General features: G+C 60.3%; 4 protein-coding genes across 6 annotated transcripts in view; 1 reads left to right on the top strand and 3 right to left on the bottom strand.

Annotated features, from left to right (window-relative positions):
* Positions 1 to 8,727: 8,727 nt before the first annotated feature.
* Positions 8,728 to 9,375, top strand: Sycn (syncollin). Its single transcript, XM_076837535.2, has one exon. It carries the CDS (start codon positions 8,728 to 8,730, stop codon positions 9,373 to 9,375), a length of 648 nt encoding a protein of 215 aa, XP_076693650.2.
* Positions 9,376 to 10,689: 1,314 nt separating this feature from the next.
* Nccrp1 (NCCRP1, F-box associated domain containing) lies at positions 10,690 to 13,588 on the bottom strand. Its single transcript, XM_076839512.2, has 6 exons — positions 13,279 to 13,588; positions 12,831 to 12,893; positions 12,702 to 12,753; positions 12,065 to 12,160; positions 10,954 to 11,092; positions 10,690 to 10,830 (listed from the first exon to the last, which is right to left on the bottom strand). Exons 1-6 carry the CDS (start codon positions 13,586 to 13,588, stop codon positions 10,690 to 10,692), a joined length of 801 nt encoding a protein of 266 aa, XP_076695627.1.
* A 9,198-nt stretch (positions 13,589 to 22,786) lies between these two features.
* On the bottom strand, positions 22,787 to 58,954 carry Pak4 (p21 (RAC1) activated kinase 4). 3 transcript variants are annotated; one of them, XM_076837742.1, is made up of 11 exons: positions 58,794 to 58,954; positions 55,908 to 56,082; positions 33,500 to 33,573; positions 32,218 to 32,455; positions 29,177 to 29,635; positions 28,572 to 29,009; positions 27,050 to 27,183; positions 26,477 to 26,603; positions 25,426 to 25,551; positions 24,079 to 24,213; positions 22,787 to 23,685 (listed from the first exon to the last, which is right to left on the bottom strand). In XM_076837742.1, the coding sequence occupies exons 4-11, from the start codon at positions 32,419 to 32,421 to the stop codon at positions 23,530 to 23,532; spliced, it is 1,779 nt and encodes a 592-aa protein (XP_076693857.1). In that variant the 5' UTR covers positions 32,422 to 32,455; positions 33,500 to 33,573; positions 55,908 to 56,082; positions 58,794 to 58,954; the 3' UTR covers positions 22,787 to 23,529. The 3 variants fall into 3 exon arrangements, with proteins under 3 accessions (XP_076693857.1, XP_076693856.1, XP_076693858.1); XM_076837741.1 differs by lacking the exon at positions 55,908 to 56,082; XM_076837743.1 differs by lacking the exons at positions 32,218 to 32,455; positions 33,500 to 33,573; positions 55,908 to 56,082; positions 58,794 to 58,954 and adding an exon at positions 31,308 to 32,185.
* An 8,773-nt stretch (positions 58,955 to 67,727) lies between these two features.
* Positions 67,728 to 67,957, bottom strand: part of Acp7 (acid phosphatase 7, tartrate resistant (putative)) — a 14,005-nt gene continuing 13,775 nt past the window's right edge. The window contains exon 12 of the mRNA XM_076837537.2: positions 67,728 to 67,793. Coding sequence (XP_076693652.1) covers positions 67,728 to 67,793 — 66 coding nt within the window. The remainder of the gene's footprint in view (positions 67,794 to 67,957) is intronic.

Raw genomic sequence — 67,957 nt, forward strand, 5'->3', positions numbered from 1 at the left:
TGTGGGGGGGCTCCTGTGGATCGAGCCCGGGCCTCCTGCACGCTGGGTAAGCATCTACCACTGAGCACAGCCCAGCCCCTCATCTCTCCCATTCTGGTTTCAAAATGTTTTATTCTTGTGCAGTAAGAGCTGTCTTGAGTTCTATTCAGTCTGCAAGTGGCCTCTTTGATGCCTGTTTTTTTGTTGGTTTTTTTTTTTTTTTTAATTTTTATTGTTGTTTGTTTCTTTTTGTTTCCTGGGAATGAACTCAGGGACACTCAACCACTGAGCCACATCTCCAACCCTTTTTTATATTTGATCTAGAGACAGGGCCTCACCAAGTTCCTGAGGCTGGCTTTGAACTCACGATCCTCCTGTCTCAGCCTCCCAAGCCTCTGGGATCACAGGTGTGCGCCAGTGCACTTGGCTGATCCCTGGTCTTTGATGGATCCAGGTTAACTTCTCCAGTGCTGATGGGTTGTTTTCCCTCTTTTTTTTTTTTTTTCCAATGAAACCTCACATTACGTATGAACAATTAGAGCCATCTAAGTGTGGAGCACCTGCCTAGCAAGTGGGAGCACTGGTTCAATCCCCAGCACCGCATAAATAAACCAACAAGTAGAGAAGCAGGGACTTGTGATCTCCCATAACAGGAAGTCTGGGGTGAGGTCGATCGGGGCTGTTAACTCAGGACATGGCACCTGTGCTATCAATACTTGAGATTCTTCCCATCTTGGGCCTCAGCGTCCTCCGCATCCTCAAGTTGGAGTTCCTCACAGTCACAAGTTCCAGGCATTCCACGCCCTGGCAAGGTCCAGAGGAAGAAAAGGGACAGACTTCCACTGTGTGTCTCACCGTGAAGGAAGCCCTTCCCCAACAACCTCTTAGCAGAATTCCCTGGGACCTACCCAACACCTCATTAAAAATCACGGCTCCGGCCGGGTGTGATCTCACACCTGCAATCCTGCGGCTCGGGAGGCTGAGGCAGGAGGATCGCAAGTTCAAAGCCAGCCTCAACAACTCAGCAAGACTCTGTCTCTAAATAGAACGGGTTGAGGATGGGGTTTGGTGTTTGAGTGCCATTGGGTTCCATCCCTGGTACCAAAAAGAATTTTTTTTTTGACACTCCACCCTGACACACGGCTCCTGACGGTCCCTGCCCTGTGCTCTCCTCCCAGCGTGGACCACCCCCCCATTCACGGTCAAGCCGCTCATCTGGGGCTCACGGCCGTCTCTGTCTCCCTGCTAGAAGGGAAGTTCCCCAGGGGGGGGCTGTCAGCTGCTTTGCCTCCTTCCCAGGGCCCAGAACAGTGCCTGACAGTAAGTGTTCCTTGGAGGAGTCAACGATTGTTGTGTTGCTCAAAATGGTGTCACATGCCCTAACCTAAACAGTCACTGGCAAGGGACCAAGATGACCCAGCGGGCTCAGACCAAGGATGGTCCACTTCTCAGAGCGGGACTTCAGGGGGAGTGGCCGTCCCATGGCTCTGTCTTGCTTGGGGTGAGTCCATGCCAACTTATTCAGAGTGACCAAGGTCTTATAAAGGTCCCTCCTCTGACCTCATCTCTGGCTCTCCACCTACCTCTTCTCTCTGGCGCCACAAACCCCTTGCCAGTCCTCAAATATTCCTTTGCATTGGCTGTTCCCTCTGTTCCTGCTGCTGGGGATGCTTTCCCAACCACCGTGCCCAGCCCTGTGTCCCCTCTTGAAAGGGACACTTGTGATTCCGTTTATGGTTCACTCAGATACTCCAGGACACTCTCCTACTTGCCAGATCCTCAACTCAAGCACATCCACAAAGACCTTTCTGCCAAGTAAGGGCACGTGTGCAGGTTCTAGGACAGGCCACTATGTTCCCCTCCTCCGTGCACCCAGCTGTAGAAAGTCTAGATTTCCCTTTTCCCCTGGAGACCTGCGCCCTGTCCGACTCTCTGCCCTCCACCCGACCTGTCTCTTACCCAACCTTTGGGACAGGTTCTCAGTATCTGTTCTTTTTTCAGTAATAGGGAACTTGATTGTGGCCAGGCCAAGGGCTGACCTGAGTCCAGACTCAGCTAGAGCTAAACTCTGAAAGCAAGACGTAGACAGGCGTGTCACCTACGTCACTTCTGGGATGAGCACCCCCTTCAGCTCTCTCCCTCCTTCTCTTCTTCCATGAGCTGGTTGTGACGCAGGCGTGAAGGATGGAGCCCAAGCAGCCACCTAGGACCATGAAGAAGAAGCCACTTATTGATGACCGAGCACAAGACACATGAAGCTTGGGCTCTGCCACGGGGAAGCCCCAGATGGCCTCGGCAATTCTCTCTCTTGATAGGAAAAAGAAAAATATTCCTCATTAGCGGTAAAACCAAATACTTATCTGTGGGCAGAGAATAATGGCCCCCAGAGATGTCCCCAGAACTGTGATTATGTTAAGTTAGACAGCAAGAAGGAAGTTGAGGTTTCAGATGAAATTAAGTCACTAATCAGCTGATCTTAAAATACAGGCGTCCTCCTTCTTCCATAGTTTCACTTCCCATGGTCTCAGCTACTCATAGCCAACTGTGGTCTGAAAATATTAAATGGAAAATTCCAGAAATAAACAATTCATAAATTTTTTTTTAGCACACTGTGTTCTGAGTAGCAGGATGTAATCTTGTGCAGTCCTTCTCGATCCAGCCTGGGACGTGAATCTTCCCTCTGTCCAGTGTATCCACGACGTATATGCTACCTGCCCGTTAATCACTCAGTAGCTCTCTTGGTTATCAGATTAACTGTCATAGTATTGCAGTCTTTGTGTTCGAGAAACATCCATTTTTCTTAATAATTTCCCCAAAACACAAGAGTAATGATGCCAGCAATTCAGATATGTCAAAGAGAAGCCATAAAATGTTTGCTTTAAGTGAAAAGGTGAATGCTCTTGACTTAATAAGCAAAGAAAAAAAGTCCTGCGCTGAGGTTGCTAAGAGCTGCTGAAAACCAATCTTCTATCTGTGAATTTGTAAAAAAGGAAAAGGAAATTCACGCTGGTTTTCCTGTGGCACCTCAAACTGCAAAAATTACAGCCACAGTGCACGATAAGCGCTTAGTCAAGATGGAAATGACATTGAATTTCATCGTAGGTCTGTATATAGAGGGAAATAACAGAGCACTACAGAGTGGGTACCATCTGTGGCCTCAGACCCCCAGTGGGGTTCTTGGAACATATCGCCCATGGATAGGGGGTGGGTTGATCCACTTTCCACGATGGTTATGCCTTAGATGACGACTTAGAAGGAGAGAAGGCTGATTTTGGCTCACAGTTTGGGAGGTTGCAGCCCATGGTCAGTGGGTGGTGGTTTGGGGCCTGTAGCAGGACAGGACGTCATGGCGGGAGCATGTGAGAAAGTTAAGCTGATCACCTGATGGCACCCAGGTGCTAAAGAGAGAGAGAGACGCAGGACCAGGGCCACCCCATGTGACCCAGGACTCCATCCAGGCTCCTCCTCTTAAGTTCCACCCCCTCACAACAGCACCAAGGGCTGGTGACCAGGCCTTTCATACATGCGCCTTCAGGGGACACTTATGGGAATCACCCTGCATTCTCTAGGGGAGTCCAAAGCAATCACCCGGATCCTTTAAGGGGGAAGAGAGAGGCACAAGAGGAGGATATGGGAAGGGATTTGAAGACGCTCCTGGCTTTGATGAAGGAGGAAGGCAGGTGGCCTCCAGAAGCCAGAAACCCCAAGGAAAAGGCCCCCCACACACACTCAGAAGGAACCCGCCCTGTGGCACCTTCACGTCAGCCCAGTGAGGCCCAGTTTGGACTCCTGATGCCCAGAACTGCAAGAACAAACGTGACGTCTTAAGCCACTGAGTTTCAGTCATTTGTTATGATCGCTGTAGGAAACTCACCAAAGGCTGGTCCAGGCCTCTTGCCCTGAATCTTTCTCCGTCTTCAAGATCCCTGATTAATAATAATAATCCTGCAGGGCGCGGGGGCGCAAGCCTGTAATCCCAGCAGCTCCGGAGGCCGAGGCAGGAGGATCGCGCGTTTAAAGCCAGCCTCAGCCACTTAGGGAGGCCCTCAGCAACTTAGTGAAACCCGGTCTCAAAATAAAAATCAAAAAGGTGTGGGGACCGTGGCTCAGTGGTCAGAGCCCTTGGGTTCAATCCTCAGCACCAATAATGATAATAACAACGACAGCAATAACCCAAACCAGCATCTTCATTAGCAAACTGCTGATCTCTTTTCGTGTGCCTGAAACGGTCTCAGCACACTGGGCTTTTTGTCACATGGAAGCCACACAGCGATCCTATACAGAATCCATAAAGCCTTAAATAGAAATGTGGGGAAAGAAAAGGCTGAAAACGAGACTCGAACGTCAATCTCAAGTGCTAGGAAAGAACAGCACAATAAAGGCAAAGAAAACAGAATAAAAGAAATAAAGGCCAAGTGCACAAAGGAAAGAAATGTTGTCACTGTCGTTGTTATTGAAATAAGAACGCATTAAAGGAGAAAACCCCAAATATGTAATACACAAGATCCACTAGGTCACGGGTTATTGCTGCTCATTTGGAAAGACTATTAAAAGGGGTGCGTCTGTAACTCATCATTGATTAAAAATAAAAAGGGGGGATGCACCAACTACCAAAATAAAGCAAGTGCCAACCTCCTTGCAGATCTCAAAATTCCAAGCGGGTGCAACTAGGTTTTGAGTGAATCACGTTCACTTCGCACATGAGGGAAACTGGAGCATAGAAAGGTTGATTACTCGCCCCAGGTCACACAGCGCGTAGGCAGCAGAGCTGGGATTTGAACCCGGGTCCAGGGATCCAGAACCAACTGGCTCAGCCTCTGCGCGTTGGCGCCACCTCGCGCCCGCTCCGGGATCCAGGTTTCCCGGTCCAGCTTCCAGCGAGGCCCCGCCCCCTCTCGCGCTCGGCGTAGAGGCCCCGCCCCCTCTCCGCGCTCGGCGTGGAGGCCCCGCCCCCTCTCCGCGCTCGGCGTGGAGGCCCCGCCCCCATTCCGCGCTCGGCGTGGAGGCCCCGCCTCCCTGGCCCGCTAGGGCCGAACCTGCGGCCGCCCGGAGGGTTGAATCTCCTCGCCCGGCTCCTTCTGGACTTGGTCCGAGTTTCTCCCTCGTCACTTTCCTTCCTTCCCGGGCCTTGCTCACCTCTGTTCCCGCCGCAGGTTCCAAGTCGAGGCCGTGTTCTTGCTTGATCTGTCTCCGGGAGACTTATGAGTGGCCCCGGCCGCCGGGCGTCACCCGGATTGTGCAGGAGACACAGACCGCGCGTCAGAACCGGCCCTGGGCGGGACCCTCCCGGCTACGGGCAATTTGGGTCACCTATGCATAGCTCTGGCCTAGACCCAAAGGTGGCTGTGGGACCCAGCGAACCTTGAGAAAAGGCACCCCTCACCTGCACGCAGGTGTGTCTGAGAAAATGGATGTCAACCGTGTCCTGACGTTAGATGGTGACCGATCTTCTTGTCTGTGTCGGAGAAGTTCAAGTTCATCTTAAGCATTTGGGTTCCAGGCACTGCCCTATGAAGATCCACCTGAGACACCCCCCGCCAAGAAATAAATGTTCTTTTTTTCTAATCGCTAAGGTTTTGCAACCAGGAAGATTATATAAAATTCCCTTTTTTTTTTTTTTGGTACTCAGGGCACTTGACCACTGAGCCCCATCCCCAGCCCTATTTGTATTTTCTTTAGAGACAGGGTCTCACTGAGTTGCTTAGCGTCTCATTTTTGCTGAGGCTGGCTTTGAACTCGAGTTCCTCCTGCCTCAGCCTCCCTAGCAGCAGGGTACAGGCGCCTGCCACTGCGCCTGGCTATAAAATATACTTTTAAAGGAGCTGAGCAAATGGGGGTTTTCAATACAGAAAATTATCTAAATTTAATATACAACCAGTGATGTCTGAAGCCCTGGACCAAAGCCCAAGTTCTTGTGCATCAAAATCACCTGGGGGTGGTGGCTGGGTCCCGCCCTAGAGTCCCTGCTTTGGTGGGGCTGAGTGGAACTTAGTGTTCTAGCAGCTGCTGCTGCTGGTCCAGGGACCACACTTTGAGAACCACTGCCTCCCAACCATTTATGGCTCTCTGAGGTCATATCATCCCTTGGGAATTACGGCCATGCTTGCAAATAATGGCATTTCCATCAACAAGGGGCCACATAGAGGATTTGGTCCCCTGAGATGGTATCACCTAGTGACCTCATATGTCGCTTTAGTTTGTGTACGTATTCCACGTTTGCACCACAAAATCGCGACACAGTTCTCGGAATGTGTCCCCATTGTTCAGCGACGAGTGACTGTACATAAAAATAATCCTGTTCAGTGACATATCATGACACAATGGTAATGAGCTCTGATGGCCCCACATGAACCTCAGGGCCGATCTGACCAACACCCAACACCCAACACCCGTCGCACGTCAACTGAACCACGTGCCACCCGCCATGCCGTTCGCGCCTAGGTGCCATCCTGAGGGAGGCAGACGCCTCCTCTTTCCTCCCAGTGGCAGTGGCAGTCTGTGGCCGTGACCTTTTCATTGTCTGCTGAAAAATGTGGAGTCAAGGTGGTGGGATCTGAAGAGAGGGCTTCTTATTCTGTTTCCTAGACAAACCAAAGCAGAGCGGTGGAGATTAAAACCTCAAGCCTGTCTCTCCCCACCGCTCGCCCCGAGTCCTCTGCTAGCACTGTATTCACGTGGTGCCCAATTATTGCCTTACTGTCCCACTTTCTCAAGGGCTTATGGGTTCCCCAAGGGCAGGACGTTCTTTGGTGTAAATTAAAAAAAAAAAAAATTGTGTAGTGAAGAGAGGCCGATGTTTTCTAGCCCTGTGCAGTCTGTGCTGATAAACGGGGGATCACACCTGGTGGAGCGCTGCACGCACGTGTGAGGCTCAGGTGCGCACGGAGACTTCGTGGGTGCAGGGCTGGGGGCCGGGGCTGGGGGCTTGTTGGTGGGACTCCACTGTGTGCACATTCCAATGAGGGTGTCGGTGAGCGTGTCCCCAGACCTGCGGATCAAGCATGCGTTGGCACTCAAGTGTGCAGACCTCCCAAAGTCACCAGTGAGGGGCTGGGGTGAGGCTCCCTGAGAGCCATGAGCCTAGAGCGCAGAGCCTGGGTTCATCCCCAGGAGAGGGGGGGGAGAGAGGGGGGGGAGAGGAATTCACCAGTGAGAATCCGTGACCACCAGTGGTGTCACCCTGGGGACAGTGTGAAGGAGCTGCCCTGTCCCCTACCCGTGTGAGTGCAGGTGCTGGACTGGTGACATGCCCTGGTCTCCGTGGTTCTGCGTGGCGCTGGCCCTGGATCTGCCTCCCTTTCAGGGTCTCCCTGCCCTTTGTGTCTCAGGCTCCTGGGACCCTCACGGGTGGGACTGTGGGTGACCGTGCCACACTTACGTGTCTCGCTGCAGTGCCAGGAGGCGGGGCTCTGTCAAGGAGGCTCTCTGGGAAGTGAGCAGCTGGAGATTAGATTTCACAGGGTCACGGGAGGAAAGCGGGGAGAAGGACCCGGAGCTGGCCAGGGGAGGGCGGGGGGTCGGATCACTGTGAGAACAGTCATGAAGCTCCTGTTGATTGGGCACCTGCCGGGACCCACCCTCACTCTTCATATATTACATCCATTCCTTGTTGTTGTTCAATATCATACAACATGTATTTATATCACAGTAATAATCTCATGGCGTGCTCATAGCGTTTCATATGAGAACAGATCACTTTATATAGAAACCTTACTTTCTCTTATCCATTGAAGGGAGGAGTAAAACGATGCTCAGAGAGGTAAGTTCACCTGCCCACGACCACTCAGCAAGCAGGTGGCAGAGTCAGAATCCCTAACCACTGCGCTACCCACCCCCAAGGCAGGGCTCATCCCGTGGCCTTGGAAGGCAGCAAAGTGTTGTTGTATTGGGCTGTGGTGACGGCTGATGTCTGGAGACTAGATTTCATGGCTCTTATCTGTGCCAGCCTCCCCGCTAGGGGTCTTAATAGTGATGACGATGGCCAGTGCTCTGTGGTTCTCGGCAAGAGCTGGGCCTCCTCTAAACACTGTGACCTGGATTAACTCATTGATCCTGCACCAGCCCTCTGGAGAAGACAGGATCCGTGTGCCCATGAGGCCTTGGGGACAGTGCTGTGCACAGGTTTGTGGAGTTGCTGGGACGTGAGCCCAGGCCGTCTGGCTCCCTGGGCTTTTCTCTGATTCACGGCCCCCGTAATCTCACCCACACGCACAAGGTATAGGAAGAAGCAATACCCACTTGACAGATGAGAAGACTGAGGCTCGGACTCGTGCTCACTCACAGAGCCGCAGCCGTCTCCCCGTCAGCCTCTCTGCGCCGCTGACCCTGTCCTCTCTGGAGAGCTCCTGCAGGGCTGCGCTCAGGCCCCATCCAGCCCTGAGCTCCCAGCCTCTCTCCCTTTCTAGGCTGCCCAGGCAGGTGCCCTGGGATGACAGGCGGGGGCCACCACCCTCGGCGGCCTGGTCAGTGCCTGAGAACCCTGCCTTCCCCATGCAGGGACCCCAAGCCACCCTATGTACTGCAAATGACCTCAAGTCCTGCCTACTGACCATGGTGGCCTTGCCGTGTCAAACACTAGGTGCCAGGCTTTGGGCAAGCTTGCTCTCCTGTGTCCCTGGCCTGGGCCGGGGAGGTCCCCACTGGGGGAAGGTGCCCCCTCCTTCCCTCCCAAGTCCTTATCTTGCACCTTCTCCCTTCCCACGGCTCAGGTGCATAAAACCGCGAGGGGGCCAGCCCTGCCGTGTCACCATGTCCCTCCTGCTCCCGCTGCTGCTGGCCCTGGCCCTGGTGGCTGTCCCGGGTGCCCAGGGCACCTGCCCGGTGCCGGCTGACCTCAAGCGCGAGGATGGGACTCGCACCTGCGCCAAGCTCTACGACAAGAGCGACCCCTACTACGACAACTGCTGCCGGGGCGCCGAGCTCTCGGTGGAGCCGGGCGCCGACCTGCCCTTCCTGCCCTCGGGCTGGGCCAACACGGCGTCCTCGCTGGTGGTGGCGCCGCGCTGCGAGCTCACCGTGTGGTCCCGAGCGGGCAAGGCCGGCAAGACGCGCAAGTTCTCCTCGGGCTCCTACCCGCGCCTGGAGGAGCTGCGCCGTGGGATCTTCGGGGACTGGTCCAACGCCATCTCCGCGCTGTACTGCAGGTGCCCGCGCCGCGGGGCCGCCCCAGCCGCCACCCAGAGACACCAGTCCTGGGTGTCCCCAAGTCCAGGGTCCCCCTGCACCTCACCCCAGCCTGCACCAGGCAGCCCCTGCCCCTTGGATCCCTCAGCAACCTCAACTCAGACCCCGCCCCCCTTCTGGAATGATCCCCCAGATGTGCTCCCCAGGGAGGATCGCCTGGGAGGAGGAGCCCCAGGCCCAGGCCAGCCTCCTGCTGCAGACTGTCACATCTAAAGCTCCCCCGCCCCCTGCAACTCTGGGACTCTCAGGCTTTGAAACCCACCAGCCCTGGAGACCCCAGGACCGTTCCAGGACACCCCTTCCAGCCGCCCTGGCACCCACCTGCACCCCCTAGATCAGCACCAACCCTCAAATCAGTCCCCGAGTCCCCAGCCCAGCCCTGGAGGCCCCTGAGCCCACCCTACACTCAAATACCCAGGCCCCCGACGCTGGCACCTGCTGTGTCACCCCAAAGCAGCCCAGCTGCGCTCCCCAAGAGCCCCTGGACCCCCACCCCAGCCCCCCACCACGCCCTGGACCTGAGCCCTGACAGCCCGGTGACCATTTTGGATTACGTTGCAGGTGCAACTGATCCCGGAGGGTCTCTCACCGCAGCCCCCACCCAGCCCGGGGCCTCAAGACCCTGCAGGAGGGCGCCTTCAGCCCGCCACCCGCCACCCTGTCTGCAATACAGCCCTTGACAAGTTGTCCGTCTGCCATCTGCTTGTGCTTGGGACCCACGTCCACGCAGGACTGGGTGGGACTGTGGGGACAGCGGTTGGTGGCCCAGCCACCAGCTCTGATGTGGAGTTGGGGTGGGACGCAGAGACGCGCGGGAGGAGCCGCGGGAGGAGCTGGCTGGTGGTTGTGCAGTGAAACGTCCCCAGGCTGGGTACAAATCCTGCCCCGAGCCGCTCTGGCCCTCAGGTAGCTGGGACCCTCAGGAGACGGGTCTGGGACACCAGGGGCCTTCAGGGCCCTGGCCACCCCCAACGCAGGCACGGAGGAGCGGTCTGCCAGAGCCTGACCTTGGGGACAAGTGCCCTTGGTGGAGATCTGGGTTTGGAGACCTGGGGGACTAGGGCAGAGACACAGGGATGGTGGGAGGAGGGGCACGGGGACAGCTTGGGCGTGATGACTTGGGAAGAGTCTAGGGGTTCAGAGACAGAGGAGAGGGTGGGAGGGATGTCGCGTGGTCTTACTGGGGAGGAGTGTGAAGAAACCAGAGGTCAGGGTCAGCGCAAAAAGTCCAGGGCTCACGAAGATGCTGGAGGGCCAAGGGCTGGAGGGTGTGCAAAGGAGAAATGAACCGAGGGACGTTCTAGGGAGGGGAGACCAGGGCAGCGCCCAGCATCCCAGGGCACAGGTGGCCATTCATTCACTCAGGAAGTTTATTGAGCACCTACTATCTGACAAGCACTGACTTTGCAAGGAGTGGCCCTGCCTCTGGAGCTCAGAGTGCCAGACATTCAGGGATGTGTGAAGGTTTCGGGGGAGAAGCCAAGGTCGGGGTCAAAGGTCAAGGGGTGCTCCTCCCGGGTCAGCCTGTCACTCCCTGAGCTGCACAGACACGGAGGAGTCGGTCACCCTGGTCCGGCGAAGCCCACCCGGCTCCATGCGGTTCTTGGTCTTGTGCAGGAAGTGGACGAAGCGCACCCCGGGGCCATACTGGCGGAACACGTGGGACACCTGGGCGGTGGGAGGGAGTCCTGGTCAGAGCCCACCTGCTCCCCTCCGCCCGCCCAGCCAGGTCGTGGGGAAGCAGCGTGGGGAAGCAGCGGCTGTCACGCGGGGCGGGGCCAGGCGCCTCACCTGTACCCAGTGGCCAGCGGGGCCACGCCCAGAGCTCCGGGGGGCCACGTGGTGCTGCGCGATGACCGTGCGACGGTCCGCGGCCAGCAGCCACACGTGCAGCTCGTAGACGCACTGGTCCAGTCGGCTGTCCTCGTACCTGCAGGGGGGTCGGGTCTTGGGCTGCCACCAGGTCCCAACAACTGGCGTCCCCTCCCGCACTCAATGCCCGCTCCACCACCCAGTCTGCAGGCCCAGCCTGGACGGCCCTGGCAGCCAAGGGACCAAGGTAGGCCCAAGCCCTGTCCTCAGGGGACTCAGTCCAGGGGGACAGTGACATCTGGTTGGGATGGAAGGGGGGCGCAGGCAGAGGGGTCAGGATGGGACGGGGACCCAGAGCCCCGGGGCAAACCCATGTGACCCAGCAGGGGGTGGTCAGGGAGGCTTCCTCCCAGCCTTGTGCTACTGACTCCTGCAGTCAAGGGAGCCATCCTGGGCCGGGGCTCAGAGGTAGAGCGCTCGCCTGGCACAGGAGGCCGGGGTCCATCCCCAGCACCACATTAAAAAAAATTAATAATAACACCTAAATAAACAAAATAAAGGTATTGTGTCCATCTACAACTAAAAAAAGTCTGTGTGTGTGTGTGTGTGTGTTCATATATATGAATCCACCCCAAGAATAACAGAGAAGCCGGGCACAGTGGCACATGCTTATAACCTAGCAACTATGGAGGCCGAAGCAGGAGGATCACAAGTTAGAGGCCAGCCTTAGCAACTTAGTGAGATCCTGCTCAAAATATGAAAATAAAGGGCTGGGGATGTGGTTCAGGGGTACACTGCCCCTGGGTTCAGTTCCCAGGACCAGAAAGAAAGGAAAAACAATAACAGAGGGGACAAGCATTCATACAAAAAGGAACAGCCTCAAAGAAGCCCAAAGATTTAGGGGCCTGGAAAGGCTGAAACCTGAGAGACTCAGAGAACGGGCCGGAGAGCTGGGCACGATGGGGCCTGCAGCTTGGGACCGGGGGTCAGTGAGGAGCTCAGTGTCGGGGGAGCAGGGGGAGCAGGGGGAGCAGGGGGAGTCTGGGCTCTGGGGGTCCCTGGGCCACCAAGCGCCTGCGCGGGCACGCACCAGTCCATGACGGTGATGTCCGGCTGCTCATCGTCCAGCAGCTCCTCCCACAGGCCCTCGGCCAGGAGGTTCACGCACTGCTGCTTCACCGTCCAGCTGTGGAGGGGGCAGGGGAGGTGGGGTCTGGCACCCGCTGTGACCCCGGCCTCCCAGGCCCTGGGAGGAGGAGACCCACCCGCAGCGGCGCCTGACCGTCTGACTCCCACCGCCCCCTGGAGTCGATGCAAACTGAACCCTTTGTGCAGATGGGAAAACTGAGGCTTAAGATCAAAGTCAAGCAGCAAAGAAGTGGCAGAGCCAGGACCCAACCCAGGCCTGTGCGACTCCAAGCCACTAAGTCCCACCCTCTCATCCACTGCACAGAGCAGGGATGGAGGTAATGGAGGACAGGTGGGGGCTCAGGTGACTCTTCCCATCCCGGGAAAGAGGCTGAGAACAGAAACAGTAACGGTGGAATGGGCTGAGCACCTACTGGGTGCTGGGTGCACCAAGCCAGCTCTGTGCTGCGCGCTTGGCCCCCATCCTCTCTCATGACCAACCCTGTTGACAGCAGGAAAGGAGGCCCAGAGAGGCCAAGTCAGTTTCTGCAGGCTGCCCAGCAGGGAATCTGCGGCAGGCCCCAGAGCCTGCGGCTCACCTGAGGTCGTGCTGGAGCGTCTCTGTTCTAATGTGCCATCCCCGGAAATTGCCTGGCGGTGGAAGAGGCAAGGGTCAGCCGGTTCCTCTGGGGGTCCACCCTCCCCTAGCGGCCGCTGGGAGCACCTACCTAGAGCCTCCAGGGGCTGCCGGGTGGGGCCGGTAGGGGGTGCTGGCTGGTAAATGTTGATCCCTGAAATGCACAAAGGGGGAGCCTCAGGCCAGTCCTTCCGCACCGTCACCTCCCTGCCCCGGGGTGGCACTGGAAGGGCAGGGAGCCGTGACTCAGACCCCGGGAGAGGTCGGTATCCGGAGGGGGATGCGGTGAAACGCGGGGGGAGAGGCACCCAGAGACAGAGACAGGCAGAGGCTGGGACGCCCAGGGAGACGCAGGTGGAGGCAGAGACGCTAGGACGCGGAGATGCGGGGCAGGACAGAGGGACGCAGGGACAGACAAGGACAAGAGAGGAAACGAGAAGGATGAAGAAGGTGGAGGGGGTGGGAACAACAGACGGGGAAACTGAGCCGCCAAGAGGAAGATCCAGACGGTCCGGGTGGCGCGGGTGCAGCGTCCGCACCTTCGGGGTTGGGCGAGCGCAGCAGGTTGCGGTAGAGCGGCCGCCGCACGAGCAGCAGCTTCCAGGTGAGGCGCGGGGGCAGCTGCAGGCGCCCGCCCAGGGGCCTCCACTCGTCCAGCAGCAGCTGCCGCGCGTGGGCCTCCGCGGGCGGCTCGGGCTTCGGGAGCTGCGGGCTCTCGGGGGTGGCTGGTGACAGCGGGGACGGCGGGGACGGCGGGGACGGCGGGGACGGCGGCGGCTCCTGGGGACTCTCGGGCGCGTCAGCCCCCGTCCCGCCGCCGAGCGCGTCGCGGTCCCGCTGCGCCTCCATCGCCCGGGTCTGCGCGACTGTCGCGGCTCCGCGGGGCTCGGGGTTACCTGGGGGCGGCGCTGCGCCCGGCCACCTCCCTCCTCCCGGGTTCCCGCCCCCCACGCCCCGCCCCATTCCCGGGGCCACCTGAGGACCCGCTGGCCGCGGAGAGGGTGTGCCACCTGGGCCGAGCCACCTCGTTAAGGGACCCGGCAGGAGAGGGGCTCCTTGACCCCGACCCCGTCCCCCTCCTGTCCCTCTGCGGTCCCTCCCCTGCGCCCTCGCCCTCGGCCCGCTGTTCTCGGTCCCGGGCAGTAAAGTGAGGCCCAGGGAGGCGCAGAGGCCAAGGTGGGGACCTGGGGAGCCGCAGAGGGGGGCAGGGCGGGGGGCTGGGCTCCCCCCAGGCCAGGGGCGTTGCAGTGGGGGATGGGCGCAGGGGGATGGGCGCTGGGGACCCGGCGGGTGTGGAGGAACCTGTAGGGCCAGGTGCCCAGGGCCACCTCCTGCCACATCCCACGCTGATCAGAAAAGCCAGGCGCAGAGTGGCCCCCCGTGGGGACGGTCACTAGCTGTCCCCACAGTGCCCCTCTTGCAGGTGCTGCTCTAGGCGTTTTGGGTCCATTTCATCTCCCATCAAAGGTGGGGAGGGGGCGCCCCGGACCCCAGTGCAGCCCGGGGAGGTGCTGCTGTTCCTCACTCTGCAGATGAGAAAATAGGGGCCACCCTCCTGGGACTGGTCCCCACCTGTTCCCACGGCACTTCCTGCTCCACATTCCCTTGAGACACAGGGACATGTGCTCAAACTGTCACAGACCGTGACACCCCAGTGATGATGCTCGGGTAATTGAGGGCTGCCTGCGCGCCAGGCGTTCTTCCCGGTCCTGTAGGTGGAGCAACCGGCCTCCACACACACTGTTGGTATGCCCGGGTGCAGACAAGGAAACTGGGGCACAGAGAGGTCAAGTAACTCCCCTAGGTTGCACAGCTGGACCTGGTGAGTCGGGCACACCCTGGAGACTCAGAAGCGCTGCACAGGACACAGAGCCAAATCCACCCCTGGAAGAAACACTGGTTCACCCAGAAGCAGACAGGGGACATGGGGACATTAATGTCCGTCTTGAACTCATTCAGCCTCAGTACAGCTTGCAGAGGCAGCAGCTGTGATAGTGGAACTGAGGCCAGATGGGCGAGGTGACCTGCCTGGGAGACCCCGGAAGTGGCCAGGCCCTGCGGGGGCACATCAGAGGATACGGATGGTAGGCGTGACCCAGGGTGCACCCGGAAGTCCCCAGCAGAACCCATGACACACCCATAGCCAGGAACACTCCCGGCCACCACAGGCACTCAGCGCACCTCGCCCGGGCTGCCCACTCACTGCCGCAGACCTGTCATGGGCAGGAGGACCTCTGCCAAGTGGAGCCAGAATCCAGGGCAGGGAGTGGCCGGGAGCCAGGGACACCATGAGGGAGCGGCCTGAGGAGTCCAGGAGGCGCTGACCCCACCATGCTGCCCACGTCTTGGCCTTCTGGGCCAAGATGTGATCCACCCACCACACGACAGCCCAGTGGGAGGGCACGATAACCACGCCCAGCCAGCCGCTCTCTCACCTGAACCCTCCATGGCTCCCCAGTGCCTTCAGGAGGAGACCCCAGCTCTTTGGATTCAGGCCCTGGATTTCTGGTTCCTCCCTCCGTGATCCGTTCTCTCCATCGCAGGGTGTGCGGTGTTTGGTCCCAGGGATGGAACCCGGGGGCCTAACCACTGAACCACACTCCCAGCCCTTTTATTTTTGAGGCAGGGTCTCGCTTCGCTGCTGGGATTTGGGATACAGGTGTGCGCCACGGCGCCGGCTCCATCCTGGGGTTTTTGCTTGTGACGTTCTTCCTCCTGGAGTGCTCCCCCACCCCGTGCCCCCCATGTCCCCACCCTCAGTGGTTTCCGGATCTTATGGCGAGTCAGATCACCCGGGAAGCTTATTTAAAAGGCCAACTCCTGGGCTCAGGGGTAGAGCGCTCGCCTAGCATGTGCGAGGCCCTGGGTTCAAGCCTCAGCACCACATAAAACTAACTAAATAAAATAAAGGTGTGTGTCCATGAAAAAAGAAAGAAAAAGGCTAGTTCCCAAGCCCCACGCTGGGAATCTGGAAGGGCCTGGAGCCTCTGAGAGACACTTAACTCTGCGGATCAGGCCGGGAGCCCGTGCCCACCTGGAATCCCAGCGGCTTGGGAGGCTGGGGCAGGAAGGTTGCAAGTTGGAGGCCAGCCTCAGCCAGGGTCAGACACTGAGCAACTCAGGGGACCCCGTCTCTATAAAGTACAAAATAGCTGGGGTGTGGCTCAGTGGCCGAGTGCCCCTGAGTTCGACCCCCAGTGCCCCCAAAAAAGATGTGGAAACTGAGGCACGGGGGGGGGTGAAGTACCTGCCCAGGGAATGGCAGGGCTGGGGCCTGGACACTGGCAGTTGGGCCCCAGGGTCTGTGCTCTCGGCTGGGCCAGGGCCCCTGGGGAGGGGCTAGGTTAGGGCCAAGCCCCGCGTTGTCCCTGACACCAGGATGATCCTCCTCCCTGGCGGCTCCCTGTCCTTAAGCCCCTTCGAGGTGTGGCATTTGGTGGCTCTCTCCAGAGGTACTAGGGAGGTCTTCCTGGCCTCTCCCAGTGTCTGGTGGCTGCTGCGCCCTCTGCTTACAGCCCCGTCACTGCAGCCCCTGCCTGTGTGGCCCCTGGGCCTCCCTCCTCTCAGGACACTCAGTGGTCAGTGTGCTGTGGGTCGACCAGATGGCCCAGGACCAGCTCACCCCGAGGTCTCCAGCTCAACTGACCTTTTTCCCAGATTAAGCAGCACTCATGGGTCCCACTGTCCACCCACTGCAGTCGGGGACACTCAGGGGAGAGGGACAAGGCTCGGGCAGGCAGGAGAGCTTAGCTCAATGGTTCTCAAATTTGGGCGCCCGTCAGAGCCCTCAGAGAGCTTGTGGGCTGCTGGCCTCTACCCCGTTCCCCTGATTCCGTGCTCCTGACACTTTGCCTTTTTTTTTTTTTAACTCTGGGGCGGGGATTGACCCTGGGGTGCTTTACCAGTGAGCCCCATCCCCAGCCCTTTTTTTTTTTTATATCAAGACAGGGCCTCACTAAGTTGCTGAGGTTGGCCTCGAACTTGCAATCCTCCTGCCTCAGCCTCCTCATTCACTGGGATTACAGGCATGCGCCACGGCACCCATCGAGAATTTACATTTTAAATGAATTCCCAGGTAATGCTGGTGTGTTGGGCTGGAAGAGGCCCTGGGTTTGACTCCCAGCAACACACACACACACACAACAACAACACAACACGGAGCATTGTGCAGAAGCCCAGGCTGCCTGGAAGTAACGCCTACCATAATCACAGTGTCCTTGGCAAAGGACATTTCTTCTTGAAGCCTTGGATTTCCCCAGGAGTGAGCTTCAGTCCACCCTGGTTCCTGCTGGGGCAGCCCATGCACCCCCTGTCCTGCACACAGTGCTCCATATTTCTTTGCTGCTCCTGGACCCTCCAGCTTCCCTCCTGTCTCAGGGCCTTTGCACATGCTGCCCTCCGCCCGCATGGCCTTCTCCTAGCTGCCTCCACAGCCGCCCTCATCTCCACTCCGACGTCACTTCCTAAGGCACTGCTGGTTGTCCTCACGTACAGGGATGGCCAGGGGTCTTCCCGGGCGAGTCAGACGTCCTAGCTCTGCTTTTCTGTCGCCACACCCCGTCCTTCCTTGCATTTATTATGCTCCAGAAATCCGCGGAGGCCTGGACGTGTTTGCTGGGTCATGATCTGGCTCATCCCGCCAGAATGTCAGTGTCACCAGGGCAGGGCCTGGGCAGGGCCTGGGCAGGGCCTGGGGCAGGTTTGTTCACTCTTTGTCCTGGTCCAGGCTGGTCCAGCGGCTCCGCTTGCTAGGCACAGAGGGCCAGGAGGCCAGGAGGCCAGGAGGCCAGGAGGCCGGGAGGAGAGCGTCCAGTCGGAACCTGGGCCAGCTCCCCCGCTTCCCTGCAGAACCCACGTCACCCCAGAAGCCAGCATGTCCCTAAAACGGAGCCTGCGGGAAGCGGGTGCCCAGGCTTGGGGAGCAGGCCGGGCTCCCACCAGGGCTGCAGGGCAGGAGGCTGCGTTGGAAGGGGCTGGGGTGGGGCAGGGTGGGCTGGGCTGAGTGCTCCGTGTTGGGGTGGCAGGTGGTGAGCTGAGGTCTGTTCCCTTGCCAGCTGTGACAGGGACAGAGATGGGGGGGCGGGCAACAGGGGAGGAAGAGACAGACTCAGAAGGAGCCAGAGCCAGTCAAAGATAGTCTGAGTGCCGGGCGTGGTGGCGCACACCTGGAATCCCAGCGGCATGGGAGGCTGAGGCAGGAGGATGGCAAAGCCAAGGCCAGCCTCAGCAACTTAGCGAGGCCCTAAGCAATTTAGTGAGATCCTGTCTCTAAATAAAAACTAAAAAGGGCTGGGGATGTGGCTCCGTGGTCGAGCATCACTGGGCTCAAAGAGATGAACAGAAAGGGAAAGAGACAGGCTGAGGCATAGAGACAGCAAGAGAGACACGGAGACTGGGGTGGTCAGAGCCAGAGGAGGACCAGAGGATCTGGGATACCCAGAGGCATGACCTGGGGCCCAGGGCAGGTGAGCATCCGGGGAAGTGTAGGTGTGCTGGGTAAATCCATGTGCCAGTGAGATCTCTGCCGTGGTGTCGTTTAGAACAGCAACAGCCACAAGCTCCTTCTGTGTCTGTCAACAGCAGTTTCCATCTGTCCTGGTTCATCTGTTGGGAGGAGTACTACACAGCCACGATCAAGAGCCAGGCTGCTTTTTAGGTACCATCAAGCAACAGCCACCAAGGTGCATTGTTAGGCAGGAAAAAGCAAGACGCAGACGTCCCGGGCAGCATGCTGACCCGCAAAGCCAAGAGAGGGCACTGTTTCCTGTGGGTGCTGCTTTTCTGGAAGGAGACAGCGGACTCTTGTCCCAGTGGCTGTCAGGAGGGGAACTGGGGGCGGGGAGGAGGGGAGGAAGGTCGACTTTGCCATCTGGTGCATTTGGTGCCTTGGGCTTGGGTCACCTGTTCCCCAGCCCCGTGAAGACCTGGTGGAGGGTCAGAGGAAGGGTGGGAAAGAAGCGGGGGAGGACGCCGCCGAGGTCCCGGGACTCCAAAGATGACCCGGGGCTTCTGCAGAAAGACGCTGAGCTGTCCCACCTCCCAGGACGAGCCCCGCTTGTCCCCCAGTCCTGGGCGTCTCCTTGGGCCGCCCCAGCCGCCTCTCGGGGCCCGTGGAGGGACTGGCCACCTGGGGAAGAGGGAAGCTGACTCTTTCCTGTCCACACTGTGGTCCCTCCAGGGGCACAGTGACCTGTGTGGCATGGTGAGTATGTGCAGAGACCCCAAGCCCAGTGCCCCCCTTCCTGGCTGGGTGACATCTGTGAAGGGGCCGAGGGAGGGCCTTGGTCCGGGGCTCCTCCTGTTTCCTGGGCTGTTGGACACGTGGCCACAAACGGGGCTCAGACCGCGGCTCCCACGTCCTGGAAGCCCAAGCCGCAGATCTAGGAGTCAGCAGGGCCTCGCTCCCGGGAGCTTTGGGGACAATCCTTTGCCTCTTCTGGCTTCTCCCAGAGACTGGAGACCACACACAGCCACAGCTGCGGGCTCTGTTCACAAGGGTCGGGCTCCTGGGTCCCTGAGGACACGTCTCCTGGGGACACCGTTCAGCCCACTCGGGTTGAATGAGGTCAAACCAGGCGCTTAGAAGAGGCGGGACGCAGTTGGATTTGATGGTGGCCGATGGCTCCTGTCTGTGTGATTTGGTTCCTCTAAAATCTAAGGGCTTCAGCAGGGAAATGGGGGTTTCTCGAAAAATAAAAAATCAGAACATTTGGTGACCTTCAAGGCCAAGAGTCCTGGGCAGGGGCTGCCCCTCCAAACTTGGCCCTTGGTTCTCACCCGCTTGCCTACCGATGTCCCCGCCTGGCCATGGGGAAAAGTGAATTCGAGGCTCCTGGGCCGGGCTGAGGCACCCCACCAGCCCACGGCCTGGCCCCGACTTGGGGCTCAGTCCCCACATCTGGGAAGTGGGTCTTCTGATACACGTGGGGTGTTGCCAGAGGCATGAAGTGTGGACCCCGCAGGAGCCACTGAGGCAGGTGGATCCACCCTCTCCTCTCCTGGCTACACACCTGGATCCCTTTTTTTTTCAAGGGTGATTTACGACTGAGCCCCGCCCCCAGTCTTTTCTTTTTTCTTTTTTTTGGTCGTTGTGTGTGAACAGCGCACCTTTATTTCATTATTTTTATGTGGTGCTGAGGATGGAACCCAGGGCCTCACACATGCTAGGTAAGCAACCCCCAGTCCTTGTTTTATTTTTTTTATTTTGAGACAGGGTCTCGCCAAGAGGCTGAGGCTGGCCTCAAACTTGCAATCCTCCAATCTCAGCCTCCTGAGTTGTCAGGATGACAGGGGTGCGCCACGTCGCCTGGTTTACCTGGATAATTTTTACCTTTGATACCTGAGACTTGGGGAAGTGCCCTTTGCTGAGAAAATAGCCAGAGCACGGCCATCAGCCACTAAGGTCTTGCTTCTCCCTCGGCTTCTTTCCCTTGATCCCCAGAGTCTGTCCCTGTAGTATTTAATTGGTATTTTGACTTGCAAATGAGGACCATTGTTTATGCCCTTAATTTGTAATGTGAAGGCAGGGACCTGCTATTTGCACTTCCTCTGTGTCTCAGTGGCCTGACTCTCCTCCCCAGGGCCACCCTTGGTCCCTGGCTCTGACAGCTGCACAGGAATCCTGGGGACAGCCCCCCATTTTTGCACTGTCCCCAGAAAGGGCACGCAGGCTGCGTCCAGCTCCGGCCCCATAAATAAAGCTGCGTGGCCACCCTCGAGGTTGGTCTCCGTGTCTAGACTGCACATGGCTCTGGGAAGTCCCAGGGTGACTGCTGGAGTGACTGGAAGCTGCATGTGTCCGGTGCCTAATTTGACCAAGGCCGACTTGACTTCACTCACTGCGTGAGACGGCATCGGGTCGTCTGACTTGGACTCCTCTGATGACCCGCGTCTGTGCGCCTTTGCGTGCCCTTGTTGGTCTTGGGTTCTTTCTTCTCTAGACTTCCTCTTCGCACCTTTGCCCTCGTGAGGCCAAGAAAATTCAAAGAACCATTGAGGCGAGGAATCACAGTTCCATAGCTTTGAGGGCCACAGGGCTGTGCAGAATGAGACTGCATTCCCACGTGCCTCGCGCCCAGGTGCCGTGTGTGACTGGCCCACGGAGAAATGCTGCTGCTTCTGGGTCAAGTCCTGGGAGGAGAGCGCCCCACCTTTCCCAGCTCTTTGTGGTGGTGTGGCCTTTTGTGCCTTGTCCCACGAGGAGCGCTAGTTCCAATGAAGGAACGAGGTGGAAGGAGGGTCGCTGGGATCCAACGCCTCAGAGGGGGGATCCCACGCGGCTCCGCGTCTCACCCGAGCAGTGTGGACCTCAGGGGTTTGCACACTTGAACAGTCCTTGACCCGTGTGGTCCCCAGCATGGCAGGGGTACAGACTGCTTGGCTCCACCCAGTTTCTGATTCAGCCTGGGGTGGGACCCAGAAGTTTGCATTTCTACATTCCCAGGCTGCTGCACTGGTCTGACCTGTTTAAGTGGCTCATCTGGGGCCTCTCACCACCCTCCCGCCTACGGGCTAGCACCCCTCAACTCCTCTGCCTGGACCCTGGGCCTGAGCACGGCCACAGCACCTCCTGGCCCCGAGTCGACGTCCGTTGCTTATGGAGGTTGGTCAGTCACACTTGGGCAAAGTGAGCCCCCTGTGGCCCCAGGCGGCTGCCACCAGGCTCACACCCGCCCTCTGAGCGCCCGATCTGCCCAGACTGAGGCCTGAGAGCCACGGCAGGCGCAGCGGGACCAGCCGGCTCTGCCATCAGGAGGCACCTGAAGCCCAGGGTGGAGGCGGGGGGTGGGCCACAGCAGAGGCAAGCGGGCCTCCCAGTGCTCCCGCAAGTGACCACACTGGCCCCTTGTCCCAGCATGGCACGTGGGTGGCGGCAGCTTCCTGTCTTCACGGGTTGCTGGGCTTTTTGCCCCCCCCCCACCTCCCCTGCTGCCTGCGTGTCCCTGACCCACAGCGGCTGCTCCCTGGGGACAGGGCCTGGCACAGCTTCCCCTTCCCCCAGGACGTCATTCCACTGCAGTGACAGGGCGCCCCAACCAGCAGTCACCAAGGAGCCTGGCGTGCGCCTGCCTGGACTCCTATTTTCTGGAACAACTCGCACAGCGCAGCAGAGCCTGCTCCCCAGCCCGTGGTGGGCACTGGCAGAACTGCCCATGGCCAAGGCCGTCCACTTCACTTTAGGCTGAGACAGAGCCAAGCCTCAGTGCAAGGCGAGGGGTGTCCCCGAGAGCCGCCCCCCGCGGGCCCTCCTGGCTGGGTCTTGGTCTCTGCCTCGTCTTGCAGCTGGGCCTCCTCTTTCCAGAACGTGCCATTCCCTGGGCCTCAAGAAGGTTCTCGTGCTGCGGTGGCTCCTCACTCTCAGGCTTAAGTCTGTCCCCGTGGGGACCCCGCGGGCTGAGCACAGCTCTGGCACCGACAGTGAGCGCCAAGGACGCCCAGGCGAGGGCAGGTCTGGCGGACCCACCTCAGCCCACCCCGCCAGCAGGCAGAGGTCCTGGTGCCAGGGTGCCCTCTGGGCTCCAGGGGGAGCTCCTGTCAGCCTCTGCCCGCCTCTTGGGCGCTGGGGAGGAGGCAGGTGGTCACCTCCGTGCCACCCACTGGGCTCAGCCCCTCGGCTTAGGGGACGCCCTCTGCTGACGGAGTAAGCAGCTCAGGCTGGCAGCTCCAGGTCACTCAACTTCATCAGGTCCCTAAAGACCCCGTCTGTCTACTGGCCCGTCTGTCGCGTGGCCAGTCTGCTGTCACTGGCTCATCTGCTGTCACTGGCTCATCTGCTGTCACTGGCTCATCTGCTGTCTGGTCAGTAGTCACGATGAGGGTGAGATCAGCTCAAAACACTCTCGAAGTTTCCAGGAAACTGTCATTTGGCAGCTGTGGCCCGTGGACTCACCCTGCTGGGCTGCTTCCAGGACCGGGGTCTGTCCTACTCCTGTCTGGGGCACGGGCGGGGGACCGTCACAAAATCCCGGTCAGCCAGGCCCCTGCCCATGAATTCCCACCCCAAGCAGCCAGACCGGGGCCTCAGGCACCACACGCACAAACCCCACAAAACAAGAAAATGTTTTAATTGTAAAACTCACTTGGCGCAGGAGGGCGGGGCAGGAACCCGATCTTCAGGCAGTGGTTCTGTCCCTGTGCCACCCCACAGAACAAGGATCGTCTGTCCCCAGTTGGGGACAGGGCTAGTGTTATAAAATGACAATATAAATAGATCTCTAGAAAACGGAGGCTGTCTGGTGCAGTAGTCAGGAGCTGCAGAGGCGGGGCTGGGGCGGCCCCCTGACCCCTGCAGCCCCAGGGGTGCGGGCTCTGGAGAAGGCCACTCTCAGACATTCATGATGGACCTCCACAATGGCTCAGGAGGCTGGAGGCCAGGCAAGGTCTCAGAGACGCCCACCTGCGGGCTGAGGACAGAGGGACTGCCAGGTGCACACGCAGGCACACGCACTCACACACCTTCCATATGTCCCCGCCTGCAGCGACCCTGCTGCAAGTTCCCAGCGACGTGTGGGCCGCCATCCGTCCGACCATCTGTCCTGGAGACAGACGCAGGGGAGGGCCTGCCCCGGAGGGTGGGGTCCTAGGAGCCTCACTTGCTCCAAGTCCCTGTGTTTTTCAAAGTCACAAAGTCCCAAACCAGAGTTCAGTAGTAGGTCCCACAAAGCCCCCAGTGAGGAGGTGGCGCCACACGGAGTGTCTCGTGGGCTGGGAGGAGTGGGGACGCTGCCCTACTGGCCTCCGGCAGGCAGGGTGACCCAAGGGCTCTTTGGTTCAGGGCCAGGGTGCTGGCCTCATCTGGTGCGGTTCTGGCGCATGAGGGGCACGATGCTGGCGGGCGGCCCGGCCTTGGTCAGGAATGGGTGCTTCAGCAGCTCGGCCGCCGTGGCCCTCTGGGCCGGGTCGCGCACCAGCAGGCGGTCCAGGAAGCCCTTCAGGGACGGCGACACCTGTGGGGGAGGCAGAGGAGGGTCGAGAGAGCCCCGCACTGGGCCCAGGGCCAGCTCTGCTGCCACCTCCTCAGGTCACCCTTGCCTCCTCTAATGTGCTGATGGCACCTGCTGACCAGGGAGGGCCCTGAAGCCCGGGTTAGAGTCTGACCTGGGGCAGTGACCACCCACGGCCTCTGGGGCTCACTTCCTTCCCACTGCTGCGATCTGGGAGGACGTGGCCACAGCCGGGCCCTGCGGTGGGCCTGACCTGTCTGGGCGAGCGGGCAGGTCCCGGCCCTGCCATGTGGCATGTTCGGCTGGGCGGCACCTCTGGGGACGATGAGGTGCGGGACCCTGGGTGCCATGTCTGGGGCGCAGTCCCACCTGCCCCTCACACTGCCAGGGCCTGACCTTGTGCAGGTTCTTTAGTCGCGGTGGCAGGTTGTCCCGAATCATCTTCATGGCTTTGAGGGGTGGCTCGTTGAAGTAGGGGGGCTCCCCGTCCACCATCTCAATCACCATAACCCCCAGTGACCAGATGTCCACCTGGGGGGAGGGACAGCAGGCTGAGAAGGAGCGGCCAGTCCGTGGGAAGCCTTGGGTGAGGATCTGGCTCTGCCCTCGCCCTGTTGCTCCTGGACGCCTGGACCCAGGATGGCCCTGACATGTCCATCTGCTCCACCTGAGGGTCTGCCCGCCCGGCCCTGCCCGCCTGCTCTCTAAGGGCACTCGCGCCTCCTCCGCTGAGACCTCCCTCTCAGTGCACCAGGTCTAATGTGGCCCAATGTGGCCATGACCTAGGCTGCTGGGTCAGCTGTGGGGATACAGGGCACGTGACCAAGCTGAGCCAATCAGAGTTAGTCCTGGGACTTCAGCAGAAACACCCAGGAAACAGCGAGGCTCTCCCAGGGGAGAGCGTCTCCCCCAGAGACCGCCTCTGCTCCATCGGGGGGCACCTGCCGGGCACGGGCCACCCGAGGAACTCAGGGCTGGGGAGGGAACAAACACGTGGTGGCTGTCGGAAGCCTGGGATGGTTCTGGGATCCACGAGCTTCACATTTTTCTGAATCTGATTGTGAGGGTTTCTGTCAGTCTCAGACGTTTCTGAGATGTCCCCTCAGAGTCACACCAGCTTCCCCTGCCAGAGTGACCCCACTCCAGCCTGAGTCCCCCATGTGCTTCCCAGGGTGCCTTTCTCCTGGCCAGGCACTGGGTCAAGTCCTGCGGATTGATCAGGGAGGAGTCCTGCTCCAAGCAGCTACCGGCGGGAGGGACACAGGCCAGGGCAAGGAGGGGACACAGGCCAGGGCAAGGAGGGGACACAGGCCAGGGCAAGGAGGGGACACAGGCCAGGGCAAGGAGGGGACACAGGCCAGGGCAAGGGGGGGGGGACACAGGCCAGGGCAAGGGGGGGGGACACAGGCCAGGGCTGGCAGAGGGATGGCTGGAGAGTGTCTGCCCTCCCCAAGGGGAGAGGCCCCTCAGCACATTGAGAGTGGCCATGAGGGCACTCGGGCTTCCCCACTGTGAACTCCCACAGCTGTGGCCCCTTCCCACACTGACCACTTCTGCCAGCATTCTGTTCCCATTGCCAGGTCCCGGGCCTGGCCCAGAACCAGAGCTCCACCAACGACGAGAACACGCATCCGCCCTCTTCCACTGCACTGTCCCTGCGACCGCTGCCCAGACTGGCCTCCTCAGCCCAGCACCAGGGCTGTGCTGCAAATGTCACCAGGGCGGCTGGGCCACTGCGCTCACCTCTGGGCCGTAGGGAAGGCGGGAGATGAGCTCCGGGGCCATCCAGTAGGGTGTGCCCACCAGCGACTTCCTCCGGGGCACCTCCTTGCTCACCTGGGCGCAGAACCCGAAGTCTGACAGCTTCACCTGGGGACAGAGAGCCAGGTCAGGGCGTGGCCCTGGGGGCAGCAGAGGGGCCCGCCAGGCTCTCTCCTTGCCCTGGACACCTTGATGCCACGGCACAGCCCAGAGGTGAGAGCCGGGGTCTGCAGCCGACCCCTGCGGAGCCCTCGGGGTCTCTTATCTTGGAACAAACTCTGTAGGGGACACCAGGTGCCCTGGGGCTCTTAAGGGAAGTGGCCTGAGTCCTGCACATACCAAAGGCCGGGTGGAGATGGGGACAAACAACACACTGTGCCCCAGTGTGTGTGTGTGTGTCTGTGCGCGTGCACACGCGTAGGGGTGGGGGAGACAGAAAGACAGACAGACAGACACAGCTTGCCTTGGCAACAGCCAAGACCCCAGAACTAAGGGTCTGGAATCCTGGGCCCCTCCCGACTACTGAGGGTATCTAGATCTTTCCAGAAAACACGCTCTCAGGGGGAGCCTGCCATTTCAGGAGGCTCACAGATGCTCCCAAACACACCTGTCTAGAGCCTGGGGTTCTCCACCTCGGGCTCCATGAAAACCGCGCACCCTCTGCCTTCACCCTCTGCGCTCCCTTACCCGAGGACAGTGACGTCCCCCTTGGGTTATATACAAGTTCTGGGTACAGTGTGGCTCCCGCACGGCCCTGGATTCAGAACCTCAGTCTACGGCAGGGCGATGGCTGGGCGCCCACGGCCCGCCGGGGCTGGACTGGAGCTGCTCAGCGGAGGCAGAAGCACCTGGCCGAGGCCCCCTGCCAGTCTAGGAGCCTGCCCCTGGGCCCAGGTCTGGACTATTCCACGGGAAACAGATCAGCTTACTGCTCCTCACAGCCCTGAACTGAGGGTCAGCACGTGTCCCCAATGGCAGAGGGGACCTGGGGAGAGGTAGGGGAGCACCAGCAAATGGCCACCCGCCTCCTCACCCTTCCATCATGGGTCAGCAGAATCGAGTCACTCTTGATGTCCCGGTGGATGACGCCCTGGGCGTGGAGCACAGACAGGGCCTGCAGCACGGCCAGGCACACGGCAGCGATCTGCTCCTCGTTCATCCTGCGGGGGTGAGGGCCAGTGGGCGAGGGGCAGGGGGCAGTGGGCGAGGGGGCAGTGGGGAAGGGGGCAGTGGGTAAGAGGCAAGGGGGTGAGGGGCGAGGAGCAAGGGGGCAGGGGGCGAGGAGCAAGGGGGCAGTGGGCGAGGAGCAGACAGGGAGGGCCCTGCTTCGGGGGTCTGAGAGGGACATGGCCCTGACTTGGGGTATGGGTGGGGGATCTGAGAAGACACAATCCCAGTCAATGGGGGACACAGACCTGCCTTGAGTGGGGACGGGGAAGAATCTAAGAGGACAGGGACCCAGGCTGGGGCTCATGGCACTGCTGGCTGAGATGTGGCCTTACCCATCCTATCTGGGGGGACGTGACCCTGTCACGGGAGGGGGGTGTGAAGGGGAGCTTGGGAGCCAGCAGGCTGGTGGTCAGCCAGGGTGCAGCCACCCGCGTACCTGGTGTGGGTGACGATGTCGGTGAGGGCGCCGCCCTCCAGGAACTCCATGACCACCCAGAGCTCGTCGCCCACCAGGTAGCTGTTGTACATCTCCACCACGTTCTCGTGCTGGTAGTCCCGCATGATCACCACCTGGGGGGGTGTCCGTGAGGCAGGGCGCAGCGCCCCCCTTGGGGAGGCTCCACCCCCACTGCTGCTCACTGGTCACTGTGGCCTTCCCCGCTGCCCAACAGGAGCAGGCCTTAAAGCCAGCTGGAGGCCCGACACCTCCACTGGGGGGCCGACCCTTCACCCCATGCACCACCCGGCCTTCTGACCCCAACCTCCACTCCTGCCTGGGCAAGCGGTGGCGGGCCCTGACCACCAGGCTGATGCTGGAGAGGGCCGGGCGAGCCCCGCAGCCTGAGGTGAACAAGACGCACGTGCGGGGGCGAGAGGCCACAAGGGGAAGCCGGGCCTGCGGGGACCCTGCCCACAGGGGATGGGCAGGCGGGGTTCAGAGAGCACGGGGGGGGGGGGGGGGGGGGGTGTTCCAGGGAGGGCCAGGAAACGCAGAGACAGGAGGACAGGGGCTGTCCCCATGACCTCCAACCTGAGCTCCTCTGAGGAATCCTGCATCAGAGGAGGGGGACACTTCTCCTACCCAGACTCCCCGGGGGACAGAGCCGGGAGCTGCCTATGGAAGAGGCCACAAGAGCCAGAGCAGGAAGCTGGACAGACCAGGCGCCTCACTGGGGCCAGATCAAAAAGGACCTCAAGGGACAGTGAAGGGCCAGGGCTCCACCTGAGAGCACGGGGGTGGGCGCTGTGAGGGTCTGTGCAGCGGAGCGGGACGTGGCTGGCTTACATGGCAAACACCCCTGGCTCTTTGGTGGGGGGGGGGCAGGGATTGAACCCAGAGGTGCTAACCACTGAGCCACATACCAGCCTGATTTTTAAAAAAATCTTAAAATTTTGAGACAGGGCCTCACTGAGTTGCTTAGAGCCTCAATAAATTCTGAGGCTGGCTTTGAACTTGGGATCCTCCTGCTTCAGCCTCCTGACTTGCTGGGATGACATCCATGTGCCAGTGCATCTGGCCCCCCTGGGCTCTTGTATGGGGACTGTTTAGGGGGTGTCCAAGAGGGGAGGCTGCATAGAGACGTGGGTGGGGGACAAAGAGAGTCCAGGACGTTGTCCTAGAGACAGAGACGGGGTGATGGGGTCTCCTGGAGACAGGGAACCAGAGGAGGAACAGGCCTGAGGGGATGATCTGTAGGCCAGCTGGACCCTGATGGGTGGCAAGGCCCAGGGGACACTGAGGGAGGGCCTCAGGGGGCCCCAGGACCTCCCCTGGAGGCTGGGAGGCACACTGGGATGGAGGGGTGGGCGCTGTTAGGGCGGAGACAGAACCCTCCAGTGGGGAGGTGGCTGGCGCAGGGAGCAGGAGGGGAGAGCCGAGGCCGCGGCCCCCCGGGCACTCCACCCAGAGGCACCCTCCCTGCCCTGTCCCGAGGCCTGGCTGCAGCCCCGCCACCCACCTCGTTAAACAGGAGCTCGCGCCTCTGCTGCTTACGCAGGTCCATCTTCTTGACGGCCACCAGCTTGCCGGAGCTGCGCACTGTGGCGATGCACACGATGCCCGTGGAGCCCTCCCCGATCTTGATGAAGTTGTCCAGGTAGGAGCGGGGGTCCCCGGGGTCCACTACCAGCTGAAGGGCGGCCCGGAACTGCTCATGGGACACTCGCTGTGGCTCCCGCTGGGGTGAGCGGGGTCCAGGGGGCCCGGCAGCAGGGGGCCCGGCGGGGGTGGCGAGGGCGCGGGCCGGAGGGGCCAGCTGGGGCTCGGAAGCATGGGGGCCCAGCACGCCGGGGCTGGGGGTGCCGTGGGCTCGGGTGGGAGGCCGGGAAGAGGAGGACTGGGGGGCAGCCAAGCCCCCTGCCGAGGGCCCGTTCGGGGCCTTGCTGTGAGGCTCTCCCTGAAACAGAAGAGAGAGGGGGCTGAGGGGCCAGCGCAGCTCTGTTCCGAGCTGAGGGACAGACACATGGTGGTCAGGATGAGTGACGCACAGGGGCTGGGCCTGGACTGGGGCTGGCAGGCGGGGAGTGGGAAGCAAGGGGCAGGGGACAGTGGGGGATGGATTACCTGGGCACCCCGGGGCGGGTGGTCCGTATCGGCCCGTGGATATGTGTTAAAGGGCCTGCCGGCCGCCAGCTTCGCCCCACTGGCCAGATTGGCAGGCTGGGGGGTGCCAACGTCAGGCCCGGAGAGGGGGCGTTTGTCCCGGGAGGACTCCGGGGGCCCTCCTGGGCCCTCCCTGGAGGACTTGGGCCTCTTCTCGGGCCCCACCCGCCGCCTGTCACCACTGCTGCCCCCCGCCTCGCTGCGGCCAGTGACCCGGCCTCGGCCACCAGACTTCTCTGGGACCCCTCTGGCTGGGGTGGCCTGCTCCTCGGGCATCCCATTTTCCTGGCGGGCACGGGTCGGGGGTGGCGGGCTGTCTCTCCGCAGGGAGTTGGAGCGTGTCACCGACATGTTCTCAAACTCGTCCAGCAGCAGCGTGAGGGCCCCATCCTTGGCACTTTTGCTGCCCCGCACGATGGTCTGGGGTCCCGGGCAATGGCAGGGTGGGGGCCAGGCAAGGAGGAGGGGACACAGGAAGTGCATCCGATAGACAGGACGACACAACACAGAGACAAGACAGAGACGCAATGAAGAAATGCCAGGGGGTGATGGAGGGGGACGGGAGGGCGGGGGAGGGGGCTGGGCCCGCCCCCACCACACTTCAGGGCAGGAGGGAGCCAAAGGAGCACTCGTCAGGGCCCGGCTGTCACCCCAGAGCCAGGAGAGATGGCACCCCTAGGTGGCAACCCCTCATCTGGCTCCCTGGACCGGAAGAGTCCTGCTCTGGTGGGAGGAGGGAGCCACCCGCCCCATCGTCAGCTCTGAAGAGCCGTGAGTGACAGGACACTGTGCCGGGGCCCAGCTGGGCACGTCCTCCTCTACAGGCTACCCCCAAACCAGCTCTCTGCTCCCCTGGAGGCCAGAGGTGGGGTGCAGGGACAGTGGACATGCCTGGGCCCAAACTGCAGGGAAGGGGACCCTGGGTGCCACATGGCCAATGCAAACGCAGCCTGCAGCAGCCCTCCGCAGCCACCACCTGCCTCCCGTCAGGCAGGGCTGTGGCCTTCAGGGCTCTCCCATACCCGCTAAGCTGCAGACACACTGGGCATGATGGCCACGCCTGCTATCCCTGCAGCCTGGGAGGCTGAGGCAGGAGGATCCCAAGTTCAAGGCCAGCCTTAAGTAACTCTGTGAGGCCCTGAGCAACTTAGGGAGACCCTGTCTCAAAATAAAAAGTAAAATGGACTGGGGAGGTGGCTCAGTGGTTAAGCGCCTCAGGGTTCAAGCCGGTACAAGGTGCGAGTCTCAGGGCTCTGACTTGCTGTCCCTCGACCTGGACCCTATATCTCCCAGGGAGCCATGGCCTCTTCCCTCCCACCCTTCAGGTCTTTGTTCAAACTGGGTTTCTCAGGTTCGGCTGACCCCAGCCCCTCGAAGTCCAGAAGGCCAGCTCCCACCTCCCGCCTCTCCCTGAGTTCTTTTTCTCCAGGGACTGACCCCAGTGCAATAGGAGCACACCTGTCCACTGCGGGGCTCTGCCACGTGCCATGTTCTCCCATCAGTTTCCAGTTCCACGACATCTGGGCCCCAGAGCTGCGGCACACAGAGGTGCTCAGCGGCACACAGAGGTGCTCAGCAGATGCAGCAGCCCAGTGGGAAGGGGGCAGGCGGGAAGAGGCCACAGGAGCCAACCATGGGACCTGCTGGGGGCGGGCTCTACCACTGCTGTGGCTCTTTGGCAGCAGGGATAGGGGCCCAGGACTTCCTCTAATGTGCAAAAAACAGAGCCCCTGGTGGCCTGCTGCTGCCCCTGCCTCCTGAGTCTGAGCTCCAGCCTGGAAGCCTGGCCTCCCCTGAGATGCAGGGTGTGGCTGGGCAGTGGGGTTGGAAGGGGGCCAAGAGGCCCCTGGGGCCGTGGGGACTCCTGGTCCAGGGCAGCCAACACAAAGCCCATGGGGCCTGAGGACAGTGTTGGACTAAGGGTCACCTTTGTGTGAATTAAGACAGGCGCCCCTTCCTCACGGTGGGCCAGCTGCAGGGCAGGGCTCCTGGCTAGCAGAGCCAGCTAGTATGAGTCCCGCCTGCACACAGTGGCCACAGGGAGGGCCGGAGCGCCGCAGGAGCAGTGTAGGCACAGAAGACCAGTGCTCACCTACAGAGGTGGCCGCCACTGGGCTGTGGCTGGTGTGTAGCAGGAGAAGCCCAAACACAGCTCTGGACATGAACCCTGCTTTCTAAGCAGGGGCAAAGAGGCCACAGCAGTCAGCACCCTGCAGGGCCACGAGCACCCCAGCGGCCCCAGACTGAGGCCCCGCACTTCGTCCACGGTCAACCCGATGACCTCGGCTCCTCCCCGCCAGGGCACTGGGGGAGGATGAGTCAGCCACAGGCCTGCCAGGGCGCCAGTCTGCCGAGAAACAGGCGTGCCCACCTCCACCCACTGGGGACAACCTGGCTATAGTGCCCCGGCCTGCAGCCCTTGTGGGTCCCATCACCCTTGGATGAAGAGTGGCCTCACCAGGCACTCTGCACCCCAAGGCCAGCCTGACCACCCCCGGGCCACCCCGGGCCACCAGGACCATAATTCTAAACTCCACATGGGGGTGGGCTCAGGGGGCAGAGTACAGGCCTGAAGCCATGTCCCGGCTCCAACCCCAGCCTGGTCGCTGTGCTCAAGATGGCAGAAAAGCCCAGGAAACACGAAAGCCCCCAGGCCTCCCGGGCACCTGCCTGCCTCCTCCACAGCCCGCAGCTCGCCATTCGCTCGCCGTTCTGAGCCGCTCACCCTCAGGCCTGGCCTGGGTCCGGGCCTCCTCTGTGCGCCCTACCCCAGCCCGGACCACTTGGTGCTGGTCATTGCCTGGGAGCAGGCCTGTCCCCCCACTGCCAAGGGGCTCTGGGCAGGCTGGCAGTTGGGTGACTGGCACTGGGGACGAGATTACAGAGCCTGGAGGCCAGTGGACCAGCAAGGGCTTTGGGTGAGGAAGCAGGGAAGTGGGTGGGGAGGCCAGTACTGGGCCGGGCTGTGGGGGTCGGGGAGGCGGTGGCAGGCGACAGTGTACCTTAGGGGCCCCGGGCTGGATGGAGGTGATGCAGGCGGGGTCGATGAGGGGCTTGGGCCGGCGGGCCGACTCCTCGATCAGACTCTGCCACTGGCGGGGCAGCCCCGTGAACTTCTGCTCCTGCTGGTCGAAGCCCGTGTGGACGCGGTGCTCGAAATTGGATGGCGCCGAGATCTCCACCCGCTTCTTCCTCTTCCCAAACATGGCGCCGGGGCTTCGGGCTCCTCTACCAGGGCACCTGCGGGAGGACATGCTGGTAGTGGCGGGCCAGGGGCCAGTGGGGCTTGCCCACACCTGCCCGATGCTCCCTCTCCTCAGCAGTCTCCTCCAGGCCCCGGCCCCGGGTCCGTCCGGCACTCGGAGGTCAGGCACGGCCCTGTCACTCGCAGCCCCCAGCAGCTCTCCCCGCTCAGGGTCAACGAGAAGAACCCCCAGCCCTCCGTGGCCCACAATCGCCCCAGTACTCTCCATTCTCACCTCAGGGCGCCCTCCCTCACCCCTTGGTGTCTTTGGGCGGCTGTCCTCTGCCTAAGCGCCCTGCCCGGCACCCCACGCCCCTCCTCCTCAGCACTGAGTGCTCAGCGAATCCTTCCCCATCCCAAGTAAACTCACCCCATCCCACCGGCCCTCTACCATGTCACCTTCAGTGATGGTTTAACTTGTGAAAAGTCTGTGCTGCTTCTCGTGTGGCCTGCTCGATGTTTCCATCACCCCCTCCAACAGACACCAGGGCCCGGGCCAGGCCTGGCTGCCCAGTCTCCTCCGAGTCCCACCCGGGCCTAGCGCGTTCTGAGCGCTCAGCCATCGCCCCGACCCTGCTGGCCCGGCCCTGACCCTGGGCTCCAGCTGCTGCCCACCTTCAGCTACGACTCCACCCACAGCCACGGACAGGCAGGGTGCCGGGTACCCTCACTGTGACACGAACCTGTCTTTAGGGTCTGGAACTTGTCCTGGGGCCCCCAAGGGGAGGGTGATGGTGGCACCCTACAGGAGCCCTCAAAAGGATGGCAGAGAAGCCAGGTGTCCGGAGCACAAATCTCTCTGCCATTTGCTACCTGGGACCCTGAGTGAGTGACTGAACCCCTCCAAGTGCTGGCCAATCCCACAGGGCGCTGTAAGAAATGAATGAGTGAACAACGTGCCCAGCTCAGGGCTGGGCACAGTGACATCAAGTATTGGAAGGCCGTGCAGGTGCCTGTGGGAGGAGGGCTCCAGGCACTGCCACTTGCTGTGGGGGCCCCGCCCCAATGCCCTAATACATGGGCCCTGGAGTTACACACACCTGGTTTGAGGGTGGCTGGGCTAGAAGTGCCCAAGGGCAGGTGATGTGCCTTCTCGGGGCTTCGGATGACTCATCTGTAAAACAGGGAGAAAACGTCCGTCTGTCCATCCATCTGTCCACTCTATTCAGGAACTCGACAACGGGCCTCCTCTGTGTCCAGCTGTTTGCTGGCAGGTAGCAGGAACACAGTGGTGACCCGGACAGTCTCTGACCTCATGGGGTTGTCTCTATGGGGCAAAAAAATCTGGCCCCCAAAAAAGACAACTCCGAGTGGTCAGAGCTGGGATCCAGGGAGCGGGAGCAGCCAGGGAGGAACAGTGCGGGCTGAGGGGGCTTCTGGAGAGGGCCACGGGAGTGGAGGAGCAGGGCGAGGAGCGACACTCCAGGAGGACTTGCGTCTTGTTCCCAGCTGGCTCCCAGTGCCTGACAGTGCTGGGCGCAGGGTGGCGCCGTCTCATGGCCTAGGGAAAGGGTACTTGCAGAGGGTCTGCGGCCACACGCCCCCACCCCAGGCCTTGCTCTCTGCCTCCTAGGCTCCTCTCCTCAGTGCAGCTCTGAGGGGAATGCGGCCAGCCCTGGCCAGAGAAGGCCGTCCTGGAGAGCCAACCAGGGGAACCGGTCTGGCAGCAGGAGCCCAGTGGGAAGTGGGTGGGGACAGGCAGCCAACCTGTTTCAACGGGTCCATAAAGGCCAGAGGGTGGCCAGAGCCAGGCCTGGCCAGGGTTCCCCCGCTGGCCCTGGGTTCCAGGGCCCGGGTGTGTGGTACGCAGACCTGGGCGGGCAGGGCACCCTCCACTTCCGCCCCAGCCCCCTCTCTGACCCCAGGAGGGTCAGCAAGCCCCTGCGCAGTCTCTCCCCAGCCCTGAACACTGTCCATCTGTCCTCCAGCCATGTACCCCTGGTCCGCCTGGTGGCCCTGGCCGCTCTCTGCTCCCTGGCTCAACTCTAGGTCTCTAGTCCTGGCTCCCAGGGTTGTCCCTACAACCTTGAAAGTCCCCACCCCATCCCACGCAGGGCACTCTAGTTCCTGCTCCGTGTCCCGTGACCGCCCCGTCTTCCGTGCGCAGCCTGTTCTTCGTCTTGAACTTTCCGTGCTGTTTATCAGCTCCTTCTCCCACTGTCGGGCACGAAGGCGGCTCCCACGGCCTCTGGCCTCTGCAGGCACAGGGTCAGCCACGACCTCTCACTAAACCCAGTGGGGGAGGAGCAGATACTAAAGAGGAACCCAGGACCAGGAGGGCGGAGCTGTTCCGGCCCGCTGCCCCACAGCCCCTGCATACACCCCCAAGCCACCTTGCAGGCTACAGCCTCATGCCCCTGTGGGGAAGGGGCAGAGGGGCACACCTCCGGATATTTGCCTGGGCCACCCCTTTCCTCTGGGCACAGCCCCGAGGACAGGACAAACAGAGGAACTGGCCGTGTTTATAATGACCATGGGAGCCCCACCCAGCCGGCTCCAGGCACTGCAGTCCTGGCCAGCGCCTGGCCTCGTGAGCAGGGGTGCAGGGCAGCTAAGCGCCCACAGCTGGCTCGCTGTTAGTGGCAGGGCGACCTCACCGCCCCCGTGAAGGAGGGACCTGGCCCGCCCCATCCAGGGAGCTCCAGCACCGTCCCGGGCAGCTCTGGGGCCTGCGCCTGGCTCCCCCATCAGCAGGCAGCCATGACAGCAGTGCTCCCTGGAGCTGCTCCCTGGAGCGGTTCCGAGGCACCACACGAGCGAGTCCTAGGACGTCCGCATCCAGCCTGTTCGTCCCGTCCCCCTGAACGCTCTGCTGTTCACCACAACACAGGCGCTGAGGCCTGAAACAGGCTGTTCACCAGAACACAGGCGCTGAGGCCTGCCCGAGTCCGCGGGGCCAGAGCCAGGACAAGCCACACACAGAGAGCACTCAGCGCCGGGCACCCAGGCACCCGGGCACCCCTACCTGCAGCTGCACCCGGGCACCCCTACCTGCAGCTGCACCCGGGCTGAGCAGCCGGGCCTCTCCCAAGGCCTCAGTCACGCCCCTCATTTAGCCCGTGCATCTGACCCAGGAGGAAGAAGGGGATAGTACAAGCCCACGCAAGAGACAAGGAAAAAGGCAGCTGGGACAGCCCATGTGCCCAGGGGACAGCGAGGAAGGCAGGACAGACCTCAGCTTGGCCCCTCTGACCCTGAACCTGCAGCTGCACCAGCTGTGGGAGTCAGCGGTGGCCGCCGGCCGAGGTCAGCTTGTATGGGCACTGCTCTCGGACCTAATCCGAGTCTGTCCTCGTGACCAGCCTAGGACACACCCTAATGCTCAAATGCAGAAACCGAGGCCCGGAGAGCGGAACCCCCTGTCCAGGGCGCCCAGGGAGAGGCAGCCGGGATGTGAACCAGGCAGCGGGCAGAGGCTGCGCTCGGCCTGCCTGTCCTGCCGGGGGTGCCGCCAGCTGCAGGGTTCGCCTACCATCATCTCCGGCCAGCCCTGGCCACGCCCCCTCCCTCCCTGCCTGCTCTATGCCCAGACCTCACTTTGCCTCTCGTCCCTGGTCCCTCCAGGGGTCCCCACCTCCTCCCTGGCTGTCCTGTCCTGAGGGGTGTGGGGAGCAGCACGCAGCAGGGCTCCGGCCCCTGCCTCTCTTTTTTGTTTCTCGCCTCTTCAGCCTCCGCCCGGTGTGTGAAGCAGCAGGGAGACAGGACGGCCGCCGTCACCATGAGGGGACCCGCACCTCAGTGCCCAGGCGGAGCTCACAGGCCACCTGCACCTGGGTTCAGTGGCCACTCTGGGTCCCCATTTTGTAGGTGTGGAGACTGAGGCTCACAGAGGTAAAGTCCTTCTCTCCGCTGCCCACCTGCCTCCCCACAGGTCTACATTTAGACGTCCCGTCCTGCCCGTCACCCTCTGCAGATCGTCCCCTGCCGCACTGGCCATGTTGGGTGACGGTGAGCGTGTGTGGCGGGGCTGTGAGTCTTCTGTGTCCACCTCTCCCCTCGAAGGTCAGCTCCGGAGAACAAGGACTGTCCCACCCTGCTCCCTGCGACACCGACACCTAGATGCTGTCCCCCCACCCCCCACCCCCGCAGGCGCTTGGGGAACAGCGGAGAAGGGCCTGGCACCTGCGCCTGCTGCACCTCGCTGGCCACCGCAGACAGGGCCAGGGCACTGGACAGTCAGGAGGGACCCGGGGCAGAGAGCGACCCAGGGATCCCGGGAAGAGTCCAGAGGACAGGCACAGGTGCCCTGAAGTCGTGTCTGATCCTGAACATGAGGCACACGTGTCCCTAGACCACGGAAAGTGCTCAGTCAACAAAAACCTCTGGCGTTCCTCAGCCCCCGCGGCTGGCCCCTCACCTGCTCGTCCTCCCGCCACCTTTCATGAGAGGAAAGTGACACACTGCCCAGGCCCCGTCACTGTGCGGCCCGGGTAAGAACAAGCTCCCAGTGTGACGAAGCCACCTGGTGTGTGTGTGTGCCCGGGCGCACATGTGTGGCCAGGAACCCTCCGGCCAGCCCTCCACCCTGCCCTCCAGGCTGACCCAAGTGGAACTGGGCCATGGCAAGCCCAGGGGACACAGCCAGGGTCACAGACACCCTTTCCTAGTCACCAATGTGAAACCCTGGGACGGAGAGCCAGGGAGGAAGTGCTCACTGGCCCCCGCCCGCACGGAGGCCTCCGCCTGGCCTGCCCTGGCCATCATGTCCACCACTGGTTTTGGGAGGGAGGACGGCTTCCGCCAGGGCTGACCAGCGGGGGTGGGGGGTCTGGCTTCCCTCTGCAGCCCCCCGCAGCTCCTCACCACCCCACCCCAGCCACACCACTCCCTCTGCCACATCTGCCCCACTCCCCCTCCCCCAGGGTCCCCACCTTCTCTATGCGCAGGCGACCCCAACACGCCCACCCGTCCACTCGATGCCGTCATGACTACTGAGGGGACTCTGCAGACCAGGCGGGTGCCCTCAGCTGCAGACAGGACGGCCAGAAACGGGCCTTCCCTGCAGGGCTCACCTCCTGGAAGGAGGCGAGTCAGAAGGTGCCAGGGACTGAGCGGGAGAGGAGACCTGAGGCTGCAGGCAGGAGGGCAGAGAGGCAGAGCCCAGGGAGGCGGGCTCCACCCCTTCCCCAGGGAGACACCACAGCAGGGGAAATCGGGGCTCCTCCGCTCCAGAGGAAGGACCCAGAGGTTCATGGGACATGAGCAGAGACAACTCCCCACACGACCAGGACTGAGATGGGAATGCTGCCTGGGAACAGGGAGCTGGCCATCAACAAAGTTGGGGCTCTGCCTGCGCACCTGGCCCCCCACTGCTCTGCTCTGGCCACCAGGGCTCCCCCCTTGGCCACGCCAAAGCCTGTGGCGTACCCACTGTCCCTTCTGCCCAGAGCTGCGACTCCCCTTGCTGGCCATCAGGAGCCAGCCCGACCCTCGACAAAGCTGGGGTCCGCTTGCTATTTCCCCAGGGCACTTGCCACAGGGTGTCACACGTGGGCCCTTCCCCAGACCCCCTAGGAGAGCATGGCTCCTGGCAACAGCAGCTCTCAGTAAAGACCTGGGGACAAAGACTATGCTACTGCCAACAGGAGTCCTGAACCCGAGGAGGAGCAGGCAGAGGAGGGACAGGGCAGACAGGAGTCCCCAAGCCGCTCTTCCACTCCGCCTCAGAGTCGGACGTTGATGCCTCGGAATTCAGCAAAGAGCCCGGTGTGTGTGCCCAACACTGCCATCCGTGCCCACGTGACCACCCCAGGCTGTCCCCCTGCAGGGAGCCTCACTAACCTCACCCAAGCCTCGTGGCCAGGGCTCTAGGTAAGAGGGCTGGAGGCGGACCACAGAGAGGCCTCGAGAACCCATCAGCAGCCACACGGGGACAGGTCACAGTGACACAGCCCAGAGATGCCCTCACCTTGGGAAGCTGGTCATCGGGAGAGCCCAGAGGCAGCACTGCACCCCCACAGTGCCTTCATACACTGTGCACTTGGCCTGGGCCCCCAGCTGCCCCTTCCTTGACCCACCAACTGCCCCACACCTTGCCATCTCCGAGTAGCCGTCCGTCCCAGCCGGCACTGTCCGTGTGTCACGTGGTCTTTTGATGGGTACCTGCTTCCACCAATGGACAGTAGCTCCACGAGGACAGGACCTACTATCTGGCCACTGCCTAGCACAGGGCTGGCCCAGGGGATTGCGAGTGGCTAAGAGCAAACCACCCAAACTCAGGTACCAACTCACTTCGGCAGGCTCAGCCTCCATGACCTCCTCCACTGACCTCCTCCACTGACCTCCTCCACTGACCTCCTCTTCGACCCTGACGCCAAGCTGGCCCCCAGGGCTGGGAAGTCACAGCCGGGCAAGGCGGAGTGCCTGGGGCCCCTGGGAGGCCAGCGGGTTGGAGGCAGGCTCAGGTTAGGGTGCATCAGGGTGGTAGTTAGGTGCAGGGTGAAGGGGCCTTGGGCAAGGGCTGGGTGGCCTCTCTGATGTGCAGGGGTATCTGGAACGAGCCCCACCCTGGATTCCAGCCAGTGTTGTAGGAGCCAGCCAGGGGGGTGAGGGGGCACAGCCAGGGGGGGTGAGGGGGCACAGCCAGGGGGGGTGAGGGGGCACAGCCAGGGGGGGTGAGGGGGGCAGCAGGGAGGGGGATGTGAACAGGAGAGAGGACGGGGCTGGGACCTGGACGCCTGCTGCTGGCCCATCTCAGGGGAGGCGAGCGCTGGGGAGTGCAAGAGGCCGCCTCGGGAGCTGCACTCCGGGTCGGGTCAGGTCCTAAGCTGAGCGCGGTCACCCAGCCACTGCCCTGGATGGGACAGATGCTGCAGCCCATTTTGGAAAGGGAGGAAGCCGAGTGTCGCCCAGGTTCAGATGGCGAGCACCTTGACCAGGCCTGAGGGGGAGGCCAGCCTGCCCAGAGCCTCTCCAGCACCCTGAGGGGATCCAGCCCTCTCTCTCAGGCCCCACCTTCCCTGCTGGCCCGGGGCACGCCCCCTGGTGTGGTGACCTATCAGTCCCTCCCAGGGCTGAAAGCCTCCTGAGGGCAGGGCCTGGCCTCTGCACCTGCTCTGGAAGCAACCCTGAGGCTCCAGGCTGGGTCCCAGCCGCCACCTGCCTCTCTCCCTCCTGCACTCACAGCCGCCCCTGGACATGCGGCCTGGAGGCCCTGCAGGTCGGCAGAGAGCAGCCCCTCAGGGGCTGAGTGACAGGCCTCTGCTGGGGGTCCACTTCAGGGGCAGCGGAACAGGGTCCAGACCCTGGTGAAGCAAGCAGGTGACAAGGTGGGTGCGTGGACAGACACCTGTGTCCTGTCCACCCCTGTTCTGCCCTCTCCCAACAGCAGCCAGCTGCCTGAGGACAACGTCCCCTCCACGCACAGGGCAGGCGCTGCGAGGACGGACGGCACCCTGCCAAGGGCCCACAGCCGCAGCCCAGCCCTGTCCACCCCGTCCTCCCAGCCAAGGGCTCTAAGCAGGGGCTGGACCAGGCCTGGGCCAGAGCAGGCCAGGTATGGGGGTCCCAGAAGACCCAAACCTCAGGCCCCACCTCCTGTGGGGGTGGGGCACCTAGCAGCAGTCACCAGAGAGCACCTGGGCGGCCACCTGCCCAAACCAGACCAGCTGGTTAGGGCTCTGGCTGGAGGGGGTGGGCTGGGCAGCCCTGGCTGCAGCAGGAAACAAGGTCCCTCTTTCCGTCTCTACAGCGCCTGGTGCCAAAGCCCAAGGCTCCGAGGCTGAGCAGTGACCGGCGTCCTCGGCCCTGTGTGCTCTGTCCTGGAGCTGGCCCTTCCTGGGATCCTGTGCTGGGGGCGGCACCTGCACACACGCCTCCCGCCTCTGAAGACCCCGCAGCAGGCGAGGGCCCACTCTGCACCTCACTCTCCTCCCTGCCGGGCTGACCCGGCAGGCGCCCGCTGGCACACGCCCCGGGATGCGGCCCAGCAGAAGCACAGAGTGAGTCAGCCAGGGCTGGAAACAGCAGGGGCCGCCCAGAGGAAGGCCAGCTGGTAACCGCCGGCTCCCTGGGATGCGACCCAGTGGGTGACGAGTGGCCTCGCACGTGTGGGTTAACAGCCAGAGGAGGCTGAACACAAAACACAAACACAGCGCCTCCAGGTTCTGTCGAGAGTTCACGACCAGGCGAGGGGAGCGCTGCTTAGGAGGCCGGACGCAGCCAGGACCAGGGAGGAGGGGGGCTGGCCAAGGGGGCAGGGTGCCCCTCACAGGGCTCGGGGAGCGGCCCCTGGAGCAGTGCAGATTGCGAAATCATGATTTTAAAGAAAAAGCAGCATGTGCGTCCTGGTCTGTCTGCACGTCCCGGTCTGTCTGCGCGTCCCGGTCTGTCTGCGCGTCCCGGTCTGTCTGTGCGTCCCGGTCTGTTGGCACGGCATGTCTCCTGTGCCTGTCCTGGCCAAGTGTCCCCTCGTGGAAGGGCTGGGCCAGTCCCTGGTGCCAGTTGGTGGCTCTACCCTCTGTTCTCCGACCGCAGCAGGCTGTGCAGGCGCGCCCCGCCTGTGGCCACCGCCTAGAAGGGAATGGCTGGCCCTCTGCGCCAGGGGGCTGTCCCCTCACAGCTCGAGCCCCAGGGCACAGGGTGCCACCAGCCCCTCTGATCTCTGCAGCCGGCCTCCTTCCGAGGGCAGCAGCCTTCACTCTCACGGAGCCATCTGAAGGCCTCTCCCCCAGGGCCTCCCTCGGCCAAGCCCCCGCTGTTTCTCTGCTGGCCAGGGAGACCTCTCAGCCTAGTCCGACTGTCCTTCTCTGCTGCAAACGCGCTCAGGCCTCGGAGTGAAAGCCATCTCCTCGCGGGGTCCCGGGTCCCGGGTCGTGCCCAGCTCCACTCTCATCTCCTCTCCCCCCGGTCACCTGCTCCAGCCGCTCCACCTCCTCCCCACGTTCCCGGGTCCTCAGCAGAGACCAACCTGAGCACGTCCGCCGCGTCGCCCGGGCTGGTGGACCCAGCACGGTCCAGGCCTGTGGAGTGAGGGTCAAGCTTCACACAAACAGAATGAGACCAAGGGGCCTGAGTGGAGTGGACAGCTCTGGCCCAGCAACCGAGGTTGGGAGCCAGGACAGCAGGTGCAGAGGGACGCCCACGAGTTCCGCCCACCGAGAAACAGCAACACTTGTGACGGGTGGGACACCGGGGTGAGGACAAAGAGGTGGCAAGGATGACTGAGACTGGGCAAGCCACAGTGCACCCTGCACCAAGGGCCTCCAGGCCAGACCCAAGGGGAACGCGACCTGGGGCGGGGCTGGGGAGAGGAGGAGGAGGAGTTATCACTCCACCCAGCATTAAGGCCACCACCGAGCCCCAGCAAGGGACACACACACAGAGCAGGGAACAGCACAGAGGGCCTGGAAACACACCTGCAGCAAGAGGCCGAACCAGGTTCTTAAAAATTAAACTATTTTAATTGTGGTGAACACGGTTATTATGGAGGCTTTAGCTACTCACCCACTCTTACTGCACTTTGGGTGGCTTTAAATACATTCACAGTGTTGTGCCACCAGCACATCCACACCGCACCTTTGAATCACTCCTAACAAAAACTCTATCCCACCAAAAATAACTTGCCCCACCTTCCTGCCCATTTGGCCCTGGTGAAGCTCTCTTCTGCTTTCCGCCTGCCCGTTCTCAGTCCCCCACCCACGTGGAATCAAAGACTCTCCCTCTGTAACTGGCTTATATCACTAAGCATGTTTTCAAGGCCTGTCCACATAATAGCACTGTTCCTTTTCATTGCTGAATAATATTCCACTGTGTGCACCATATTTCATTTCTCCATTTGTGTACTGATGGACACTGGGGTGCTCATACCTTTTGGCTGCAGTAAGTAATGCTGCTATGAACCTGGGTGTACGAGTATCTGTTCACGTGCCTGCTTTCACTTCTTTTGGATGTATACCTGGGAGTGGAACTGCTGGGTGACATGGTACTTCCATGTTTATCCTGAGAAACTGCCCAACTGATCCCCAAAGAGGCTGTATCATTTCACATGCCCGCAACAAAGCGTGGGGCTCTGCTCTCTCCACATCCTCTCAGCACTGGTTATTTTTGTTTTAGTGATGGCAGCCACCCTGGCAGGTGTGGAGGGTTATCTCACCGTAGTTAACTTAAATGCAAAATGCACACCTATAAAAATTTTGAAAAAAAAAAAAAAAAAAAAACTAGGGCACTATCTTCAGCATCTAGCACAAGGCGCAGGGCTCTTAGACTGACACCAAAAGCACAATCCGTAAAAGGAAAAATTAATAAAGTGACCTCGTCAAAATTAAAAACCTTGCTCTACAAAAGTCCACGTGAAGAGGATAAAAGACAGGCCGAGACGGGAGGAAGGTCTGCAGGTCACACGTGACCAAGGCCTGCTGTCCCGGGCAGCAGAGCGTCCTCAGGCCTCAAGAGCCAAAACCGCACAATCCAGGCGCAGGGGAGAGAGCTCAGGGGCTGGAGTGCGCAAGGCCTCGCGTGGACAAGGCCGGGGCTCACAGCCCCGCACCACAACAGAAAAAAAAAAAAAAAGAAAGAAAGAAAAATAAGAGGCCTGAGAGATCCCACCAAGGAGGACAGCCAGATGGCAGAGACGCCAGGACAGGATGTCCAATGTCATCAGCCGTCAGAGGCACACTGAAGCCTCGGCGAGCTGTCACTTCACTTTATTAGAAGAGTCAGAATAAAAAAGCCGTGACAACACCAAGTGCTGGGGAGGCCACAGGAACCGCTCACACGCTCCCGGCGGGAACCCCCAGGTGCCGCACCTGGGGAAACTGCCTTAAAACATGCGACCGCCACCCGTCCTGCAATCCCACCGCTGGGTGTTCATCCCAGAGGAACGAAACCCACGTGCCCCACGGAAACCTGCAGGTGGATGCCACAGCCGCTCTCTGTGCCATGGCGAAAGCAGGGACAAGCACCCGCACCTCCCTGACTTAGGGCTCAAGCATGGCCACGCGTCGGCGCAGCACCTGGCGGTGACCACACGCAAGGGACCCACAGCGCGCGCTGTCCGCATGACGCTCTGGGGGCAGGAGCGTGCAGAAGCCCATTCCAAAGGCTGCCCGGGGTGGGATTCCACTCACACGACAGGATCACACCCGGGAACAGGGGGGCGAGTGGCCGGGGTGTGTTAGAGTCTGTAAACAAGTCTGGATGGCGCCTGGCAAAATGCCAGAGGGAGTGGTTTGTGAAGTAACGCCAGTGAGCCATTCAGTGTGGAGATTCCTGATTGGTTGACTGCTGTATCTAGTTTATGTTAATTAGATAAGCTGTGTGAAATGTATAAATACCGCTCCTGTCCTACAATAAACGGCTCCTACTCCTGCTGTATCAACGTACACAAGTTGTTCGTCACCCCCCCCCCCCCCCCCCCGTTATTTTGCTGCAGCCGGACTGCGGCAGGGGTGGGCTTAGAGGACGTCAGGAGGGCTACTGTGATGGTGGCTCCGCACCTGACCGTTGTCCACATCCACGCTGAGTGTGGGCTTGTCCACGGTTTTGCAAGATGGCCTCACTGAGGGGAAGAGGGGAGAGGGCACCAGATCCCCCTTCGCACTGTTTAAAACCCATGTGAATCTACAGTGGTCAAAATAAAAAGTTTACTTAAAAATACTAATAATTTACTTAAAATGCCAGGCCCTTCCCATCCTTTTGCCTTGAACTCTCCTCAAAGCAGACCTCCACACACTAACTCCTGCTCCTCAGCCCAGATGTCCCCTCCTCCAGGAACCCTTCCCAGGTTTCCCAGCCTGAAGCCTGGCCTCCCACAGCCACGGGGTCCCGCCCCCTGCCCCTGCTGTCACCGGACCTGGTATGTATCTACAAGTCCCATGGGGCAGGTCCTCAGCCTGACAGGTCACAGCCAGCCTGTCACGGGGGTGGCTGACGGGCTGGACTCCCAGGAGGCACACAGTGAATCCGCTAAATGAGCGAACAAGTGATGGTGACAACCCCCCTCCATGACACAAAGCCGTCTCCGTGCCCACTCTTGAGTGCTTTCCGTGGATGAGATGTCCCTTACACAGCAGTCTCCACGTGGGAAAGAGGCCAGCAGAGGCAGGGTGGGGGGTGCCACATGTCCAAAGTCACTAACTGAAGGTGGCAGGGCTGTGTGGCAAACCCAGGCAGCCCAGGTGCGGAGCGTGAGTACTCTCTGCCCCAGCGGGTCCCCACGAGGGGCCATAGGCACCTGGATAATGGAGAACGGGGTGGAGGGAGGGGCAAAGGCCCTCTTGCAGGAAGGTCCCTGTGCGTGACAACAGACCTGCAAGGGGGACCAGAGCACCCTTAACACTGCACAGGTGTTCAGGGCCTGCACCTGAGTCCCTTTTGGTGACCTGGGCACCAGCGTGCTCACTGGGAACAGGAAGCACCGCTTCCACTGCTGTTCCAAAGGCTGGGGAAACGGCTGGTGCCACAGGTGCAGCGGGAGCAGCCGGGATGGCAGGATCACAGAGGGCACCCAAGGCTGCCTCAGAGAAGGGACCTCTGACCCGCCAAGGAGAGGCTCTGACAGCACAGGGCTTCCCTCGTGTGCCCAGAGGAACCCTGAGAGCAAAACGCCGCGGACGCCTGCCACACGCCACCACCCCACAGACCTATAGCGCCAGGCCTGTGGCTCAGGCAGGCAGGGCGCAGGGCGCTGGGCACACGGGCAGCCGCTGCGGGCTCAACCATGCCAGCAGGCTCGTCTAAGCTGGGTGGTGGGCCAGAGGGACATCAGCAAGGTAACTCTCTGCTCTCCCGGGGACATCCAAAGTCCTTCACAACAAACAGACAACAAGAAGAAAGAAGGAAAAGGACCTGGTGGAGCGATAGGCGGGTCCTGGGGCCACAGTGCCTACACCCTCCATCTGGGGCAGCCACAAGGCATCACTAGTCAGGAAACCGCATGTGGAGCTCCCACGCGTGGGCTAGACTCCCACCACGCAGGGCACGAGGCAGCATGGCCGGACCCCGGGCGTGCCTTCTGCGTCTGCGTGGCCTGCAGACAGTCTGGGTCCGGTCCCCTCCCACCCCCCACCCCAGCTTGCAGGTGCTACCACAGGCACAGCAGTGCCCTTGACCCTTGCAGTTCTTGGTCCGCTTCCAGCAAGGAAGGCGGGTCTGGAAGCCGACAGCCCTCGATCCTGAACACCCAGGCCTTTCCACACCTGCCACTCTCCAGGCCTTCTGGAATCACAGTCCCAGCCCAGGATGCCTTTCTAGCCACCAAACAGCCCAAGGCGTCCCAGTCCTGGTCAGCCCTGGGCACCACAGCCGGTACGGAAGCTGGAAGCAGTTAATATTACTTAAGATCAGGTGAAGCATCCCATGGCAAGGACAGCCCCTGACTGGTTCATCTGTGCCCTGTGCTGGCGACAGGGGACAGCAATGAGGCCCCCACAAAGCATTACGCACAGAACCAGGGCAGCAGCAGCGCCAAGCAAGACGGGCAGAGAACAGTGAGGTTCAGAGAGAAGGCGCCGACCCCGGTCGCACGGGACAGAGCAGAGCAGCTCTGACCTGACCACCCCATTCATCTGCAGTCAGGGCTCTGCATCATGCGCTCGTGGGGACAGCCACTCCTCTAGGCACTGGGGCCACCCACAGCAGTGAATAAGATAGAGTCCCCGCCCTCCCGGGCTGATGTTCTGGTAAATAAGTGGGAAAAAGGATAGAGTGACAAAGTGCTGTACAAGAGGACAAATCTGGGAAGGCTCCTGACGTGGTGGCACGTCAGCAAAGATCAGAAAGAATGAGGGAGTCCTGGGGGGTCGGGAGAGGACACTGGGGGGGGCTGGGCGGGCTAGGAGCCAGAGCCTGAGGGCGGTGGGCAGCTGAGGCCCAAGGTCCTGCCCAAGAGGAACAGCGGCTCTGGAGCACTGGTCCTCCAAAGGACATGGTCACCACCCTGTTGACGAGGAAGAAGAGGCGGAGAGGCTGGGAAAGCTGCCCGGGGTGGCACGGCAGGCAGGGCCAGAGCAGGGCCTGCGCCTTTAGCAGAATGGGACCCCAAAGCCGCGCACCATGAGTCAATTACGGGTCCCAGGGGTCAACCTGAAGCTGGAGCCGTCACACACCGGCCCAGGGGAGTTGCCGGCCTCCATCCTTTGGGTCCCCCGCCTTGCTCCTGCTGTGTCCGGCACCCACCTCGTGAGGAGAGCTTTGAAAGGTCTGCTTTAATCCACTCGTCTTTTTCCACTTAGCAATCTTAATTTTCAAAGTTAACTGGGAAGCCACGCGGACATTAAGTGTCCCCCAGGTTCACACTCTGCCACCCCTGGAAGGTGCTCCCCTCAGGCTGAGCCTCTGGACCTGCTCCCAGCTATAGGTAGCCCAGGAGATGCACCTGGGGACGAGGCCTGGCTGGGTGCAGACTGGGGAAAACCACAGGACACGTGGGGTGGAAGGCGGAGCCTTTCAACCAAGGCCAAGGGCAGACTCTGGACCGACAGGCAACAGAAGGAAAATGACTTGAAAACAACTGGGAGACGTGAGGACAAGAGGGAATTTGTGTTTATGAATAAGTCTGAGGGGCTGGGGCTCGGCGGCAGAGCGCTCGCCTAGCACGTGCGAGGCCCTGGGCTCGATCCTCAGCACCACACAAAAATAAATTAAATGAAGGTGTGCGTCCAACTACAACTAAAAAATTTTTTTTTAAATTATAACTAAGTCTGAAGCGTTCCTGGGTAAAGTGCACGATCTTTGGAAACTGTTTTGAAATATCGGGAGGTAGGGGTTGTAGGTACAGCCGGGAAAGCCTGGTCACGACTGGAACCTGCTAAAGCTGGTACCGGGGACCTGGAGAGGGCAGGAGGCCATTCTCCTGACTGTGTGAGCATTTCCACGGCGCAGAGGAGCCACACATTTTTTAAAAGGAGAAGTGACCTAATTGCAGAGTGGCGAGTCCTGGATCGCTCACCCTGAGATCTTGCACCCTTGCCTCTCTAACGACTGCAACAGGAGTAAGGGTCACAGGGACCACTGTGACACGGAGCAGCAGCTCTGCGTGGCACCTGTGCACAGCCGACTCGTGCAATCCTCTAGCAGGAACTCTGGGGAGTAGGAAAGAGTCAGATGGGACATCTGAGGCTCAGGGGCTCCCTGAGGCACAGAGGAGGCTGTGTTGGAGCTGCACTGGGGGAGAGGCGGCCAGCGGCCCCCAACAGGCAGGGGCACACGGGAGCACTGGCCATCACTCCCCGTCTCCATGAAATAACTAAGGTTCTCTGCGATGCCACAGGGGCTCTGCAGCACCCGCCTGTGCTGGTGGCCAGCGAGGGGCCGACAGGCAGTCCTCCCGAGGGCTGCGTGTGAAAACGGGCAGTGGATGGCCAGATTCTGGGTTCACAGAGGGGTCTGGTGTCCTTCCTGCCAGGCTGCAACTCGGCCCCAGCACCAGCCCCACCATGGGTCAGACGTGGCCCCCAGCTCCTCCTCCAGACCCCAGGGGCAGGGGGGCCGCCCAGCGCCTCAGCACCCTTCCCACCAGATGCTCAGCAGGCCTCTGGCCTCAGCAGGATCCCACTGCAAAACACAGAGCTGGGCCCTTCTGCCAGGGGGGAGGAAGCAGAGCCGCAGGGGCTGGGGAGGGACAAGAGGCTGAGAAGCAGGGACTGGGCACCGCTGCCTGGACTGCTGGACAGCCCCGGACGGGAACCCAGGGCAGCCAAGGCAGACAAGGCAGCACAGAAGCCCCCCCCCCACCCCCGAGCTTTGGCAGGCCACCCCTGCCAGAGCATGGGGACACCAGCCCTACTTCCCACTGTGTCATCACTTAGTCACTTGGGTCTGCTGTCACTCCCGTAACTCAGGTGCCCATAGCCAGAGCCTGGGCCGCAGCACTCACTGCTCCCCAGGGGGCGAGGGTGTAAAGTGAGGCCTGGGGAGGCCAGGGGAGGGGGCAGGGCAGCGCAGCGCAGGGCAGTGTCCAGGGGCTGGCCCACCCTCCCCCACCAGGGCCACCAGAGTCTGGGGCCTGCTGAGGAATGCAAGGAATGAAGCCAGCCTGGCACGGCCATCCCCAGGACCCACCCCATCCCGGGCCCAGCCACTGCCTTCCCAGGGAGCCCCAGCACCACTGTCCAGGCCTGCTCCTCACTCCCAGCCCTCGCCTCAGCTCCACCCCAGGGCCCTGGCTCCTCTGGGCTCCCAGCCACAGCGCCCCGCCTGGCCGCCCCTCCAGTGCACTCATCAGTGTGGGCAGGATGAGGAGGGACAGAACAACTGTAATCAGAGCTGGCCCCCAGCTGGGCAGGGCCTCCAGAGGTGCCAAAAAGTAAGTGAAGTGAGGCCATGAGGGGCCTGGCCAGGGGCTGCAGCTCCTCCGGCAGAGGGGGAGGGGCTGCTCTCCCCCCAGCACCTGCTGTCCTGCACCCCAGACCCTCAGGGACAGCCACCCTGCTTACCTGCTGGAGGGAGCTGGGTGGGCCCAGCTGTTGCCCCCCCATGGGTAAGGCTGGGCCCCACCTCCTTCCCGCCACGTGGCGGGGAGACCCCAGCACAGCTGCTCCCCGCATCCTGCTCCCTGATAATTAAACTGTAAGCTGATTAGTCAGGAAACCCTTTCATTAGCCTTGAAATCATTCAGGAAAATTACAGCCTCCCCTCTGGGCGCCCTGCCACCCTCTGCCAGGGCTCAGAGGTGGTGTCGGGAAGAGGCCGGGAATGAGGGGTGGCCCCGCCATGCCAGAGATCCTCCCCCACAAAGCCAAGCCTGCGGCCAGACTTGCCTGGTGCCCGGGAGGGTAGAGACCTCCTGCCACGGTGACAGACCAGGAAGCGGGCAAGGCCCGTGTGGGCAGGGTGACACTCTGCGAGAGACCTGGGGAGATGACCAAGGCACACCGAGTTCGTGGACCAGTTCGCATGGCGGGTGGGGGGCATGCACTGACAAGCTGCTGCGCTGGTAGTTAAATGAAAGCATGAAGCAGGACGCTCCCGAGGAGAGCGAGTGGGAGGGTGGGTCCTCTCACCGCAGCCAAGACTCGGGGACAGGAGGACAGCGAGGACAGCGCGGTGCGCGATGGCCTGCACCAGGGGAGAGCCCCCGATGGCTGCGCACAGGAGGAGAGCCGCCACCAGGGCGGGGTGGGCAGCCTGTTTTAAATGCCTGGTGCTGGGACGTGGGTCCCGGCCGCCCCCACACCTACACACAGCAGCGCCACGGCCACGTGTGAGGAGCAGGAATGCAGAGCCCAGCCGTAGGGAGATGGCGGCAGAGCGACCCCACAGGGAGCCCGGTTATTCACGGCAGGACTCGGCCTCAGGGGAAGACAAGCCCCAACTGGGGAAGCCGCACAGCACCCGCGGGAGGCACTCAAGGAGTCGGGGTTCAACTTGAAGAAATAGAAATCAAGAAGAAAGGACGGCCAGCCGGTGGGACGCGGGCAGTGGCCTGGTCAGGCTTTGGCCAAGGCCAGAGCTTGGGAGTGGCTCCACCCGCGGTCCCCAGGAGAGGAGCCGCTGCGGATCCGCTCGGCTCAGTGCCAGCCCGCAACGCGCCAAGGACTGGCCACCGTCTGTGAAATGGGTCAGGTGGGTGTGGCCACCTCGGGGTTCCAGGAAGGACGGGCTGCGCAAACCTCGCGGGGCTCACCCTGCCCTGTAATCAGTCTAACGAGGATCCTGTGTCCAGAAAAAGGACTCCCCAGGCTCAAGGTCATGTCAGGCCTTCTTTGCCTCCGAGCAGGGCTGCCCCGGGCGGCTGAGGTGAGGAGACAGGCTCCAGGGGTGGCAGCCGGGTCTGTTTATCGACCACTGTGTCCTCTTGGAGGTCACAGCAGGCCAGCACGTGTTTAAAACTAGACAATCGCATCTAGGTGGACACGCCAGGCGAGGGTGTGAAGCGCACGAGTTGAGAAAGGCCTGCGCTGGGCAGGAAGGCCTGAGGCGCGCAGCCCGAGGGCTTCGGAATGGGAACCTGGGCAGCCCCATTCTTCAGAGGGCCCTGTGATCTCGTGGGGGGGGGGGGCCCGCGGGCTGTGCCTCAGCCTCCCGTGCCCACAACCCCTCCTCCCCTAGATAGGCCAGGTCATTCTTGGAGTGACACTTCCTACTCAGGAAAGCTGCTGCGCTCCCGCCCACAGCAGGTCCCATTAGACACTGTGACAACCCTCAATCATCACAGCTCAGCCAGGGCGAGCCCCCCACATTTGTTTATTGATTTATTTTTTCTGGTGCTGGAGACTGAACCCAGCACCCTACTCACAGCCACATCACAGGGTCTTATTTAATTGCTGAGGCTGGCCTTGTAATTGTGATCCTCCCACCTCAGCCTCTGAGTAGCCGGGATTACAGGCATGTGCCTGCGCCAGCACACCAGCATTTATTGAGACCACTGCCCACCAACCATGGGAACAAAATATGGGACACAGGGAGGGCGCGTCCTTCCACGCCCACCCCCAATAATGTGCGCCAAGTTCTCGCAGGGGCAGGGGTGCACCCTAACCCAACAGACCCCATCACCACGTAGCCTAAGTAACGGTGACGAGCACCAGGGCGAAGGTCAAGCCGGGGGCGGCCAAAGAAAGACGTAGGTGTGGGATGTGCCACCGCGGACCCTGTGGGCAGGGGTCTCTGAGGGTGACTGAATGGACAGAGGGACAGCGCTGTCAGCAGAGGGAACAGAAGAAACAGAGACCCTGGGGCGAGACCAGACCTGGAATGTCCAGGAATGGCAGAGGGCGGAGGGCGCGGCAGGCGGGAAGGCCGGGCCAGGGCCCTGGGCCTTGAAGGCTCTTCCCCTGGCAGAGAGAGTCACAGGAGGGTCCCCGTCCGGGTCAGGTGTGATGTGACAGGCTGTAAGGGTAGCAGGGAAGAGCCAGGAGGCCCTGGGGAGGGTCGGGCGGTGACGTGGCCTGAGGGAGGGACAGGTGCTGCCATTCGGGATGAGGAGAGGAAGGGCTGGGGACAAGACCAGGCTTGGGCCCAGCAGGGGGTAAAGGGGGCAAGATGGGGGCTTGCCCTGTCCTGGTGTCACTCTTTGATCCAGGCCTGTACCCCTGCTGGAGGGCTCTGTGCAGGCTGCTGACGTTGGGGTTCACCCCCGGGTCCCCGGCCGCAGTGCAGGCTTATCAGGGATCCACGCTTGACTCCTCCGCAAGAAGGAGCGCGAGTCGGAGTGCCAGGCACAGGCGGGCAGGAACAGGGGGACCCACCCGACGAGAACCAAGTGCTACTTTGGCAGGAAAGAAGAATAAACCTGTCCCAGTGGCAACTGAAAACTGACAGTCTCCAGTGTGGGGCTGCGCAGGGACCACGCTGTCACCCCCACCCTGCAGGGGACACACATCGTGGCGACACCAGGCTCTCTGTGCCAACAGCGCACTCCCGGTCATGCTCCTGAAATGCATGTGCAGCAAGGGACAGGGAGGCCACCAAGAGAGAGAAACAGACACAAGAAGGGGTGAAGGAAGGGACAGGCACACGGCCAGCGGGGGCGGCGCTCCGCGGCCGGAAACAGCACAGCCCGTGTACACGCTCTCTGGAAAAGCAAGGCCCCGCTGGCCATCAGGAACAAATGGAGATTGGGGCCAGGAGGGGATGAAGGTCTGTCCACCTGTGACACTCTGCTAACTGGCACGCACATCATGCCCCTCTGCAGCACACACACTTGTCGTTAGTAAAGGTCCTTGGAGAGTAGGGGCTGGCGGCTGCTGTGGGAGCCTTGGGGGAGGGTGGCCAGGCCTGAGGAGGCCCCGTGGGCACCAGGAAGGGACTGGCCCCTCGCTCAAGGCCCTGCAGGGGCTCCTCACTTGCGGGGAGACTATTCCGAGGAGCCGGTGGCTGCAGTGTCCTTCTTTCTCCGATGCCCGACCATGGCCACTGGTGGGGTCACAGGGCTAGTGGGGAGTCCCTAGCATCTCCCTCAGTCCAGAATGACAAGCCACTTTCTGTCACGGGGGAGGGGTGAAACCAGACTGGGAACAAGCTCGAAGCTTCACACAACGCTGCCTTATCAGGAGTTTCCGGCCAGCACCTGGGGGAGGGAGGGAGCGAGGCTCGCAGTGAGAGGACTTTGCCATGTCCCCCCACCACAGTGTCCCCTCAAAGCTCCCCCGCAGCCTGCCTGGAATGGGAACATCCTAGAAGGGGCTGTGGGAAGGAGGGACGAGCAGCAGCAGGAGGGGTCCCAGGGTAGGAGGTAGTCCCAGTCCTGCTTGCTCCGTGACCCAGGTCCCAATTTCCTCCCCCATTTTCCCCAGCACTGGGGCCTGAACCCAGCATGCTAGGCAAGCACTGGACCCCTGAACTACAACCCCAGCCCTACCTTTTCTTTTTTTGGTACCAGGGGTTGAACTCAGGGGTGCTTAACCACTGACCCATACCCCCAGCTCTTTTTTATCTTTTATTTTGAGACAGGGTCTCCCCGAATTGCTTAAGGCTTCATTAAGTTGCTGAGGCTGGCTTTGAACTTGTGGTGCCTCTGCCTCAGCCTCCTGAGTCGCTGGGCCTGCAGGCATGCGCCACCCAGCCTGGCTTCCTTTTTAAAGCTTATTTTGAGATGGGGGTCTCCCTGGGCTGGCCTTAAACTCGTGACCCTCTGCCTCAGCCTCGCAAGTACCCGGGACTGCAGGCGTGTGCCACCATGCTTAGCATCCCTCCCCTATTAAAGGGAGATAATAATGACACCATGTCTTGGCGCTGATGGGAGGGACAGGCCCATTAAGTTAGTTTGCAGAAGGCACTTAGATGGCGCCTGTTAATGGCGTGGGCCAGGTACTGTCACGACTACTGAACTCAGCAGCCACGGTCCTTGGCACTTAGTATCTCACCTGCTGAATGTGCATTTATATCCTCAAAACAACCCTCCTGGGACGCGCCATGACATCCCCATTTTACAGACAAGGACACAGCCAGAGACAGGGGCAGTGACTGCGCCGCACACTCAGCCAGTAAGTAGCGAGCCCACCCCTCCCGCTCCACGCCAGGCAGGTGAGAGCTCCAGGGTGGGGCTGGGGGGGAGGCCGGATCTGTCACCTGCCTGGGGTGGGGCCTAGGCCTGCTTCCCCTTCTCAGGAAGAGGAAAATGATCAGGTTCAGACAACTCAGAAAAGGACACTCCCACGGCTTCTGACACACCCACACTCCACTCCACTCTATTAAAATGAGAAAGATGATGAGGACCGTTCGTCACCCATCAAAGTGGCAAAGGTCAAAGGTGTTACCGTCCAAGGCAGCCAAGGTGTAGAGCTGCCACACACCAGGGTGGGAGTGTGATTGGCACCACCTGTCTGCAGGGTGGGACATACTGGTAGAGCTGAAGGGACGAATCTCAAGCCCACTTCTAGAAGTTGTCCACAGCCACGATTACACGCAGGGAAACGGGCATGGCCTGCCCAGAAGGGGGTCAGCGGGGCACACACGAGCCGCCGGGCACTGGAGGCGCCAGCCGTTCTGACAGGGCAGGACAGACCCAGCCTCCTGTGACCTCTGGGTAAAATCGGTGGCGGTGGCGGTGGCGGGGGTCCTCCCAGGAACAGACATGGCAAGAGGAGGGAAACCGCGGGCACCCTGTCTCTGGGAAGGGACCGCAGCCAGAGGGAGGCGTTGGCCCGGTGGCGGCCACCTGCTGGCTGTGCAGGGCTTTCAGCACGTTTCGGGGGCTAGGTGACCCAGGCACACCGACAAAACCTGCCTCCTGAAAACGAAGCACAGCAGGAACGAAATGGGGCCAGGAGCACCTGGTCCTCAGGGTCGCCGAGCAGAGCCCTGGTGGTGACGCTCAGGAAGCACGTGCCCGTGCGGAGCCAAGAACAGGAGCCAGGTGACCACAGCTGCTAAGGACCCGGGAGCCCACAGGACAGCAGACAGGAAACAGCAGCGGGGAAAGCCATCAAGCTCAAGGCTCACCAAGGGCTCGCCCAGGTCTGCGCCAAGCCTGGACCCAAGCCTGTGACCCACTCACAGGCGAGTGGCCTCAGCCCCTCCTCGGCCCTGAGGGGACACCCGCCCTGGGGGCAGCTGTGCGCTGGGCAGGGAAGCTCCTGCTGCCCCCAGGGCCCGGGAAGGCAGGCCACTACCAGGGACGGGGCCCAGGAGACGGCTGCAGGGAGAGGTGGCTTCTGTGCCATCTGGCACAGCTGGCTCCCCTGGGACCTGGAGAGTTCCCTCTGACCTTCCTGAGGTCAATGTGTCTAGCAGACAATAAGTCCTGGCCCCGGATGACGGCTGGGACGGGAAGGGTCCCGGTTCCCTGGCCGCCACTTGGAAGGGGACGGCTTCCTGCTGGCAGCACCTTAACCGCCGGCTCTGGAGATGGAAGAAACAGCTGCGGGGACACCCCCACGGCGTCTGGCCAGGAAGTCCAGCTGCCACGAGCCGCAGGAGGGTGCGGCACACATGGAGGGGAGCTGGACGGGGCCTGAGGAAGGAGGGACTCCGCGTCCAGAGGGTCCCCGGGGCTTCTGTCTAAAAGGGAGCCTGGGTAAGAAGCAAGGGGACAGGAAGGGGCCGGGGGGCCACAGTGAGCAGCGACTCTGGAGCCCTAAGCCTGGGGTGCAGTCCCGCCTCTGCCTTGCCTGCCATATCCTGCCATATCCGGAGGCAAGTCACACCCTGGCTGGATCTCTGTGTTCTCATCCCTAAAGTGGGACAGTAGTGTACTGTCTCACAGAGTGCCAGGACGATCACGGATTAATGCGGGTCAGAACTCAGACTCGGCCAGCACAGGGGACAAGCCCGCATTACAGTCACCTTCACCAACCCACCCTCTTCTCCTGCGTGGACTAGGACAGCAGCACCCCCCCTTTCCCTGGCACTCTGGGTCCCTCCCTCCCAGAGCGGCCTGAACAGTCTTTATAAAGGGAAACCAGATGTTGTGTTAAAGCCCTTAAATGACTTCCCCTCACACAGGCGAACCCCGCCAGGCCTGCTTGTCCGCCACACCCCCTTTCTCCTCCACCGCATCCCCGCTCAGCACCGCATCCCCACTCAGCTGATGTAATGGGCTTTCGCACTCTGGCCTCAGGGCCTTTGCACCTTCCATACCCACTGTCTGTTTTCTTTCTTTCTACCTCCTTTCTGGCCCGGATCACTGTTTCTCATCAACCTTTCTGGTCTCTTTCTCTAGAAAGCCCTTGCGGAATTCCCAGGCAGGGTCAGGTACCGCCCTACCCAGGCCCTGAGCCCTCTGCCTGAGGCTCCTCCCCACAGTCCTGACTCTGGGCTGTCACTGTCTGGAGTCAGCAGGTCTGTCAGCGGCTGTCTGTGCTGGTCACATGCGAGAGTGCAGTGAGGCTGTGCCACCCCCTCCCACCTTTACTCCCTGCTCCCGCCCCTGGAGCAGGTTCAGGTCAGCCCAGCCCCTCACTGCCCTCCAAGGAGAACTGAATCAAAGCTGGGTCAGCATCCTGCCTGCCCTGGGGGTAGGGGTCAAAGCCCTCCCAGCCTGCCTCCGCCTCTGATGTGGGACTCCTTGGTGTCCGGCCCCAGCTAAGGCAGTGCCATGAGTCATCTCTCCAACGTTCCCAACGGGCTTACCGGTGGGTTCCCCACAGCCTGCTGTCGCGTGGCTGCAGACTGTGGCACGAGGTCAGCTGGGAGCTGTCAGGAGGTGCACGGAATCCCCTCAGGAGGCCTGGCCCCAGGCAGCACTGCCACTGCAAGGCGACTCCGCCAGACTCCGCCAGACTCCACCGGGTACACAGCAAACTGTCTAGAATGTTCACGGCAACACTGTTACAGCTCCGGCGGAAGCCAGCAGGAGGGCCACCGAGAGTGCAAATGGATAACTCCTGGGACCCAATCACAAAACCCTCAACGGCAGGAAAAATGGACGCTGCCCCAGGCCAGGCCCAGCCGCCAGAGCAACGCCCCAAGTCTAAAATGGAACATGAAAAGCACAAGGCATGGGGACATGTGACGGGGACACCATTCCTAGGCTTAGTGGGACGAGTGTGCCTGCGCTGGGCAGGGAAGCTCCCCCTGCCCTAGGGCCCGGGAAGGCAGGCTGCAGTGAGAGGTGGCTTCCACGTCATCTAGCACGGCTGGCTCCCTGGGACCTGGGAGAGTTCCCTTCTGACCTTCCTGCGCACCCCTACAACTCGTCCCCACATTTTCAGCCTAAAATCTACCACAAGGTTAAAAATTAGCTAATACGAAACCACTTGCCCAAGGTCCCAGGCTGGCAGGTGACGAGCCAGGAACCTGAAAGTGTGGGTCTCCGACGACCGAGCCTTCCCCTCACTGTGCCAAGCTGGCACCGCAGGGCTTGAGCTGGGTGCCTCAGAGCGCTGCTGGCGGCCTGCCTGCTCCCAACCATGCCAGGGCCCGTGGGGGAGGGGCGGCCGCAGAGCGAGCCAGGGGCAGGTGGAGCGAGGCCCTTCTTGGTGGCAGTGGCAGCAGCAAGCCTAGTGCTGACGTGCCCCCTGATGCCAGGCCCCCCTGATGCCAGGCCTCCCTGATCCAGGCCGGGACAGGCGCTCTGCGTCCCCGGAGCACTTCCACGAGGCAGCCCAGCACTGTGCCTGTGTCACAGGGGAGGAAACTCCTGGCCCCTCTCCTGGCCCCTCCGCCCCTCCCCGGCTGAGCCTCGGGGTCTCCCCAACCCCACACATGGCCTCCGCTGCAGCCAGTGCCCGGCGCTCCTTCCCGGCTACCTAACCTTCAGAGCTTCCTCAAGGGACTTTCCCAGGGACAAAGGTCTCAGGCCAGGCCCAGGGTATGGACACGCTCCAGCCCTCATCACTGTTGGCAGAGATGTCACCATGTGTCACAGGTGGGCGTCTGGTTCTAGTCTGCTCCCACGGAGACCCTGAGGTTGGGGGCTCTGTGGGTCCTGTCCTCTGCTGCAGTCCCAGCACCCAGCAATCACCCGCCCCCCCAGGGCATTCCCCAAAGCCAGGCAGCGCTTGGGAACACCCACTTCTAACAGAGGCAAACTCCAAGTGCACCCTAGTAAACAGGTGCGGCCGGCAGCAGGCTGGGAAGCCGCAGAGGGAGAGGCTGCAGGGGACGGTGGTCCAGTGCAGGCGGGTGGGAAAAGTCCAGCCAAAGGGAACAGGGAGGTCAGAGCCTGCGAAGAGGCCTATGCCTGAGGCTGGAGAGTTTGGGAGCTGGGGGAACAGTGGCAAGAAAGGAGGTGGGAGCCACGGAGGACCCAGGGAGGGCCTGGGGGCCAAGAACACACAACATCAGGCTTTCACAGGGTCCCCCAGGGTCCCTCCCAGCCTTGAGCCCATCAGTCTCCCTGAACTTTGGGCCACCCACCAACATCCCATTCCAACAGGCCCACGGGAACCCCGCCCAGATCACACCCTTCCAAGGAGACCAAACAGACACTCTGTTCTTGCCCAGGGAGTGGCCCAGCCCTGCCCAACCTGCTGCTTCCAGACACAGACCCACGGGGAATGGTCAGTGTGGAAGCTAGAGGCAGGAGCTCTGGGAGCATTCTGACCCGACTCTGAATCTGCCCCTGTCCTCGGCGGCTTTCTGAGCCTCTCTTTTTCTGCCTGTAAAGTGGGTTTATCTCCAGAACTCAGTGCTCTGATTGTGACAGCCATGGAACAAAACCAGGAACAGGCACTCGGCCGGGGTGAGCCCTCATTAAACGTTAACCAACACTGCGATTCTTGGAAAGGCAGAAACACAGGGCTCTGAGACAGATCCAGAGGTGGACTCTCCACGGCACAACTTACTAGCTGACCTTGGGCAAGTCACTAAGGTTCTTAACAACAGGCCAAGACCCCACGGGGCTGTGGGGGGCTAGATGGGGACACAGTGAAGCAGGGGAAGAGATCTAGCAGGAGACCAGCGCCTTCCCAGTGTTTGCAATTACCGTCATCATCTGTGGGAGGGGTTCCCCGACTCCCACCACCAGGACGCACTTTTGACCTCTCTTCTGGATGTCCCTGCCACTTTGCTCCAGCAGTATGTCCCCTGAGTTTTAGTTTTAGACCCTCTGAACCCTCAGCCCCCCTGTCAGATTTTGACCTTTGTACTCTCTAGCCACGCCCCCTTTGATCCCCTAAAAGACCCCCAAACCTAAAACTCATTCATCTGTCCTGTTAGTTGTGGCCTTTAGATCTGCAACCCAACGTCCCCGTAGTTGTGACCTCTGACCCATGTAGGCGCACCCTCCCCTCAAATTAGTAACTCTGACCCCCCACACACTTTTGGGGGACTCGTTCCGCGCCCCCACTTCAAATTTCAAACTTTGCCCTGCCCTTCGCCACGCCCCCCAGAGCTGGACCTCGGATCTCCTCCACACCCCCCTCCCCTCAGCGCTGACCCCCGACCCTCTCAACGCGACCCTTCCCTCCACTTGTGAACTTTGACACCGGCGGCCCCGCCCCCTCCTACTTAAAAGCTCTTCCACCGCCAGCGCCCGGCCTACCCCCCCATCCCTGCCCAGACCGCCTAGCCTACCGGCTCGGCGCCACCGTCGCTGGCGGCCTGGCTGCTCGGCCCGGAACTCCGCGCCCTTACGCCGCCTTCAGCTCTCTTGCGCCGCCGCCACCGCGACTACTACCGCCGCCATGTTGAATCCCCAACGAACATCCGGGGCTTTCCCCCTCGCCGCCCACCAGTCCCCATAGCAACGGCGCTGGCCGGGCAGAGGGCAGGGCCGGCGTAGGGGCGGAGCTGAGCGCGGGGCTGCGCCCGCTCCAGCTTCTAATTGGTGGAGATGGTCCAATCGGAGACTTTCGGGCAGAAAATGCCAGACGGGGATTGGAGAATTTGGAAAAGGTGCGGAGAAGCCCACTCCCGGCCCACCCCAGTTTCTTTTAAAGGGGAAATGACTGTCTTCCTGTCGCACGCGCTCCCACCTTCTCCCTGAAGGAATTAGGGGACGGATGACAGCAATGGGTTAATAATCGCCAGGAACAGTTCTTAAGCACGAGGTGCGGCAAATGCTTTACTGGGATTAGCCGGACACTGAACGCAGCCAGTTTTATTTTTATTACTCATTTTACAGATAAGAAACAGGTTAAAGGGGGACTAGCTGGCTTAGGATCCCAGAAAAGTAGGTAATAAGTTTTGAAGGACAGTCATCTGACACTGTTTGGTCTTCCTTTTTAAAATAATTTTTTAAAGTAATTAATAAAACAATAGAAAATTTTAAAAACCCTTTTAAACTTCAAAAACGAATAAACTCGGACATCTATGACCTCACTCACCAGCCTCCAGTCTTCTCACTCTTCCTGGAAAAAAAAAAAAAAAATCAGGAGCACTTTCAGCTGCAGGCCTTTCTTTGCGCTGGCTTTCCCTTCCGTCTGGAGCATGCTCTTTCCCAGTGTTGGCTTAGCTCCTCTGCTCCTCCTTCAGGGTTTTCCTCAAATGTCACCTTCCCACTGAGCTCCTTCCAGCCCACCCCTCCTAAAGCAGCAAACACGTCTCTCAGATGCTACCAAAACCTTTATTAGTGCTTGCTGATGGCGTCTATTGTCAATTGTCTCCTCTGATGGAATGTCAGCTCCAAGAGATGGTGGATTTTTGTCCTTGTTCACCAGTGCGCTGGCATCGATGACGTGGGAGTGCTCAATAAACATTTGTTAAATGGCCTGGGCATGGTGGTGCAGCCTGTGATTCCAGCTACTTGGGAGGCTGAGGCAGGAGGTTCCCAAGTTTGAGGCCACCCTTAGGGAGACCCTGCCTCAAAATAAAATGAAAAGGGCTGGGGATGTAGTTTTTGAACGACTGGTGACTCCACTCTTCAGAGATGCACTTAAATGCAGCTCCTGTGCCCCAACAGACCGCCTAGCACACAGTAGGCAGTTCATTAATGTCTGAAAACCATGACTGAATGATGGATGCTGAGGTATGTTCTCTTTACATTTTCCTATCTTTAAAAAGAAATAGGAGGGCCGGGGTTGTGGCTCACGTGGTAGAGCACTTACCTAGCACGTGTGAAGCACTGGGCTCGATTCTCAGCACCACATAGAAATGAATGAACAAAGGTCCATCAACAACTAAAATAAATAAATAGGATCAGAGACATACATTTCTAAAGAATGTTGTGTCTTTTAAAAACAAGATATCACTGGTATCTTTCCATGTTATCAAACATTTTTCAGAAGATTATTTTTAAGGGCTGCATAAGAAGCATCCTATCAATGAACTCTAATTTGTTTAAACACTCTATTCTGTTGAGCATCTATACTGTTAATACATATTTTGCTACTTTAAACCTGTTTCCTAAAAAAATCCAAAGAGCTACACATTTGTGCACAGCTCTATTTCCTCTGAATTGATTACCATGAATAGAACAGTTGAGTTAGAGGGAATGTACACTTATATATTTATTTGCTGTGCTGGGAATCGAACCCAGAATGTACCACCAAGCTACATTCCCAAATCCTAGCATGTCCATTTTGAAAATTTAATACATTTCCTGTGTTTCAAGCATTTCTATGATTATGACTCTTGATGGAGTCATAATTCTAAGCCTTTTGATTTTTATTTATTTATTTATTTTTATTTATTATTATTTCTTTTTTTTTTTTTTTTTTTTTTTGCACAAGGGATTGAACCCAGGGGCGCTGAACCACTGAGCCACAGCCCTTTTTGGTATGCTATTTAGAGACAGGGCCTGGTATTTTATTTAGAGTTGCTTAGCACCTCGCTTTTGCTGAGGCTGGCTTTGAACTCACGATCCTTCTTCCTCGGCCTCCCCGGCCGCTGGGTTTACAGGTGTAAGCCCCAGCGCCCCGCCTTTTTATTTTTTATTTTGAGAAAGGGTCTCCCTGAATTGCCTAGGACCTTGCTGAGGCTGGTCTTGAATTTGGGGTCCTCCTGTCTCAGTCTCCCAGGTCGCTGGGCTTACAGGCTGCACCACCGCGCCCTGCTCGGCCATTTGATTTGCACAACGAGCTCTGACACCCACGTCTGCTCGTCCAGGAGGCCACTGAGGCTGAAAGAAACCTCTTCCCTCGCTCAGCCTCAACCTCGTGGGGCAAACCCTGGACCTAGCGCTGCTCACCGGCTGCCCCCGGCTGCCCCCTCGTGGCCTGAGCGCGTGTTACAAGTTGGTGTGAGTCCCGCTCCGCATTCCGCGGCTCCTCGCCGGCAGGAAAGGCTCCTGGTTGTGCCCCTTTGAATCCTCACAGAATCTCTGCTCTAGAAGGAGCAAGACCAGGGGCCGAGGATGGAATCCTCCCAGGCCACAGGGATCGGAGGAGAAACGGGCGCAGTCTCTGACTCTGATGCCCCAGCCCGAGTTTCAGGGCAATAGGCTGCAGACTGTGCTAGGGGAAGCCCCTGGTACCTTAGCTGAGGACCCAGGTAGAGATCAGAGCCCTGGGACAATCCCGGTGACAGACCTGCCCCAAGAGCTTACTCAGGGTGGGGCAGGACCCCCCTTCCTACTTCAAGGCCTCGGAAGAAGAAAATCAGAGTCCAAAGAGCCTCCGACAGAGCCTCCCTGGAAGAGTGCTGTGGAGGTGACTCTTAGAAGATGGAGACGGTGAAGAGGGGAGGAGCATTCCAACTCGTAACAATAAAGATGGTAGATTTCTAGGTATCAAGGAAAACGGTGAATCACTGTGTATGGACAGCAAGCAAGGCTTTAGGTCCTTCATATATAGAAAGCACTTGCAAGTCAATAAGACAGCTGTCTATACAACAGAAATATAGGCAAAAGATATGAACAAAAATACAAAAAAAAATCCAAACAATAAATGAGAAAAATGGAATTGATGAATAAGCAATGAATGAAATGCATACTAAACTGACTTTTTTAGGTATCTTGGGAGAAAACAATACACACACACACTAGGGACTGAACCCTGAGGCACTTTACCACTGAGCTACATCTCAGCCCTTTTTATTTTGTATTTTGAGACAAGACTTTTTACTAAGGTACAGAGGCTGGCCTCTAATGTTTTTTTTTGTTTGTTTGTTTTTTAATATCTTACTTAGAGACAGGCTCTCACTGAGTTGCTTAGCACTTCATCATTGCTGAGGCTGGCTTTGAACTTGCGATCCTCCTGCCTCAGCCTCCTGAGTTGCTAAGATTACAAGCGTGAGCTATTGTACTTAGCTGAGAAAAAAAAAAATCTTTTAAATGTCATAATCAGTGCTGGTAAGAATACAAAATAAGAAGCACTCTTAAAATTTGAAAAAAAAATTAAAAGCCTCTCAGGCAGCCTCTTGGTGATAGCCATCAAGAGACTCAACGATGTCACCTACTCTTCACTTGATACAGCAATTCCAACTCTGGAATTGATCTTAAAGGGAAAGAAAGGCAGCGGAGCTTGGTGGTGCAGCCTGTGATCCCAGCGACCTGGGAGGCTGAGGCAGGAGGATCACAAGTTCAAGACCAGCCTCAGCAACTTAGCAAGACCCTGTCCTGAAATAAAATAATAAATTAAAAGGGCCAAGAATGAAGTTTAGTGGTAAAGTGCCTCTGGGTTTAATTCCAAATATGGAGAGAGAGAGAGACAGACAGACTTAGGCATAAATGTATATATGTGAAAATATTCATCAGGGGTAAGTACTATTTTTAAAATATCTTTTGAGATGTTGATGGACCTTTATTTTATTCATTTATTTGTATGTGGTGCTGGGAATCGAACCCAGGGCCTCCCACGTGCTGGGCAAGCGCTCGCCACTGAGCCCCAGCCCAGCCTGTAAGTACTACTGTGAGAATTTTTATTCTCATTGGCTTTTGATGATCGCGGAATATCTAGATCCCTGTTATCTGATACTCTGCTGCTCCCAGGCTCTCTCCTTCCTCTACGCCAGGCCCTCTCTGAGCCGTCTGCCACATTACTGTATTTACTGCTCATCATTCGTCTAGAGGGTGGGACCTTTAGAGCCACTTAACAGAAGAGGAAACTGAGGCCGGGGCAGGGCAGAGGGAGAACGAAGCCCCCACCTGGAACAGGAAGGGAGTCCGCCTTCAACACCGAGGCCCTGAAAGAGGCTCACACTCATGAACACACCCCTTGACGCCATCGGGGAGCTCAGCATGTTGGGTAGTGACAACCGTGAACACTCCCTGAGCCTTCCACGTCACAGGCCCCGTGCCGAGCACTTAGTGCGCACAGCCTCCTTTGCTCCCCACAACATCTGTAAGCATTATTGTCATCTCCATTCTACAAATGTGCAAACAAGGCACAGACAGGGTAAGTCACTTTTCCAAAGCCACACAGGCAGCCTGGCTTGGAGGGTCTGGGCTTCTAATCACTTCTCTCTGTCTCTCTCTCTTTTTTTCCCAGAGCATAAATGCTTGATTGATACATAATAAATATAGGAATCAATAAATAACATAATATAAAATGAAGCCATGGGCAGAATTGAAAAGAAAAATTCTGAGTCAAAAAACACATCCAGGCAACCGTAAAAAGACTGCATAGTCCCCGAGGTGTGGCTCCGTGGTACAGTGCTTGCCTCCCCCTTGTGGGGTCCTGGGTCCCATCCCCAGCACCAGAGAGAGAACCTCTCTGTCACCCAGAGCTTCCTCCTGTGCCTAGGCACCTAATCCTCCCTCTGCCTCCAGATTTAGGCCACAATGGATGCACTCTGGCTGCACAGGTGACACTGCCCTGTCCAAAGCCTTGAATGGGATCCTACAGTCAGCGGCCTTCTAAGACGGCCTCCTTTGGCCCAGCCTCCTGGGCTGGCCATTCACCCGGGTCCTGTCCATTGGTTCATTACAACAAGATAAGACACCAAGATTTCAATGAAAGGGAGAGCTGGGCGTGGGGTCTGTGGGCGTTCTACTATCTTTGCAACCTTTCTGTAGACTGTTTCGAAAGACTAAAGTAAATTTTTTAAAATAAAGGGGCTGGGGCTGGGGCTGGGGTTGTGGCTCAGCAGTAGGGTGCTCGCCTAGCACGTGGGAGGCCCTGGGTTCCATCCTCAGCACCACCTAAAAATAAGTAAATAAAATAAAGGTATTGTGTCCGACTACAGCTAAAAAACAAATATTTTAAAATAAATAAATAAAACGAAGGAGCTGAAGTTGGAGGAGGAGGAGGAGGGGGAGGAGGAGGGGGGAGGAGGAGGAGGAGGGGAGGGGAGGAGGAGGAGGGGGAGGTGGGGGAGGGGAGGAGGAGGAGGGGGAGGTGGGGGAGGGGAGGGGGAGGGGGAGGTGGGGGAGGAGGAGGGGGAGGAGGAGGGGGAGGAGGAGGGGGAGGAGGGGAGGGGGAGGGGAGGGGGAGGGGAGGAGGGGAGGAAGAGGGGGAGGGGAGGGGGGAGGAGGGGGAGGGGGAGAAGAAGGAGGGGGAGGGGGAGGAGGAGGAGGGGAGGAAGAGGGGGAGGGGAGGGGGGAGGAGGGGGAGGGGGAGAAGAAGGAGGGGGAGGGGGAGGAGGAGGGGGAGGAGGGGGAGAAGGAGGAGGGGGAGGGGGAGAATGGGGAAGGGGAGGGGAGAATGGGGAAGGGGAGGGGAGGGGAGGGGAGGGGAGGAGGAGGGGGGAGGGGGGAGGAGGAGGGGAGGGGAGGGGAGGGGGAGGGGGAGGAGGGGAGGAAGAGGGGGAGGGGGAGGAGGGAGAGGGGGAGAAGGAGGAGGGGGAGGAGGAGGGGGAGGGGAGGGGAGGGGAGGGGGAGGGGAGGACGGGGAGGGGGAGGGGAGGAGGGGAGGGGAGGGGGAGGGGGAGGGGGAGGGGGAGGGGGAGGGCAGCTCAGGAAAAACAAAGGCGACAGACAGTGTGGCCATGTGAATTTCATGAGGCAGGAAAAGCAGGTCACAAACCCTCCGGGTCCTCTGAGCCATCGCATGCCATCTGTGCAGCCTTCCAAAGCCCTGCTCCAATCCGACCTGAGGAAGCCCGGGTCTCCCGCCCGCCACCCAGAGCCTCCTGCGCGTGTGCGGAGGTGCGTGGTGCCAGGAGCTGCACCCGAGGCCTCCCTGCCTCCCTGCCTCCCTGCCTCCCTGCCTCCCTGCCTCCCTGCCTCCCTGCCTCCCTGCCTCCCTGCCTCCCTGCCTCCCTGCCTCCCAGGGGCTGGGCCTTTGGTGAGTCACCTAAATCACTGTCATTCCTGCCCTTTGTCATGCGCTTCCTGTGCCAGGGCCTGGCCTCTACCCGGGGTTCTCAATTCCTCCTCCAGGCGGTCGGGCAGTTTACTGAGCACCTACTACACACCAGGACAGCCGCACACTGTCCCGTGGCCTAGGGGTGATGGAGGGGACCAAAATAAGTGAAATGCGTCTGGACGGTGGGTCACAAGATCTAAGCATGCTAAGAGGTAAAGAGGGGTGGGAGATGTCGGGGCGCTTTGTCTTCATATTTCGCGGTGCTGGGGACAGGACCCAGGGATGCTTGTCAACTGCTCCAGCTGAGCCTCACCCCAGCTGGGGGCCGTGTGACCCAGTGGTCAGGGAGAACTTATCGGGGAGGTACCGCTGAGCAGAGCCCTGAAGGGAGGGGACCCTGTGGATACCTGGGGACAGCATCCTGGCCCGTGGGGGAGGGGGGTGAGCACAGGGAGGGGGCGGGGCGCCTGGGCCACCAGAGGACTCTGGCTCATGTTAGTACAGCAAATCTCAGGACCAGCTCTGAGCGGGAGGGAACATGACCGAGCCAGGCGCTCCAGGTCACTTTGGCTGTGGATGGTGAACTGTAGGGACACGGAGAGAGCGGGAGCCCGAGGTGTGGGCGGGAGGTAAATAGAGACAGGACCAGGGTCAGGGCTGGCAGGTGGCAGAACTGGAGAGATTCTGGGTGTATTTTAAAAGCAAAGTCCACAGAATTTACAGCTAATTGGACCCGGGGCACGAGAAAAAGAGGACTTGGGAATACAGGACTGTCACACACATTTAATATCATTCTTATTTACAAATGAAGAAACAGAGGTTCAGAGAGGGTGGGTCACTTGCCCCCAGTCACACAGGCAGTACCACTGTTGTAGGGACAGACAGCAAGGCACCAAAGACAGCAGGACACAGTTTTCTTTGGCTGCAGCCAGGTTCAGGGGGCACAGCTGTTGCTGTCATCAATCCCCCGAACCCCGAGTTCAGGGAGCTTCAGAGTTTTGTACCCAGCATGTAAGGGGAGGGGCTCCAAAGTTCCCAGTCGGCAGAAGTTCACATAAAGCAGCTTTTTCTCTCACTGTTCTGGACAAGTTAACCCTTCAAGGACAACACCTGGGAAGGGGGGAGCTTCTCCTCCCGTCTCCTTCCTCCCCTGCCGGCGGTTACCATGGAGCCCAGTTCTAACTTATCTTAAACATGTAGACATCTCTGTGAAGCCCAGCCCTAGGCCAGAGGCCTTGTTTGCACATTTCTACAAAGTTCTATACTGGATACATTTGTGAAAAAAATAGTGACGGGTGTCCAGCACCTGGAGGGCTGGTGTCTTCCCAGCCAGTGGCCAAGTAAACAGGGCGACAGGAAAATGGGAAGTTTATCTCCATTGGACTCTTTTGCCAGACTCTTCTGCTGACAGGCCTAAGCCGGCCGTGGTGGGGCTGTCTGGAGCAGCCCAGTTAGGACTTTTCAGTGGAGAAAGGGGGTGACACTTCACCACAACTGAGACTTGAATCCAACTGCCATCTGGCTTCAGTGCCAGGCCTTTGCCCTCTGTGGACGCCTCGGCCCAGGCACGTCCACAGCCTCACCCAGCCCGGGACGGGACATGCCAGGCCCACAGGGGACACCAGCTCAGCCCTGGTCCCTCTGTGGTGTTCCCCCGTTCCTCGTGGGTCACCTGGGTTGGATGACGGATCCTCTGCTGCCTGTGGGCAGGACTGGGGCTGATTCATTGCTGTCCCCAGTGTCACCTGGCCAGAGCCGGACACGAGGCGACCTTCATTCATGTAGTGAGTCTGTGTGCAGCTGCCGGGGAGCAGCTGGCTCTGCCCGGGCCCAGGCTGACAGTCCAGCGGGAGAGACCGTGTCCAGAGAGCCGGGCAGGGTTCGGTGGAGGTGGTGGACTCGATGCCTGTCCCTGTCACCCTCACAGACCCCTGTCCCAGGAGGGAGACCCCTCAATGGAAGCCAAGCGGCCGACTTTGGCCGGGGTGGTCGGGGGGAACCCAGGCCACAGGGACCCGGAGCTCTGCCTGGGCGCCGCAGCCACCGAGGGCCGGGATCTGGAGCAAGAGCCACGTGTGCCACCTGCGGTTCGCGGGGTCCTGACGGCGGGGTCCTGATGGCGGTGCCCGCAGAGGCGGAGTCCCCAGAGCCACAGCCGGTGCCCGATGCTACCCAGGAGGGGGTCGGTGCCAGGCGAGACCCGGGCCTGCTCCACTGTCACGCCGGTCCCCCCGCAGCCAGGCTCCTACTGTTCGGCCCCGTCAGGACACACAGGGCCTCTGGAGGGTAGGGGAGCGGGACCCGCCTGACTCCCCACCCAGTCACAGCAATGTCCAGCCGTTCCGTCCACGGCGGCAAGTGCCCGATGACAGTGGCCCCATCCCTAGTGGTACATCCTCCGGCCAACCAGGGGCCTCACCACCCAGACGTCATCCACGATCTTCCCGTCCTGCAACGGACAGAGTCAGGGAAGGCTCTGAGGGCTGGAAGCCTGGCCCGGGGCCAGCGGCCTGTGCTCAGCACCTGTCCCTGCCCCTGATGGGCTGAGTGGCCCTGGAAAAATTGCTGCACCTCTCTGAGTTGATATTCTTCATTTGAAAAGTAGAGTTGAGC

Source organism: Callospermophilus lateralis, chromosome 18 (genome assembly GCF_048772815.1).
Source record: "Callospermophilus lateralis isolate mCalLat2 chromosome 18, mCalLat2.hap1, whole genome shotgun sequence".
In the NCBI taxonomy this organism is placed as follows: Eukaryota; Metazoa; Chordata; class Mammalia; order Rodentia; family Sciuridae; genus Callospermophilus; species Callospermophilus lateralis.

What these genes read in the sequence shown, in the direction of transcription:
- Sycn (XM_076837535.2), top strand. Translation starts at nt 8,728, where the DNA reads ATGTCCCTCCTGCTCCCGCTGCTGCTGGCCCTGGCCCTGGTGGCTGTC.
- Nccrp1 (XM_076839512.2), bottom strand. Translation starts at nt 13,588, where the DNA reads ATGGAGGCGCAGCGGGACCGCGACGCGCTCGGCGGCGGGACGGGGGCT. An exon ending in GCGCTCGCCCAACCCCGAAG is followed by an intron (nt 12,894 to 13,278) that starts GTGCGGACGCTG and finishes TGTGCATTTCAG; the next exon opens with GGATCAACATTTACCAGCCA. An exon ending in CCGCTGGCCACTGGGTACAG is followed by an intron (nt 10,831 to 10,953) that starts GTGAGGCGCCTG and finishes CCCACCGCCCAG; the next exon opens with GTGTCCCACGTGTTCCGCCA.
- Pak4 (XM_076837741.1), bottom strand. Translation starts at nt 32,421, where the DNA reads ATGTTTGGGAAGAGGAAGAAGCGGGTGGAGATCTCGGCGCCATCCAAT. An exon ending in TCCAGCCCGGGGCCCCTAAG is followed by an intron (nt 29,636 to 32,217) that starts GTACACTGTCGC and finishes CCGGGACCCCAG; the next exon opens with ACCATCGTGCGGGGCAGCAA. An exon ending in GACTAAAGAACCTGCACAAG is followed by an intron (nt 23,686 to 24,078) that starts GTCAGGCCCTGG and finishes CCTCCCCCACAG; the next exon opens with GTGTCGCCGTCCCTGAAGGG.